Genomic DNA, 72,089 nt, shown 5'->3' on the forward strand with positions numbered 1-72,089 from the left:
CGATGAACGCCGTGAAGTTACGAGTAACGGTGTCTGTGTCGGCGTACCGAATATTGCCCATTCACCATGAAATTACATTCTTCCTTTTGACGGCTTTAATTTTGTCATATCATCATGAAAATTGACACACAGGTCAAGCACGACAACCTCTTACAGTTCATATGGGCGGCGCCCATGGGCAAGCAAAAATGCCTTAATAGCGCCCCCTTGACACATTCAAAAAACCCTCCCCATAGGGTTTTTTTGGAGTAGGGAGATGAAAATTGGTACACGTGCGACTTGCATTGGATTTTGTCCAATGCACTTCAAACGTTTTTTACAGCATCCACACATACTGACCAAAAGTTATCGAAAGCTTTTCTCTATGTTGAAGGGTGTGGCCGCTATGGTGCCGCCATTTTGACCCTTCGCCGTGGAACATCAAGTCATGATAACTCCTTCATGCTTTGCCTGATTGACTTGAAACTTCACATGTATGATGATGGTTGGCCCCTCAACACACCTGGCCCCTCTGTTTGTACACTGAGCGCCCCCTAGTGGATGAACCATCAACATGTCATAACTCCTTCATACATTGTGCGATTTGCTTGAAATTTGAACTGTGGGATGAGTGGTTGCCCCTGTACGCACATGCCCACATCTGGTCACAAGGGAACACACTGCACAGGGTAGGCGGTTGCATGGAACGAGGGCCCGTATATGACTGCTTGCAGTCCTAGTTATTATTATTATTATTCTGCGCAAAATGAAATCGAAATTTCGGCCTCTTCCCATGCTTAAAAACTCACCAAACTTTGCAAGATCGTCCGGTCCTATCTGAATTTTGATATTTTGGGGGTTGCCCACATGGTCGCAGCAAAATTGTGAAATAGCGCCCCCTAGAAATTTTCAAAAACCCCTCCGCTTTGGGCTTTTTTCGTCGTAGCCTCACGAAATTCGGTACACATATTTACCATGCCAGGAAGCAGAAGACTGCCCCTCCCTGAGCCTGGTTGTGCTGGAGGTTTCTTCCTGTTAAAAGGGAGTTTTTCCTTCCCACTGTCACCAAGTGCTTGCTCACAGGGGGTCGTTTTGACCTTTGGGGTTTTTACGTAATTATTGTATGGCCTTGCTTTACAATATAAAGCGCCTTGGGGCAACTGTTTGTTGTGATTTGGCGCTATATAAATAAAATTGAATTGAATTGAAAAAGCTTTTCTCTATGTTGAAGGGTGTGGCCGCTATGGTGCAGGCATTTTGACCCTTCACCATGGAACATCAAGTCATAACTCCTTCATGCTTTGCCTGATTGACTTGAAACTTCACATGTATGATGACGGTTGGCCCCTCAACAGAACCTGGCCCCTCTGTTTGTACACTGAGCGCCCCCTAGTGGATGAACCATCAACATGTCATAACTCCTTCATGCACTGTGTGATTTGCTTGAAATTTGAACTGTGGGATGAGTGGTTGCCCCTGCATGCACATGCCCACATCTGGTCACAAGAGAACACACTGCCCTGGGTAGGCGGTCGCGCGGAAAGAGGGCCTGTATATGACTGCTTGCAGTCCTAGTTATTTATTATTATTATTATTCTCACTCTTGAAATCGAAATTTCGGCCTCTTCCCATGCTCAAAAACTCACCAAACTTTCCAAAGTCGTCCGGCCAGATCCAAAATTCGATATTTTGGGGTCCACTTCGAACGGCTGTCACGCCCACATACTTCATCGTAGATCCTTCAAACTTGGTGGACATGATGAGAGCTCCGCCCTGAACGTCTACATATCTTAGTTTCCCACCTGCACCATAGCGCTCCCCGGTGGTGGCAGGAAATGTCCTATTTTTACTTTAAGAGGTCCTAATGTCACATACTTAACCCAATCAACTTCATTCCACTTTTAAAACATGCACAACAAATTGTTGAACATAAGCGATAAATGCCGTGAAGTTATGAGTACCGGCGTCCGTGTGGCGGCATACCGAATATTGCCCATTCGCCATGAAATTACGTTCTTCCTTTTGACGGCTTGAAAATTGGTACACGTGTGACTTGCAAACACGTACAAAAAAGTCTCTTGCACCATGGGTCTACTCCAAACAGGAAGTCGGCCATTTTGAATTTTCTTCTCATTTTGGCGTGATTTCCACATGTTGTATTTGAACGAACTCCTCCTAGGGATTTTGTCCAATGCACTTCAAATTTCTTCCAGATCACCCAGAGACTATACTGACCAAAAGTTATCGAAAGCTTTTCTGTATGTCGAAGGATGTGGCCGCTATGGTGCCGCCATTTTGACCCTTCGCCATATGAACATTATACTTAAACAGGTACTGAAGTCACATATTTAACCCCATCAACTTCCTTCCGCTTCTAAAACATGCAGATCAACTTGGTGAACGTAGGCGATGATCGCCGTGAAGTTACGAGTAACGGCATCCGTGTGGCGGCGTGCTGAATATTGCCCATTCGCCATGAAATTACGTTCTTCCTTTTGACGGCTTTAATTTTGTCACATCATTATGAAAATTGATACACAGGTCGAGCACGACAACCTCTTACAATTCATGGGAGCGTCGCCTATGGGCGGGGCAAAATGCCTCAATAGCGCCCCCTTGAAATTTTCAAAAACTCCTCCCCTTAGGGGTTTTTTTGGAGTAGGGAGATGAAAATTGGTACACGTGTGACTTGCATAGACGTACAAAAAAGTCTCTTGCACCATGAGTCTACTCCAAACAGGAAGTCGGCCATTTTGAATTTTCTTGTCATTTTGGCGTGATTTCCACATGTTGTATTTGAACGAACTCCTCCTAGGGATTTTGTCCAATGCACTTCAAATTTCTTTGACAGCATCCAAAGATGATACTGACCAAAAGTTATCGGAAGCTTTTCTCTATGTTGAAGGGTGTGGCCGCTATGGTGCCGCCATTTTGTCCCTTTGCCATAGAACATCAAGTCATGATAACTCCTTCATGCTTTGCCTGATTGACTTGAATCTTCACATGTATGATGACGGTTGGCCCCTGAACACACCCAGCCCCTCTGTTTGTACACTGAGCACCCCTAGTGGATGAACAATCAACATGTCATAACTCCTTGATGCATTGTGTGATTTGTTTAAAATTTTAACTGTGTGATGAGTGGTTACCCCTGCATGCACATGCCTACATGTGGTCACAAGGGCACCCACTGGCCTGGGTAGGCGGTCGCGCGGAACGAGTGCCCGTATATGACTGCTTGCAGTCCTAGTTATTAGGTCCCGAGTAGGCAACGTCCTACGAGGACCCTATTGTAATTGCGCTGTTTATTATTATTATTATTTATTATTATTATTATTATTCTCACTTTTGAAATCGAAATTTCGGCCTCTTCCCATGCTCAAAAAATCACCAAACTTTCCAAAGTCGTCTGGCCGGATCCGAAATTCAATATTGTGGGGGCATCGCACATGCTCGCAGAAAAATCGTGAAATAGCGCCTGCATCGTAGCCTCACAAAATTCGGTACACATATTTACCATGCCAGGACGCACGAAAAAGTCTCTTACTATCATGGTGAAATATCGACAGGAAGTCAGCCATTTTGATTTTAAGTATCGATTTTGAGCAAATTTTTGCCATTTTTGGCCATTTCCACTACTTACATTTGAACGAACTCGTCCTAGGGATTTCATCCAATTGTCCTCAAATTTGGGCAAAATCATCACAACACAATGGTGATCAAAAGTTATCAAAAGATTCTAACTAAGTCAAAAGGCGTGGCTGCTAGGGGTCGTCAAACTTTGGCGAGCTTTTCGGAGCACTCCATTTCACTTCGAATGGCTGTCACGCCCACATGCTTCATCGTAGATCCTTCAAACATGCTGGATATGATGAGGGCTCCGCCCTGAACGTCTACATATCTTAAGTTCCCACTTGCGCCATAGCGCCCCCCGTGGTGGCGGGAAATGTCCTATTTTTACTTTAAGAGGTCCTGATGTCACATACTTAACCCAATCAACTTCATTCCACTTCTAAACCATGCAGAACAAATTGTTGAATGTAGGCGATGAACGCCGTGAAGTTACGAGTAACGGCGTCCGTGTGGTGGCGTGCCGAATATTGCCCATTCGCCATGAAATTAATGAAAAAAAAATGAAATTCTTCATTTTGATGGCTTTAATTTTGTCACATCATCATGAAAATTGATACACAGGTCGAGCACGAGAACATCTTACAATTCATAGGGGCGTCGCCCATGGGCGGGGCAAAATGCCTCAATAGCGCCCCCTTGAATCTTTCAAAAACCCCTCCCCATAGGGGTTTTTTTGGAGTAGGGAGATGAAAATTGGTACACTTGTGTGACTTGCAAAGACGTACAAAAACGTCTCTTGCACTATGGGTCTACTCCAAACAGGAAGTCGGCCATTTTGAATTTTCTTCTCATTTTAGCGTGATTTCCACATGTTGTATTTGAACAAACTCCTCCTAGGGATTTTGTCCAATGCACTTCAAATTTCTTACAGATTACCCAGAGACGATACTGACCAAAAGTTATCAAAAGCTTTTCTGTATCTCGAAGGGTGTGGCCGCTATGGTGCTGCCATTTTGACCCTTTGCCATATGAACATTATACTTAAACAGGTACTGAAGTCACACATTTAACCCCATCAACTTCCTTCCACTTCTAAAACATGCAGAACAACTTGGTGACCATAGGCGATGATCGCCGTGAAGTTACGAGTAACGGCATCCGTGTGGCGGCGTGCTGAATACTGCCCATTCGCCATGAAATTACGTTCTTCCTTTTGATGGCTTTAATTTTGTCACATCATCATGAAAATTGATACACAGGTCGAGCACTCAACAAAAAATATAAACGCAACACTTTTGGTTTTGCTCCTATTTTGTATGAGATGAACTCAAAGATCTAAAACTTTTTCCACATACAAAATATCACCATTTACCTCAAATATTGTTCACAAACCAGTCTAAATCTGTGATAGTGAGCACTTCTCCTTTGCTGAGATAATCCATCCCACCTCACAGGTGTGCCATATCAAGATGCTGATTAGACACCATGATTAGTGCACAGGTGTGCCTTAGACTGCCCACAATAAAAGGCCACTCTGAAAGGTGCAGTTTTATCACACAGCACAATGCCACAGATGTTGCAAGATTTGAGGGAGCGTGCAATTGGCATGCTGACAGCAGGAATGTCAACCAGAGCTGTTGCTCGTGTATTGAATGTTCATTTCTCTACCATAAGCCGTCTCCAAAGGCGTTTCAGAGAATTTGGCAGTAAATCCAACCAGCCTCACAACCGCAGACCACGTGTAACCACACCAGCCCAGGACCTCCACATCCAGCATGTTCACCTCCAAGATCGTCTGAGACCAGCCACTCGGACAGCTGCTGAAACAATCGGTTTGCATAACCAAAGAATTTCTGCACAACCTGTCAGAAACCGTCTCAGGGAAGCTCATCTGCATGCTCGTTGTCCTCACTGGGGTCTCGACCTGACTCCAGTTCGTCGTCGTAACTGACTTGAGTGGGCAAATGCTCACATTCGCTGGCATTTTGGAACGTTGGAGAGGTGTTCTCTTCACGGATGAATCCCGGTTCACACTGTTCAGGGCAGATGGCAGACAGCATGTGTGGCGTCGTGTGGGTTTTCTGATGTCAATGTTGTGGATCGAGTGGCCCATGGTGGCGGTGGGGTTATGGTATGAGGAGGCCTCTGTTATGGACAAAGAACACAGGTGCATTTTATTGATGGCATTTTGAATGCACAGAGATACCGTGACGAGATCCTGAGGCCCATTGTTGTGCCATGAATCCAAGAACATCACCTCATGTTGCAGCAGGATAATGCACGGCCCCATGTTGCAAGGATCTGTACACAATTCTTGGAAGCTGAAAATGTCTCAGTTCTTGCATGGCCGGCATACTCACCGGACATGTCACCCATTGAGCATGTTTGGGATGCTCTGGACCGGCGTATATGACAGAGTTCCTGCCAATATCCAGCAACTTCGCACAGCCATTGAAGAGGAGTGGACCAACATTCCACAGGCCACAACTGACAACCTGATCAACTCTATGCGAAGGAGATGTGTTGCACTGCATGAGGCAAATGGTGGTCACACCAGATACTGACTGGTATCCCCCCCCCAATAAAACAAAACTGCACCTTTCAGAGTGGCCTTTTATTGTGGGCAGTCTAAGGCACACCTGTGCACTAACCATGGTGTCTAATCAGCATCTTGATATGGCACACCTGTGAGGTGGGATGGATTATCTCAGCAAAGGAGAAGTGCTCACTATCACAGATTTAGACTGGTTTGTGAACAATATTTGAGGGAAATGGTGATATTGTGTATGTGGAAAAAGTTTTAGATCTTTGAGTTCATTTCATACAAAATGGGAGCAAAACCAAAAGTGTTGCGTTTATATTTTTGTTGAGTGTATTTACCATGCTAGGACGCACGAAAAAGTCTCTTACTGTCATGGTGAAATATCGACAGGAAGTCAGCCATTTTGTTTTTAAGTTTCAATTTTTAGCAAATTTTTGCTATTTTTGGCCATTTCCACTACTTACATTTGAACAAACTCGTCCTAGGGATTTCATCCGATCAACTTCAAATTTGGTCAAAATCATCACAACACAATGGTGATCAAAAGTTATCAAAAGATTCTAATTAAGTCAAAAGGCGTGGCTGCTAGGGGTCGTCAAACTTTGGCGAGCTTTTCGGAGCACGCCATTTCACTTCGAACGGCTGTCACGCCCACATACTTCATCGTAGATCCTTCAAACTTGCTGGATATGATGAGGGCTCCGCCCTGAACGTATACATATCTTAAGTTCCTACCTGCGCCATAGCGCTCCCCGCCGGTGGCGGGAAATGTCCTATTTTTACTTTAAGAGGTCCTGAAGTCACATAGTTAACCCCATGAACTTACTTCCACTTCTAAAACATGCAGAACAAGTTGTTGAATGTAGGCGATGATCGCCATGAACTTACGAATAACGGCTTCTGTGTGGCGGCGTACCGAATATTGCCCCTTCTCCATGAAATTACCTTCATATTTTAATTTAATTTAATTTTGTCATATCATCATGAAAATTGATACACAGGTCAAGCATGACAACCTCTTACAATTCATAGGGGCGTCGCATGTGGATGGGGCAAAATGCCTCAATAGCACCCCCTTGAATCTTTCAAAAACCCCTCCCCATAGGGTTTTTTTGTAGTAGGGAGATGAAAATTGGTACAGATGTGTGACTTGTATAGACGTACAAAAAAGTCTCTTGCACCATTTGTCTACTCCAAACAGGAAGTCGGCCATTTTTATTTTTCTTTTCATTTTGCCATGATTTCCACACGTTGTATTTGAATGAACTCCTCCTAGGGATTTCATCCAATGCACTTCAAATTTATTTAACAGCATCCAGAGATGATACTAACCAAAAGTTATCGAAAGCTTTTTTCTATGTTGAAAGGTGTGGCCGCTGTGGTGCCGCCATTTTCACCCTTCGCCATAGAACATCAAGTCATGATAACTTCTTCATGCTTTGCCTGATTGACTTGAAACTTCACATGTATGATGACGGTTGGCCCCTCAACACACCTGGCCCCTTGGTTTGTACACTGAGCGCCCCCTAGTGGATGAACCATCAACATGTCATAACTCCTTCATGCATTGTGTGATTTGCTTGAAATTTGAACTGTGGGATGAGTGGTTGCCCCTGTACGCACATGCCCACATCTGGTCACAAGAGAACACACTGCCCTGGGTAGGCGGTCGAGCGGAACGAGGGCCCGTATATGACTGCATGCAGTCCTAGTTATTATTATTATTATTCTCACTCTTGAAATCGAAATTTCGGCCTCTTCCCATGCTCAAAAACTCACCAAACTTTCCAAAGGCGTCTGGCCGTATCTGAAATTCGATATTTTGGGGGCCTCGCACATGGTCGCAGAAACATCACGAAATAGCGCCCCCTAGAAATTTTCAAAAACCCCTAGGCATTGGGCTTTTTTCGTCATAGCCTCACAAAATTCGGTACACATATTTACCATGCCAGGACGCACGAAAAAGTCTCTTACTGTTATGGTGAAATATCTACAGGAAGTCGGCCATTTTGATTTTAATTTTTGATTTTGAGCAAATTTTTGCCATTTTTGGCCATTTCCACTACTTACATTTGAACGAACTCGTCCTAGGGATTTCATCCGATCGTCTTCAAATTTGGTCAAAATCATCACAACACAATGGTGATCAAAAGTTATCAAAAGATTCTAATTGAGTCAAAAGGCGTGGCTGCTAGGAGTCGTCAAACTTTGGCGAGCTTTTCGGAGCACGCCATTTCACTTCGAACGACTGTCACGCCCACATACTTCATCGTAGATCCTTCAAACTTGCTGGACATGATGAGGGCTCTGCACTGAATGTCTACATATCTTAGGTTCCCACCTGCGCTATAGCGCCCCCCGGTAGTGGCGGGAAATGTCCTATTTTTACTTTAAGAGGTCCTGATGTCACATACTTAACCCAATCAACTTCATTTCACGTCTAAAACATGCAGAACAAATTGGTGAATGTAGGCGATGAACGCCGTGAAGTTACGAGTAATGGCGTCCGTGTGGAGGCGTGCCGAATATTGCCCATTCGCCATGAAATTACGTTCTTCCTTTTGACGGCTTTAATTTTGTCACATCATCATGAAAATTGATACACAGGTCGAGCACGACAACCTCTTACAATTCATAGGGGCGACGCCCATGGGCAGGGCAAAACGCCTCAATAGCGCCCCCTTGAATCTTTCAAAAACCCCTCCCCATAGGGTTTTTTTGTAGTAGGGAGATGAAAATTGGTACAGATGTGTGACTTGTATAGACGTACAAAAAAGTCTCTTGCACCATTTGTCTACTCCAAACAGGAAGTTGGCCATTTTGAATTTTCTTTTCATTTTGCCATGATTTCCACACGTTGTATTTGAACGAACTCCTCCTAGGGATTTCATCCAATGCACTTCAAATTTATTTAACAGCATCCAGAGATGATACTAACCAAAAGTTAACGAAAGCTTTTTTCTATGTTGAAAGGTGTGGCCGCTGTGGTGCCGCCATTTTCACCCTTCGCCATAGAATATCAAGTCATGATAACGTCTTCATGCTTTGCCTGATTGACTTGAAACTTCACATGTATGATGATGGTTGGCCCCTCAACACACCTGGCTCCTTGGTTTGTACACTGAGCGCCCCCTAGTGGATGAACCATCAACATGTCATAACTCCTTCATGCATTGTGTGATTTGCTTGAAATTTGAACTGTGGGATGAGTGGTTGCCCCTGTACGCACATGCCCACATCTGGTCACAAGAGAACACACTGGCCTGGGTAGGCGGTCGAGCGGAACGAGGGCCCGTATATGACTGCTTGCAGTCCTAGTTATTATTATTATTATTCTCACTCTTGAAATCAAAATTTCAGCCTCTTCCCACGCTCAAAAACTCACCAAACTTTCCTAAGTCGTCCGGCCGTATCTGAAATTCGATATTTTGGGGGCCTCGCACATGGTCGCAGAAACATTGCGAAATAGCGCCCCCTAGAAATTTTCAAAAACCCCTAGGCATTGGGCTTTTTTCATTGTAGCCTCACGAAATTCGGTACACATATTTACCATGCCAGGACGCACGAAAAAGTCTCTTACTGTTATGGTGAAATATCGACAGGAAGTCAGCCATTTTGATTTTAAGTTTTGATTTTGAGCAAATTTTTGCCATTTTTGGCCATTTCCACTACTTACATTTAAACAAACTCGTCCTAGGGATTTCATCCGATCGTCTTCAAATTTGGTCAAAATCATCACAACACAATGGTGATCAAAAGTTATCAAAAGATCCTAATTGAGTCAAAAGGCGTGGCTGCTAGGAGTCGTCAAACTTTGGCGAGCTTTTCGGAGCACGCCATTTCACTACGAACGGCTGTCACGCCCACATACTTCATCGTAGATCCTTCAAACTTGCTGGAGATGATGAGGACTCCGCACTGAACGTCTACATATCTTATGTTCCCACCTGCGCTATAGCGCCCCCCAGTAGTGGCGGGAAATGTCCTATTTTTACTTTAAGAGGTCCTGATGTCACATACTTAACCCAATCAACTTTATTTCACGTCTAAAACATGCAGAACAAATTGGTGAATGTAGGCGATGAACGCCGTGAAGTTACGAGTAATGGCGTCCGTGTGGCGGCGTGCCGAATATTGCCCATTCGCCATGAAAATACGTTCTTCCTTTTGACGGCTTTAATTTTGTCACATCATCATGAAAATTGATACACAGGTCGAGCACGACAACCTCTTACAATTCATAGGGGCATCGCCCATGGGTGGGGCAAAGTGCCTCAATAGCGCCCCCTTGAAACTTTCCAAAACCCGTCCCCATAGGGGTTTTTTTGGAGTATGGAGATGAAAATTGGTACACATGTGTGACTTGCATAGACGTACAAAAAAGTCTCTTGCACCATGGGTCTACTCCAAACAGGAAGTCGGCCATTTTGAATTTTCTTCTCATTTTGGCGTGATTTCCACGTTGTATTTGAACGAACTCCTCCTAGGGATTTTGTCCAATGCACTTCAAATTTCTTCCAGATCACCCACAGATGATACTGACCAAAAGTTATTGAAAGCTTTTCTGTATGTCGAAGGGTGTGGCCGCTATGGTGCCGCCATTTTGACCCTTCGCCATATGAACATTATACTTAAACAGGTACTGAAGTCACATATTTAACCCCATCAACTTCCTTCCACTTCTAAAACATGCAGAACAACTTGGTGAACATAGACGATGAACGCCGTGAAGTTATGAGTAACGGCATCCGTGTGGCGGCGTGCCGAATATTGCCCATTCGCCATGAAATGACGTTCTTCCTTTTGACGGCTTTAATTTTGTCATATCGTTATGAAAATTGATACACAGGTCGAGCACGACAACCTCTTACAATTCATAGGGGCATCGCCCATGGGTGGGGCAAAATGCCTCAATAGCGCCCCCTTGAAACTTTCCAAAACCCCTCCCCATAGGGTTTTTTTTGGAGTAGGAAGATGAAAATTGGTACACGTGTGACTTGCATAGACGTACAAAAAAGTCTCTTGCACCATGAGTCTACTCCAAACAGGAAGTTGGCCATTTTGAATTTTCTTCTCATTTTGAAATGATTTCCACATGTTGTATTTGAACGAACTCCTCCTAGGGATTTTCGCCAGTGCACTTCAAATTTCTTTGACAGCATCCAAAGATGATACTGACCAAAAGTTATCGAAAGCTTTTCTCTATGTTGAAGGTTGTGGCCGCTATGGTGCCGCCATTTTGACCCTTTGCCATGGAACATCAAGTCATGATAACTCCTTCATGCTTTGCCTGATTGACTTGAAACTTCACATGTATGATGACGGTTGGCCCCTGAACACACCCAGCCCCTCTGTTTGTACACTGAGCGCCCCCTAGTGGATGAACAATCAACATGTCATAATTCCTTGATGCATTGTGTGATTTGTTCAAAATTTTAACTGTGTGATGAGTGGTTACCCCTGCATGCACATGCCCACGTGATCACAAGGGCACCCAGTGGCCTGTGTAGGCGGTTGCGCGGAACGAGGGCCCGTATATGACTGCTTGCAGTCCTAGTTTATTAGTTTAGTTTAGTTTATTATTCTTGCCACTTTTGAAATCGAAATTTCGGCATCTTCACATGCTCAAAAACTCACCAAACTTTCCAAAGTCGTCTGGCTGGATCCGAAATTCAATATTTTGGGGGCGTCTCACATGGTCGCAGAAAACCCGCGAAATAGCGCCCCCTAGAATTTTTCAAAAACCCCTCCGCATTGGGCTTTTTTCGTTGTAGCCTCACGAAATTCGGTACACATATTTACCATGTCAGGACGCACGAAAAAGTCTCTTACTGTCATGGTGAAATATCGAAAGGAAGTCGGCCATTTTGATTTTAAGTTTCGATTTTGAGCAAATTTTTGCCATTTTTGGCCATTTCCACTACTTACATTTGAACGAACCCGTCCTAGGGATTTCATCCGATCGATTTCAAATTTGGTAAAAATCATCACAACACAATGGTGATCAAAAGTTATCAAAACATTATAATTAAGTCAAAAGGCGTGGCTGCTAGGGGTCGTCAAACTTTGGCGAGCTTTTCGGAGTACGCCATTTCACTTCGAACGGCTGTCACACCCACATACTTCATCGTAGATCCTTCAAACTTGCTGGACATGATGAGGGCTCCGCCCTGAACCTCTACATATATTAAGTTCCCACCTCTGCCATAGCACCCCCCGGTGGTGGTGGGAAATGTCCTATTTTTACTATAAGAGGTCCTGATGTCACATACTTAACCCAGTCAACTTCATTCCACTTCTAAAACATGCAGAACAAGTTGGTGAATGTATGCAATGAACGCCGTGAAGTTACGAGTAACGGCGTCCGTGTGGCGGCGTGCCAAATATTACCCATTCGCCATGAAATTACGTTTGACGGCTTTAATTTTGTCATATCATCATGAAAATTGATACACAGGTCGAGCACGACAACCTCTTACAATTCATAGGGGTGTCACCCGTGGACGGGGCAAAATGGCTCAATAGCGCCCCCTTGAATCTTTCAAAAAACCCTCCCCATAGGGGGTTTTTTGTAGTAGGGAAATGAAAATTGGTACACATATGTCACATATGTGTACCAATTTTCATAGACGTACAAAAAGGTCTCTTGCACCATGGGTCTACTCCAAACAGGAAGTCGGCCATTTTGAATTTTCTTGTCATTTTGCCATGATTTCCACACGTTGTATTTGAACGAACTCCTCCTAGGGATTTTGTCCAATGTACTTCAAATTTCTTTCACAGCATCCAGAGATGATACTGACCAAAAGTTATCGAAATCTTTTCTCTATGTTGAAGGTTGTGGCCGCTATGGCGCCTCCATTTTAACGAGGACCCGTATATGACTGCTTGCAGTCCTACTTATTATTATTATTATTATTCTCACTCTTGAAATAGAAATTTCTGCCTGTTCCCATGCTCAAAAACTCACCAAACTTTGCAAAGTCATCCGGCCAGATCTGAAATTCGATATTTTGGGGGTATCGCACATGGTCGAAGTGAAATCGCGAAATAGCGCCCCCTACAAATTTTCAAAAACCCCTCCACTTTGGGCTTTTTTCATCGTAGCCTCACGAAATTCGGTACACATATTTACCATGCCAGGACGCACAAAAAAGTCTCTTACTGTCATGTTGAAATATCAACCGGAAGTCGGCCATTTTGATTTTAAGTTTCGATTTTGAGGTAATTTTTGCAGTTTTTGGCCATTTCCACTACTTACATTTGAACAAACTCGTCCTAGAGATTTCATCCAATCGTCTTCAAATTTGGTCAACATCATCACGACACAATGGTGATCAACAGTTATCAAAAGATTGTAATTAGTCCAGAAGGCGTGGCTGCTAGGGTTCGTCAAACTTTTGGGAGCTTTTCGGAGCACGCCGTTTCACTTCGACCAGCTGTCCCGCCCACATACTTCATCGTAGATCCTTCAAACTCGCTCGACATGATGAGGGCTCCGCCCTGAATGTCTACATATATTAAGTTCCCACCTCTGTGGTGGCGGGAAATGTCCTATTTTTACTTTAAGAGGTCCTGATGTCACATGCTTAACCCAATCAACTTCATTCCACTTCTAAAACATGCAGAACAAGTTGGTGAACGTAGGCGATGAAGGCCATGAAGTTACGAGTAACTGCGTCCGTATGGCGGCGTGCCGAATATTGCCCATTCGCCATGAAATTACGTTCTTGATTTTGACGGCTTTAATTTTGTCGACACCCTCTTACAATTCATAGCCCATGGGTGGGGCAAAATGCCTCAATATTGCCCCTTGAAACTTTAAAAAAACCCTCCCCTTAGGGGTTTTTTTGGAGTAGGGAGATGAAAAATGGTACATGTGTGACTTGCATAGACGTACAAAAAAAGTCTCTTGCACCATGGGTCTACTCCAAACAGGAAGTTGGCCATTTTGAATTTTCTTGTCATTTTGGCGTGATTTCCTCATGTTGTATTTGAGCGAACTCCTCCTCGGGATTTTGTCCAATGCACTTCAAATTTCTTCCAGATCACCCAGAGACGATACTGATCAAAAGTTATCGAAAACCTTTCTTTATGTTGAAGGGTGTGGCTGCTATGGCACCGTCATTTTGACCCTTCGCCATCGAACATTATACTTAAACAGGTACTGATGTCACATAGTTAACCCCAACAACTTCCTTCCACTTCTAAAACATGCAGAACAAGTTGTTAAACTTAGGCGATGATTGCCGTGAAGTAACGAGTAACGGCTTCTGTGTGGCGGCGTACCGAATATCGCCCCTTCGCCATGAAATTACGTTTTAACTTTTGATGGCTTTAATTTTGTCATATCATCATGAAAATTGATACACAGGTCAAGCACGATTTCAATTCATAGGGGCATCGCCATTTTGAATTTTCTTGTCATTTTGCAATGATTTCCACATGTTGTATTTGAACGAACTCCTCCTAGGGATTTTGTTCAATGCACGTCATATTTCTTTGACAGCATCCAGAGATGATACTGACCAAAGGTTATCCAAAGCTTTTCTCTATGTTGAAGGGTGCGCCTTGGGGCAACTGTTTGTTGTGATTTGGCGCTATATAAAAAAAAAATTGATTGATTGATTGATAGCCACTATGGTGCTGCCATTTTGACCCTTCGCCATGGAACATCAAGTCATGATAAATCCTTCATGCTTTGCATGATTGACTTGAAACTTCATATGTATGATGACAGTTGGCCCCTGAACACACCTGGCCCCTCTGTTTGTACACTGAGCGCCCCCTAGTGGATGAACCATCAACATGTCATAACTCCTTGATGCATTATGCAGAGTATCAGACCTTCTTGGAGTCCCTGGGAGGGGTACTAGATTGTGCTGTGACTGGTGGACTCCACTGTTCTCCTGGGGGACTTCAATGCCCATGTGGGTGGTGACAGTGAGACCTGGAGGGGGTTGATTGGGAAGCACAGCCTCCCCGATCTGAACCCAAGTGCTGTTCAGTTGTTGGACGTCTGTGCTAGCAACAGTTTGTCCATCACAAACACCATGTTCGAGCACAAGGGTGTCCATAAGTGCACGTGGCACCAGGATGCCCTGAGCCAGAGGTCAATGATCGACTTTGTAGTCGTATCATCTGACCTTTGGCCACGTGTCTCAGACACTCGGGTGAAGAGAGGCGCTGAGCTGTCGACCGATCACCACCTGGTGCTGAGTTGGATCCGCTGGGAGGGGAGGAAGCCGGTCAGACCTGGCAGACCCAAATGTATCGTGAGGGTCTGCTGGGAATGACCGGCGGAACCCTCTGTCAGCGAGGTCTTCAACTCCCACCTCCGGGAGAGCTTCTCCCAGATCCTGGGGGAGGTTGGAGACATGGAGTCAGAGTGGACCATGTTCCCCACCCCACTCTGGAGGCAGCTGACAGGTAATGGCAGGCCAAGCATGCTGCAGCCTGTGTGGTCACAGAGGCAAAAACTTGGGTCTGTGAGGAGTTCGGGGAGGCCATGGAGGAGGACTATGGACAGCCTCAAAGAAATTCTGGCAAACCGTCCGACGCCTCCAGAGGTGGAAGCAGCTCTCCACCAACACTGTCTGCAGTGTGGGTGGGAAGCTGTTAACCCTGACTGGGGATGTTGTCGGGCAGTGGAAGGAATACTTCGAGGATCTCCTCAATCCCATTGTCACGTCTTCCGAAGCGGAAGCAGAGACTGGGGACTCAGAGGCAGACTCATCCATCACCTGGGTCGAAGTCACCGAGGTGGTCAGAAAGCTCCTCAGTGGCAAGGCTCCTGGGGTGAATGAAATCTGTCCAGAGTACCTTAAGTCTCTGGATGTTGTGGGACTGTCTTGGTTGACACGTCTCTGCAAAACTGCTTGGCGGTCGGGGACAGTGCCTCTGGATTGGCAGACCAGGATGGTGGTCCCTCTGTTTAAGAAGGGGGACCGGTGTCTTCCAACTACAAGGGGATCACACTCCTCAGCCTCCCTGGTAAGGTCTATTCCAGAGTACTGGAGAGGAGAATTCAACCGATAGTCGAACCTCAGATTCATGAGGCGCAGTGTGGTTTTCATCCTGGTTGCAGCACACTGGACCAGCTGTACACCCTCCATCGGGTGCTTGAGGGTTCATGGGAGTTCACGCAACCAGTCCACATGTGTTTTGTGGATCTGGAGAAGGCATTCGACCGTGTCCCTCGAGGCGCCCTGTGGGGGGTGCTCCGGGAGTACAGGGTCCGGGGTCCTTTGTTAAGGGCTATCTGGTCCCTGTACGACCGTAGCAGGAGCTTGGTTGGCATTGCCGGTAATAAGTCAAGCCTGTTTCCAGTGCACGGCGGCCTCCACCAGGGCTGCCCTTTGTCACCAGTTCTGTTTATTATCTTTATCGACAGAATTTCTAGGTGCAGTCAGGGTGTAGAGGGGGTCCAGTTTGGGAACCACAGAATCTCATCTCTGCTGTGTGCAGACAATGTGGTTCTGTTGGCTTCGTCAAATCAGGACCTTCAGTGTGCACTGGAGCGGTTTGCAGCTGAGTGTGAAGCATCCAGGATGAAAATCAGCAACTCCAAATCCGAGGCCATGGTTCTTGACCGGAAAAAGGTGCTTTGCCCTCTTCAGGTCAGTGGAGTGTCCTTGCCTCAAGCGGAGGAGTTTAAGTATCTCGGGGTCTTGTTCGAGAGAGGGACAGCTGAAGCGTGAGATTGACAGATGGATCGGTGCAGCATCTGCAGTGATGCGATCACTGTATCGGGCCGTGATGGTGAAGAGAGAGATGAGCAAGGGGGCAAAGCTCTCGATTTACCGATCAATCTACATTCCGACCCTCACCTATGGTCATGAGATTTGGCTCATAGCGGAAAGAACAAGATCGCAAGTACAAGCGGCCGAGATGAGTTTGCTCCGCAGGGTGGCTGGGTGCTCCCTTAGCAATAGGGTGAGGAGCTCGGTCACTCGGGAGGAGCTCAGAGACGAGCCACTGCTCCTCCACATCAAAAGTAGCCAGCTGAGGTGGCTCAGGCATCTTTTTCAAATGCCCCCTGGACGCTTCGATGGAGAGGCGTTCCGTCCCATCAGGAGGAGGCTCCGGGGAAGGCCCCGGAAATGCTGGAGGGACTATGTCTCGTAGCTGGCTTGGGAACACGTCGGGGTTCCCCCGGAGGAGCTGGGGGAGGTGTGAGTGGATCAGGAGGTCTGGGCGGCTTTGCTTGAGCTGCTGCCCCAGCGACCCGACCTTGGATGAAGCGGAAGTAAATGGATGGATGGATGGACATTAATGTGGTTTCTTGGGATACTGTGATTTGCAATTGTGTTTCCTGGGATACTGTGATTTGCGATTGTGTTTCCTGGGATACTGTGATTTGAGAGTGTGTTTCATGGGATGCTTTGGAATTAGATTGTGTTTCCTGGGATCCTGTGATATGAGACTGTGTTTCCTGGGATACGACAATGTGTGTTTGTGTTTCCTGAGACTCTCTGATATGACATTGTGTTTCCTGAGATACTGTGATATGAAATTGTGTTTCCTGGGATACTGTGATATGTGAATGTGTTTTCTTGGATACTGTGATATAAGATTGTGTTTCCTGGGATGTTTTTATATGAAATTGTGCTTCCTGGGATACTGTGATAGGAGATTGTGTTTCCTGGGATGCTGTGGAATGAGATTGTGTTTCCTGGGATGCTGTGGAATGAGATTGTCTTTCCTGAGATACTGCAATATGACATTTTGTTTCCTTAAATACTGCAGTATGATATTGTGTTTCCTGGGATACTGTGATATGAGATTGTATTTCCTGGTATACTGTGATATGACATTGTGTTTCCTGAAATACTGCAATATGACATTGTGTATCCTGGGATACTTCAGTAACAATAATAATAACCGTAAATTTTATTTATAATGCACTTTACATTTCCAAGAAAATCTCAAAGTGTTACAACATAAAAATGAACAGAACACATTAAAATTCCACATTAACCCTCTGGGGTCGACGCCGTCATATACGATGGCTAAGACCAAGCTTTACTAATTTATAAATAACTTTTGAATGATATGAGATAGAAACTTACTTTTTTGCTGAAAAGTTAACTCTGCTGACTTTCGAGCTAGCCATCTTTGTACTTCTCATAGAAGCTGTGTGATGACGTGCGCAATGTGACTGTCCAATCGGAACTGGTTCACCGTCACATGGTTTTCCAAAATCCAATCATAGGGCAGATTTACGTCACGTAAAAAGCCAAATTTCATTTTCAGGAGTGATATGTTACTAGTTGGCCCGTTTGAATAGCCCCCTGGATGCTCCAATGAGTACATACTATTAGTACATACTCAGTGCATCCTGCGCCATTACACACAGCGATCATTGAAAGCAGGAGCACACGGAGAGCCTCTGATGACAATCTCACGTGCTCAAACAAAGAGTGTGTAACTATTAGGATTGCTCCACTGTGAATGTTACTGGATAACTCTGTTGCTTTTACCATAAAGACAAAAAACACATAGACCATTTTGTACATGTTGTTCAAAATGTGCATTTGTGTTTATTGTTTGAACCTTTTAGTTGTTCAGTCTTTCACACAAGACCTCAAATTACCTTTATAAAGTGTCAAAACAATTGTTTATTATAGTTTGCTGTGTGTTTTGAATAAATGTGTGGAAAATTATTTTTCGCTTTATTTTTTCCTTGCCTATTTTTGATTGTAAACCTTTATTACACTTATAAAACACAACAAAAACATATATATTCTGAAAGCACAGGTTGTCCTGAAAAAAAGAGACATAATACTTGATTGTGGGATGCAGGGAGAGCTGTTAACAGCAATAATAAAACATTTATGCCAGGCGAGTGAACTGTCCAAAAAATGCCCTCGGACCCCAGAGGGTTAAAAGCTTTTCTAAATAAAAATGTTTTAAGCTGCTTTTTTAAAGATGCTCTCAGATGTTGGAGCAGGGCGTTCCAGAGTCATGGGGCAGCTGCCTGAATAGATCTTTCCCCCATGGTGCGGAGCATGGCCGAGGTTGGCAGAGGCCATTTGAGTCAGTGGACTGGAGGCGTCCGGTGGTGGTGTTTGGATAAGAAGCTCTGTCAGGTAGTCCGGGGCACGGCCATAGAGGCAGTGGGAGGTCAGCAGGCAGATCTTGTAATCAATCCTCTGCTGGACCAGGAGCCAATAGAGGGAATGAAGTATGGGGGTGATGTAGTCATATTTGCATCTCCTCATCAGGACCCGGACAACGCAGTTCTGGATGTGCTGGAGCTTCTGCATGCTCCTGCCCGAGATCCCGACAAGGAGGGCATTGCAATAGTCTAGCCTGGAGGAGACAAAGGCGCAGACCAGCCTTTCAGCATCACTGAAAGGAGAGGGAGGGGCGGAGCTTAGAAATGTTTCTAAGGTGGAAGAATAAGATTTAACAGAGGTGGTCGATATGATGATCAAAGGAGAGGGTGGGGTCAAACCTGACCCTGAGGTATGTTACAGAGGAGGAGAGGGGGATGGAGTCGCCTGAAAATGAGAGAGCTGTAATGGGGGAAGAAACAGCTGTTGGGGATGTGGGGTCTGTTCGCAGGTAGAGTTGAGTATCATCAGCACAGCAGTGGAAGGAAATTCCATGCTTGCCGCTGATGTGACCCATGGGGAGCATATAGTTGGTGAATAAGGTGGGGCCAAGAACGGACCCCTGAGGAACCTCACAGTGTGGGGCCTTGACCTTGCTTCCCCCAGGGCCACCTGCAAGGAAGTACTGGAACCACTGAAGGAGAGCTCCAGTCAGACCAACTGTGTGCTGCAACTAGTGGAGGAGAATCTGGTGGTCCACAGTGTTGAGAGCGGCAGTCAGGTCTAATAGCACCAGGATGGATGGAAAGCCCTGGTCAGCTGCCACCAGCAGGTGGTTAGTGACTCTGACCAAGGCTGTCTCAGTGCTGTGAGCTGCACGAGTATCCCAAGAAATTGTTTTTCTTGGGATACTGTGATGTGAGGTTGTGTTTCCTGAAATACTGCAATGTTTGATTGTGTTTCTTGTGATATGAGATTGTTTCCTGGGATAATGTGATATCTAATTATGTTTCACAGGATACTGCGTTGTGTGATTGAGCTTCCTTGCCATACTGAAATCTGTAAATACGATGCTGCCATAATGTTTTATTCTTTATTTATGACACGGATTTTCCAAAAACTGAGCTGAAATGTTGCTGAAAATGTACCAATTCACTCATCTTTCAAGCTTATAGAGTCATAGTTTTGCTTTATTTTGCCATTTTAAACAAATAAATATATTTCTGATTTTCTTCATATCAAATCAGCTGCAAACACCAGAGATCACAGTCAGCCTCTTCAGCATTCTGTGAGGCCACAATGCTGTTTAAGGCAGCTCAGAGCACAGCTTAAAACAGGGTCTCTGTCTGCCTCAGTGAAAGGAAGAAAAACTCCATCAGTCTTTCACTAAATAATCCAGAGCTCCTCCTGTGCCCATAGCTGCTAATACATTCAGAAATTTCTGGTTTATTTTACAGTTTAAAGGCTTTGTGTTTCCATGCTCGAAGGTGGAAAAAACGGCGTGACTGAGGGGAGGGGGAGAGAGATAGAGAGGGGGAGGGAGGAATAGGGGGTCTCAATCATTTTCACAAGAAAAGTTAACAGATTTCATTGGAACTGTTTACAAACTAAACCAACTGTTTCCTGTTTGCAGGCCTCAGTGAAGCAGGAAAGTGTGAAAAACTGATTCAGAAAGTTGTTCATCCATGTTTCAACTTTTCAAGAGCAGGTTTGACAATCAAATAAGTCCAGGTTCAGCTCTTGTTCAAACAAGAGAATTAGGGGTTATATTGTTTTGTTTTTAAAAAAATGCAATCCCACTCAAAAATGTTGAAAACAAAAAACTAAACTGTCAGGATGTTTTTAACCTTTTCAACATTATTTATGACCCTTTCAGTGTTATTTATTTTATTAACTTAGACTTTGACGGAAACATGCAAAAAAACAACTTTGATATTTAAAAATATTACAACATAAATGTCTTTTTTTATGTTATTCTCTTGCTTTCAATGCATCTAAAACCACCCAGACTGAGATGAAATAGGGCTTGCCAATAATGTTATAGAGATATAAAACCCTAGAGCTTTGGGGGTCTCCACCCCCTTGACCTCTGCTGGGGCATTGTCCCTGGACCTCACCAGGGACCCTTAAGCAGATCCCTGGACCCCCGGCCGTGAGTCGCAATGGTCCTAGCTAGAACTCTGACCATGAGTAGGAAATGTTTTCATTCTACTGTGAATTGTTTTCTTTTGCAGAGACATCCACCTGACATCGTTCTGTAAAACCACTGACTGGCACATTAATTAATTATTTAACTTTATGTATGAATTTACATAGTCAATCTGGTCAACATTTTAGCAAAATATTATATCCACAGTCCGTGTGAGCATTTGCCCCTGTCCACTGCCAAAAGAACAGTGCACCAGAGTCTGTACAGACTCCATGCAGGTGGTGAAGCCACACGGAGTTGTTCCAGACTGTTGTGGCAAAGAAGGATGTGAGCCAGAAGGCAAGGCTCTCAATTTACCCGTTGATGTTCGCTCCTATCTTCACCTATAGATTGAGCTTTGGATAATGACTGAAAGAATAAGATTCTGGATTTAAGCGGCAGAAATGAGATTCCTCTGTCAGGTGTCTGGTCTTTCATTCCTGGACAGCGTGAGAAGCTTGATTATCAGGGAGGGACTTGGAGCTGAACCGCTACTTCTTCGCATCGAAAAGAGCCATTTGAGGTGGTTCAGGCATCTGGTGAGGATGCCCCCTGTTTGTCTCCCTCGAGAGGTCAGGACACACTGGAGAGTTTATATTTCCCAGCTGGCTTGGGAACGCCTTGGGATCCCCTGGGAAGTGTTACAGGACTTGGCTCATAGGGAAGTGTGGGAAGAGCTGCTTGCTCTGCTGCCACTGTGAGCCAAAACCAGATAAGCAGCTGAAAAAGAATGGATTCATTAATTAATTATATCCACAAAACAATTTGCCACCCTGTTTTTATATGTTTAAAATTACAAACTGAAAATTACATTTGAAAACAATTAATAATTTAAATTTCAAACAAAAGGTGGCACAAACAAAAGATGACTGGAGCTTTTCAGAATTAATGAGTTTTAAAGCAGAGTCTGAAGGTCTCACCTTTTAGTTATCAGTTCACTTAATTTATGTTATTCTGTTTCATAAAATTAAAAATAAATAGCTAAATAATTCCAGCAGAGCACCAGGAGGAAACACTTCACAGGGGAATTTAGAATTTGATCATTTTTGTCAGATCAAACATTCAAAGGGCCATAAATTTCATTTTCACGTGTTCTGTTGTCAGATTGATCAATGGAACATTTGTCCTTAAAAATTCTTCATAAATCATTATTATATCTGTGATGACCTTTGACCCTTCAGTGAGTGCTGATAACTCAGTCTGTATCATGAACTTTTGTCTTGATCTGGATTTTAATTTCACCAACATTCATTTTTTCATTGATTTTTTTCTTAAACTGTACAGAACCTCGAGATAAAGCGAGCTTGACGTCCACGGATACACAACCGATCACATCATTAATGCATCTGAGATATTTGTCTCAGCGCGACGCAAGAGCGCGCCAAGATGAACGTGGAGTGCAGCAACGGACACTGTGCGACATGCCGCCATGTGTCTGTGCCGCACTCTGCGGTGTGACGGCGGGTTAGTTCACCTGGACGGGACACGTGACGCTCAGCACTGATCTCGTTTCCCAGAAAATAAGACATGTCGCTGTTTTTAACTGACGCGCGGCGATGATTGACGGGCCGCGTCATTAAACTGCTCAGGCAGACACAGCAATTAGCTCTGACTTTATTTGCCGCCCTGCGGGCCAGTGATTACCACTCGCAGACGGCAGCGGGAGAATAAATGACATTCTCTGAGAACGCCGACGGCTCGCTGCTTTCACTCAGCCGTGAATGCGCTGCTAACAGGAGGAGGCGGCTGTGTGGCCCCTCCGCATGTCATAATGGGGCTCCCACAGCGCTGCTTATCTCAGAACTCCAGCAGCAGATAAACACGTCTCCTCTGTGGGACGGCAGCATGGGACACATGTCCTTGTGTGTAATCTCTTGTCATACACGGTCAGCTGAGAGCACGTCAATGGGCTTTTTATAACGACGGGCCAACGGCAGCACATTAGTCACGCCTGCTAACAGCAGGTACGCCACTGAGCCGGAACTCACTCGACTGTCTTTATTTTGCAGTTGGTGCTATTTCCACCGCAGACGTGGATTTGGCGCTGTGATGGCCAACTGTGACTCATCTGTTCTGTAATAAAGAGCGCGTACAAAGACCACTTCAACGCCGAATGCTTCGGTGGCGCCAGAGTGCAAAACATTCAGAATGTTGTACAGAAAGAGAAGGTCACCCCCTGTGCCAGTCGCTTGTCAGTGCAGCTCATTAGTTTTGTTACAGCCTCTCACCAGACAAACATGTGACTGTTCAGGACCACTTTGTCCTCTTCTTTTTGTCCAGCTGTTGATGTTTGTGTTACTCTAACATCTGTGTGTTTCCTGATATGTTTAAGCAAACAGCCTTCAAAGCATCTGTCAGCTTCACTGACAGCACACAGAAAAACCCAACACCATATCAAGATCCTGCAGGCTCAGAGATTGACATAAAACAGTCCAGAGTTCTCACACCACTCTGGTTTTAGTTTAACAAAACTTGATAATAAATAAGTACTTTATTTCTTCAAGCCGGCCGTCACAGACTACATGTGGTGCACCAACTGCTGAAGAACAAAATTAGGGATCTGAATGTTGACTCACCAACACAGATCCTAACCATGGATAAGTCCACAAATACAGAGTACATCCTGTCCAGTTCTAGCGCCATCCTCCATCAGAACATATTAACTGACATCAACAGCAGCAGCAGCAGGTCTGTGCTCATTACATGTCAGTGCCAATGGGAACCCACTAACCTGCAGTCCAAAACCAGGAAAAACACAGACACTCCTAAGGTTGGCAACAGACACACAATAACAAGGCAACAAAAATGAAGCAGACAAGAGACACGAATGAAACGTGACAGACATGCGTTAAACAGACAACAGACACACGTGAAAAAGACACACATGAAACAGACTACAGACAGATGACAGGCAAGCGTGAAACAGACGACAGACACCCGTGAAGCAGACTACAGGCACACGCGAAACAGACAACAGACACCCATGAAACAGATGACAGATAACCGTGAAGGAGACTACAGATAACCATGAAACAGATGACAGACACCCATAAAACAGACAACAGACAGCTGTAAAACAGATGACCGACACGTGTGAAAAAGATGACAGACAGACAGCATGAAACAGACAACAGAGATGCATGAAACAGATGAGAGATGCATGAAATAGATGACTGACATGCATTAAACAGACAACATACACACATGAAAAGACACACAGACTACAGACAAATGACAGACAAGCATGAAACAGATGTCAGACATCCATGAATTAGACAACAGACACACGTTAAACAGATGAGACACACATGAAATAGATGAGACACACGTGAAATAGATGACGACATGCGTTAAACAGACAACAGACACACGTGAAAAGACAGACTACAGACAGATGACAGACAAGCATCAAATCAAATCAAATCAATTTTATTTATATAGCGTGAAATCACAACAAACAGCTGCCCCAAGGCGCTTTATATTATAAGGCAAAAGCCGTACAATAAATACAGAAAAACCCCAACGACAAGCATGAAACAGAGATCAGTATTTGATCAGTAAAAACAAACATAACTCAAAGTTTTTGTTTGACACGGTCACATTTCTTATTCACGGGCAGCCACCTGTTAGTCGTTCTCCCTTTTCAGCACAGGATTTCTTGGATTATTTTGGGAAGAAAATAGAAGATATTAGGCTGAGCATATCTCAGCACGCCTCGGCCCAGCCATTAAAATCTGCTATGGAGGTGGGCGCTACCATTGAGGTGTTACCTAGATTGACAGAATTTAATAGTATTTCATTGAGCGTGCTGACGAAACTTGTGATGTCAACAAAAAGTACAACCTGTTTATTTGATCCTATACCAACAAAACTGTTTAAGGACCTGTGGTCCACTCTTGGGCCGACTGTGCTGGAAATGATTAATCTGTCATTAACTTCTGGATCTGTTCCGAAATGTTTTAAATCAGCAGTGATTAAACCATTACTTAAGAAACCTAATCTTGACCCTAGTGTATTGAAAAATTACAGGCTGATATCAAATCTATCATTCTGTTCCAAAATTTTAGAGAAGGTGGTTTCACGGCAGCTCGTAGACCACCTTACTGAGAATGATCTTTTTGAGCCGCTGCAGTCTGCTTTTAGGAAATATCACTCCACAGAGACGGCTCTCACTAAAGTGATGAATGATCTGCGAAAAATCAGATGACAGAAACACACGAAAGAGAGATCAAACACGCATGAAACAGACAACAAACATGCATAAAACAGATGATAGATAAGCATGAAAGAAATGATACACATATGAAGCAAACAGAGACACATGAAAGATAGATCAAACACGGATGAAACAGACAACAGACATGCGTGAAACAGACAGATATGATATAGATGACAGACACCTGTGAACCAGACAACTGACAAGCGTGAACCACATGGCAGACACACATGAAGGAGACACAGATGAAACAGAAATTGATACGCGTGAAACAGACGACAGACACCTGTGAAGCATCACAGACACGCATGAAACAGACAACAGGTAACACGCAAAACAGATGACAGACAACCATGAAACAGACAACAAACATGCATAAAACAGATGACAGATAAGCATGAAAGAAATGATACACATATGAAGCAAACAGAGACACATGAAAGATAGATCAAACACGGATGAAACAGACAACAGACGCATAAAACAGAGATCAGACATGCGTGAAACAGATGTGACACAGACGACAGAAACCTGTGAAGCAGCTTTTCAATTTCAATTTATTTTCATTTATATAGCACCAAATCACAACAGAGTTGCCTCAAGGCGCTTCACACAAGTAAGGTCTAACCTTACTAACCCCCAGAGCAGCAGTGGTAAGAAAAAACTCCCTCTGAGGAAGAAACCTCAAGCAGACCAGACTCAAAGGGGTGACCCTCTGCTTGGACCATGCTACAGACACAAACAGATACCACACCCATCTCTGGATGGAGCCGCACCTCAAACAGAGAGAAAAGAAAAAAAAACAGAATCAGGCATCAGAAAGACAAAAAATACTGTATAATTTGTCAGCATTTATCAACAAGAAAAACAGATAAATACTAAGGTGATCCCCGGCCACTCCCTAAACTTCACTAAAAGACTCAGAATTTAGGTGAAGTTGAGGCCATAGCACGCTCTGTTTACTAATAAAATGAATTAAAAGAGTAAAGAGCATAGAAACATATTATACCAGTATGCTTGTCATATGAAAGGGAAAATAAGTGCGTCTTAAGTCTGGACTTGAAAGTCTCCACAGAATCTGACTGTTTTATTGACGCAGGGAGATCATTCCACAGAACAGGGGCACGATAAGAGAAAGCTCTGTGACCCACAGACTTCTTAAGCAAGGTTTACACATAGACAGTTTTGTCGGCGGGCAGTACGTAGACCGAAGTTCGCGGTAGTTCCGGCTGTTTTCTCGGTGGAAAGGGGCGGAGCATTTCGCCGGCGTTTTGAGAGCCGTACTATCCGCAAATATGCGGATAAAACGCTGCTAAATCCGCCGAATAAAGCAGCGTTTTGACGCCGTACCATCCAGCACACGTCAGGCAACGGGGGTTAATACCCAGTTCTATCCTTTACAATCGCAGGTTAAGACGCGCGTGAGAACGGCGGTGTTCTGCTGCCGCCGATAATGCCCTGTGTACTGCTGGATTTATCCAGGCAAATCCTGCGTTACTCCAGGAACTTTTGCATATAGGCACCGCCCCCAGAGTATAATAGGCTGAAGCCTCTGTCACTGCAGGGTTTTCTTCTCTGCCACTGCCAATTTTCTTTTAGGAGGCATACTGGAGCTTCTCTGCAAAAATATCTGGAGCTGGCCGCGAGTGAGAGGCCTGCATGCAGCGCGCTAGCATTTTTATACTGACTGATCCTTAAAGCCCCGTTTACACATAGACAGTAAGAGCTCCCGGAAGCGTCCCGGAAGAGTTTTTGGCTGTCTTAAGGATCACACGCCGTTGTTAACGCCGGCACTAGGGGGCGTGGCTTAGTTCCGGCTTTACCGGGAATCGTCTAAAAAATTATTCAACATGTCGAATAATTCCGGGAGCGCTCCTGGAGAATTGGCGTGATGACGGAGACAACGCGAACAACGGCGTTTGATACTTTTTAATCGCTGTTTCATCCTGCCCCTTCCTGTAGTGCCGCAGTTTACACCGCTGTAATTGGCGGCCGGCGTTGTATCTCTAATCAACGGTGTGTAAAACGGCGATAGAGCCCATATCCGTGTCCTCAAGGGCGTTTTAACCGGTGAGAGAGGCAGACAAAACGGCGGCGCTAGCGGACAGTACGCCGTTCTAAATGCCACCTCCCGGTTAACGGCGTTCCAAACGGCCGATAGGCGGCGGTCAGTAAAAAAATGCTAGCGCGCTGCATGCAGGCCTCTCACTCACGGCCAGCTCCAGATATTTTTGCAGAGAAGCTCCAGTATGCCTCCTAAAAGACAATTGGCAGCGGCAAGGACTTACCAAGAGGTCTGGTTCAGAAGCAGAGGGTAGCCCTGTGGTGGAGATGGAGCAACACGTTGAGGAGGGTAAAAGGAAGGAGAAGAAAAGGCTGAGTATGATCTCCCTCCCCCTGCAGTGACAGAGGCTTCAGCCTATTATACTCTGGGGGCGGTTCCTATATGCAAAAGTTCCTGGAGTAATGCAGGATTTGCCTGGATAAATCCAGTGGTACACAGGGCATTATCAGCGGCAGCAGAACACCGCCATTCTCACGCGCGTCTTAACCTGCGATTGTAACGGATAGAACTGGGTATTAACCCCCGTTGCCTGACATGTGCCGGATGCTACGGCGTCAAAACACCGCTTTATTTGGTGGATTTAACGGCGTTTTATCCGCGTATGGATAGTACAGCGGCCAAAACGCCGGCGAAATGCTCCGCCCCTTTCCACCGCGAAAACAGCCGGAACTACCGCGAACTTTGGTCTACGTACTGCCCACCGACAAAACCGTCTATGTGTAAACCTTGCTTTAGGGACACAAAGTAGTCCTGCACCCTGAGAACGCAAAGCCTGGGCCGGTACGTAAGGTTTAATTAGGTCAGCTAAGTAGGGAGGTGCCAGTCCATGAACAATTTTATAGGTTAGTAGGAGAACCTTAAAATCTGATCTCACTGGGACAGGAAGCCAGTGAAGAGACGCCAAAATGGGTGTAATGTGGTCGAACTTGCTGCTTCCTGTCAAACGTCTGGCTGCAGCATTTTGAACCAATTGGAGACCCCTAATGCTGGACTCTGATAAACCAGAAAATAGAACATTGCAGTAGTCCAATCTAGAAGAGATGAACGCATGGATCAGGGTCTCAGCATCAGCCATAGACAGGATGGGACGAATCTTTGCTATATTTCACAGGTGGAAGAAAGCAGTCCTAGTAATATTTCTAATGTGGAGGTCAAAGGACAACGAAGGATCAAAAATTACCCCAAGGTTCCTCACTTTGTCAGTGTGATGTATGACACACGAGCCTAGGCTGAGTGTTAACTGGTCAAATTGATGCCAATGTCTCAGTGGACACGCTGACACACGCATGAAACAAATAACAGACACATGTGAAGCAGACAACAGAGACACATGAAAGAGAGATCAAACATGCAGGAAACAGACAACAGACACATGTAAAACAGATAAGGCGAGTGAAATAGACAGATGTGACACGACAGACACCTGTGAACCAGACAACCGACAAATCAATCAATCAATCAATTTTTTTATATAGCGCCAAATCACAACAAACAGTTGCCCCAAGGCGCTTTATATTGTAAGGCAAGGCCATACAATAATTATGTAAAACCCCAACGGTCAAAACGACCCCCTGTGAGCAAGCACTTGGCTACAGTGGGAAGGAAAAACTCCCTTTTAACAGGAAGAAACCTCCAGCAGAACCAGGCTCAGGGAGGGGCAGTCTTCTGCTGGGACTGGTTGGGGCTGAGGGAGAGAACCAGGAAAAAGACATGCTGTGGAGGGGAGCAGAGATCGATCACTAATGATTAAATGCAGAGTGGTGCATACAGAGCAAAAAGAGAAAGAAACAGTGCATCATGGGAACCCCCCAGCAGTCTACGTCTATAGCAGCATAACTAAGGGATGGTTCAGGGTCACCTGATCCAGCCCTAACTATAAGCTTTAGCAAAAAGGAAAGTTTTAAGCCTAATCTTAAAAGTAGAGAGGGTGTCTGTCTCCCTGATCTGAATTGGGAGCTGGTTCCACAGGAGAGGAGCCTGAAAGCTGAAGGCTCTGCCTCCCATTCTACTCTTACAAACCCTAGGAACTACAAGTAAGCCTGCAGTCTGAGAGCGAAGCGCTCTATTGGGGTGATATGGTACTACGAGGTCCCTAAGATAAGATGGGACCTGATTATTCAAAACCTTATAAGTAAGAAGAAGAATTTTAAATTCTATTCTAGAATTAACAGGAAGCCAATGAAGAGAGGCCAATATGGGTGAGATATGCTCTCTCCTTCTAGTCCCCGTCAGTACTCTGGCTGCAGCATTTTGAATTAACTGAAGGCTTTTCAGGGAACTTTTAGGACAACCTGATAATAATGAATTACAATAGTCCAGCCTAGAGGAAATAAATGCATGAATTAGTTTTTCAGCATCACTCTGAGACAAGACCTTTCTGATTTTAGAGATATTGCGTAAATGCAAAAAAGCAGTCCTACATATTTGTTTAATATGCGCTTTGAATGACATATCCTGATCAAAAATGACTCCAAGATTTCTCACAGTATTACTAGAGGTCAGGGTAATGCCATCCAGAGTAAGGATCTGGTTAGACACCATGTTTCTAAGATTTGTGGGGCCAAGTACAATAACTTCAGATTTATCTGAGTTTAAAAGCAGGAAATTAGAGGTCATCCATGTCTTTATGTCTGTAAGACAATCCTGCAGTTTAGCTAATTGGTGTGTGTCCTCTGGCTTCATGGATAGATAAAGCTGGGTATCATCTGCGTAACAATGAAAATTTAAGCAATACCGTCTAATAATACTGCCTAAGGGAAGCATGTATAAAGTGAATAAAATTGGTCCTAGCACAGAACCTTGTGGAACTCCATAATTAACTTTAGTCTGTGAAGAAGATTCCCCATTTACATGAACAAATTGTAATCTATTAGACAAATATGATTCAAACCACCGCAGCGCAGTGCCTTGAATACCTATGGCATGCTCTAATCTCTGTAATAAAATTTTATGGTCAACAGTATCAAAAGCAGCACTGAGGTCTAACAGAACAAGCACAGAGATGAGTCCACTGTCCGAGGCCCTAAGAAGATCATTTGTAACCTTCACTAATGCTGTTTCTGTACTATGATGAATTCTAAAACCTGACTGAAACTCTTCAAATAGACCATTCCTCTGCAGATGATCAGTTAGCTGTTTTACAACTACCCTTTCAAGAATTTTTGAGAGAAAAGGAAGGTTGGAGATTGGCCTAAAATTAGCTAAGATAGCTGGGTCAAGTGATGGCTTTTTAAGTAATGCTTTAATTACTGCCACCTTAAAAGCCTGTGGTACATAGCCAACTAACAAAGATAGATTGATCATATTTAAGATCGAAGCATTAAATAATGGTAGGGCTTCCTTGAGCAGCCTGGTAGGAATGGGGTCTAATAAACATGTTGATGGTTTGGATGAAGTAACTAATGAAAATAACTCAGACAGAACAATCGGAGAGAAAGAGTCTAACCAAATACCGGCATCACTGAAAGCAGCCAAAGATAACGATACGTCTTTGGGATGGTTATGAGTAATTTTTTCTCTAATAGTTAAAATTTTGTTAGCAAAGAAAGTCATGAAGTCATTACTAGTTAAAGTTAATGGAATATTCAGCTCAATAGAGCTCTGACTCTTTGTCAGCCTGGCTACAGTGCTGAAAAGAAACCTGGGGTTGTTCTTATTTTCTTCAATTAGTGATGAGTAGAAAGATGTCCTAGCTTTACGGAGGGCTTTTTTATAGAGCAACAGACTCTTTTTCCAGGCTAAGTGAAGATCTTCTAAATTAGTGAGACGCCATTTCCTCTCCAACTTACGGGTTATCTGCTTTAAGCTACGAGTTTGTGAGTTATACCACGGAGTCAGACACTTCTGATTTAAAGCTCTCTTTTTCAGAGGAGCTACAGCATCCAAAGTTGTCTTCAATGAGGATGTAAAACTATTGACGAGATACTCTATCTCCCTTACAGAGTTTAGGTAGCTACTCTGCACTGTGTTGGTATATGGCATTAGAGAACATAAAGAAGGAATCATATCCTTAAACCTAGTTACAGCGCTTTCTGAAAGCCTTCTAGTGTAATGAAACTTATTCCCCACTGCTGGGTAGTCCATCAGAGTAAATGTAAATGTTATTAAGAAATGATCAGACAGAAGGGAGTTTTCAGGGAATACTGTTAAGTCTTCTATTTCCATACCATAAGTCAGAACAAGATCTAAGATATGATTAAAGTGGTGGGTGGACTCATTTACTTTTTGAGCAAAGCCAATAGAGTCTAATAATAGATTAAATGCAGTGTTGAGGCTGTCATTCTCAGCATCTGTGTGGATGTTAAAATCGCCCACTATAATTAGCTTATCTGAGCTAAGCACTAAGTCAGACAAAAGGTCTGAAAATTCACAGAGAAACTCACAGTAACGACCAGGTGGACGATAGATAATAACAAATAAAACTGGTTTTTGGGACTTCCAATTTGGATGGACAAGACTAAGAGACAAGCTTTCAAATGAATTAAAGCTCTGTCTGGGTTTTTGATTAATTAATAAGCTGGAATGGAAGATTGCTGCTAATCCTCCGCCCCGGCCCGTGCTACGAGCATTCTGACAGTTAGTGTGACTCGGGGGTGTTGACTCATTTAAACTAACATATTCATCCTGCTGTAACCAGGTTTCTGTAAGGCAGAATAAATCAATATGTTGATCAATTATTATATCATTTACCAACAGGGACTTAGAAGAGAGAGACCTAATGTTTAATAGACCACATTTAACTGTTTTAGTCTGTGGTGCAGTTGAAGGTGCTATATTATTTTTTCTTTTTGAATTTTTATGCTTAAATAGATTTTTGCTGGTTATTGGTGGTCTGGGAGCAGGCACCGTCTCTACGGGGATGGGGTAATGAGGGGATGGCAGGGGGAGAGAAGCTGCAGAGAGGTGTGTAAGACTACAACTCTGCTTCCTGGTCCCAACCCTGGATAGTCACAGTTTGGAGGATTTAAGAAAATTGGCCAGATTTCTAGAAATGAGAGCTGCTCCATCCAAAGTGGGATGGATGCCGTCTCTCCTAACAAGACCAGGTTTTCCCCAGAAGCTTTGCCAATTATCTATGAAGACCACCTCATTTTTTGGACACCACTCAGACAGCCAGCAATTCAAGGAGAACATGCGGCTAAACATGTCACTCCCGGTCCGATTGGGGAGGGGCCCAGAGAAAACTACAGAGTCCGACACTGTTTTTGCAAAGTTACACACCGATTTAATGTTAATTTTAGTGACCTCCGATTGGCATAACCGAGTGTCATTACTGCCGACGTGAATTACAATCTTACCAAATTTACGCTTAGCCTTAGCCAGCAGTTTCAAATTTCCTTCAATGTCGCCTGCTCTGGCCCCCGGAAGACAATTGACTATGGTTGCTGGTGTCGCTAACTTCACATTTCTCAAAACAGAGTCGCCAATAACCAGAGTTTGATCCTCGGCGGGTGTGTTGTCGAGTGGGGAAAAACGGTTAGAAATGTGGACGGGTTGGCGGTGTACACGGGGCTTCTGTTTAGGGCTACGCTTCCTCCTCACAGTCACCCAGTCAGCCTGCTTTCCCGACTGCTCGGGATCTGCCGGGAGGGAACTAACGGCGGCTAAGCTACCTTGGTCCGCACCGACTACAGGGGCCTGGCTAGCTGTAGAATTTTCCACGGTGCGGAGCCGAGTCTCCAATTCGTCCAGCCTGGCCTCCAAAGCTACGAATAAGCTACACTTATTACAAGTACCGTTACTGCTAAAGGAGGCCGAGGAATAACTAAACATTTCACACCCAGAGCAGAAAAGTGCGGGAGAGACAGGAGAAGCCGCCATGCTAAACCGGCTAAGAGCTAGTAGCTATGCTAACCTAAAACACGCAAAGTGAATAATGTGTAAATAATTTAGAGGTGATTCAGCAGAAGGAGTGCTTTAGTTAAGGCACGTGAAGATTACACTGTGAAACAAATCGTAATCTAGATAACTAGATCAATCTAACTGCGCAGATTAAACAGCTAACAGATACAGAAAAACACCGCTGTGCTCCGGAACAGGAAGTGATACAATACCGCAGTGAGAGCCAACCACCAGTAGAGGCAAGCCAAATGTGAACCAGATTACAGACACACAAGAAAGAGACACCTGTGAAACAGGAGATTGACACACGTGAAACAGATGACAGACATGAAACAAATGACAGACACCTATGAAGCAGACAACAAGCAACCATGAAGCAGAGGACAGACACCCATGAAGCAGAACACAGACATCCCTGAAGCAGAACACAGACATGCATGAAGCAGAACACAGACATGCATGAAGCAGAACACAGACTCACCTGAAACAGACAATAGTCACATGTGAAGCAAATGATAGATGTGAAACAGACAATGGGCACACATGAAACAGATGACAGACACACTTGAATCAGACAACAGACACACGTGAAACAGACGACGGTCACGTGTGAAGAAGATGATAAAGATGGCACAACAGACAGATGTGATGGTCATCTTTCATGTTCCCAGAGCCTCTGTTCAGGGTTAAATGATAAATTCTTGTTTCTTATTAAACACTGTGCTCTCGTTCCTCTCAGGGTCCTCAACCCTGAACACTGATGGTTGTGTGAGCCGGATCCCGTCCACACACCACCTGGACAAACTGTTGTAGCTGATGTTCCTTCACAATGAGAGTCCAAGTCTCAGCAACTGTTTGTGTGATACAAAGTTGTTCCAGTTGTACCAGGGACCAGGTACTGTATGATATGAGTGTAAAACTATAAATTTTGTGTTCAGAAAAAGCACAAGCACCGTCCTCAGGTTGAGAAATAAACAGTTCGAGTTCATTTCCAACATTTCCAGCAGTGGCTACCAAAGTGTGGCCGGCTGCCCCCTCGTGGCCTGCAGAGGTACTGCATGTTGCCCGTGAGGCGGCATTAAAACGATTTAAAATCTCTGAGTTTCATTGTTGCACTGAGATTTGTTTAATATAATAAATGAAATATTTGTTAATTACAGGATTTTAATCTTGGTCTTGTGTGGGCGTGGCCCTCCTGAGTTTGGGAACAGCTGATTTGGATCTCTGACTGCTAGCAGTCTTTAAAATTAACAAAACCCTCAACTTTCCTTTAATGCGGAACGTGTCTGTTCTGACCCCTCTGTGCACGCGGTGACCCCGCGCCACGTGTGAGCGCGGCGCGCATTATCGTCTCACAAACGTGGTCCACGTGCACGGACCTCTGAACACGTGCACAGTTTTAGACAGAGTCCCAAAAAAACGACAGAAGCAAACCGACGAAAAGATGAGCCTGGAAATGGACCAAAGAGGTTTTGTTTTCCTTCATCATCTTCTTGTGTTACGTCATAAAGTGCTTCCTGGTGCTTTCTGAGTTTTAATAATCTTTATTGCTTTCTGGGATTTTTTTTAATAATCAATTGTTGGCTGGGTTTTTTTTTTTTATAATCTTGATTGCTGTCTTGGATTTTCAAAAATAATAAACTTGGTTATTTTCTGGGTTTTGTTATTTTATTTTATTTTGTATTGTGACAGCAGAATTCTTTGTATTTGTCATCGTGAGTATGACTCCTCTTAATGTTGAAATCGTGAATAAATTTCACGAACCGGAGTCTAAACACACCGAAATCACCGCGACTCCGGGTCGACTCACCTCTGCTGGCACGCGCACACGCACGAACAGGGCCGGTTTCATGTCGCGTTTTGAATCCAACGATATAAACTCTGTGTGTCTGGACACAAATAAATCACCCACGAGCAAAGACACGCAGTCACACTTCAGCTGTTGAAAGAAAAGGAATAAAAAAAGAGATCCAGCCGCGCGCATTAATCCAAACGACCGAAAGACTGAAGACCAGGATCACGACCGATCCGGATCAGCGCGACATGAATGAGTCATCCGACAGAAATATTTAAAAGTTAAAAAAAAAAAAAAAATTAATTCGCTTTACAGTCATTCTCCAACAACGTCACAAAGTGCAGCTGGGCGGAGCTTCAACTCCCGGTCATCGTGGACAGGATCCGGTACCGACGGGCCTCAGGGCCCATTTAGTCCGAGTCCTCACACCGTGTCCATTCCACGCCACTTATATAATTCGTGTGTGCATTTTGTTCGTAGATGATGCAAATTCTATATTATGTTGACAATTTACGATTTATATTTACATTATTTTGACAAATACTGTGTCCACAGTATTTATAACAACACATCTTAGTCACCTTAGTGGTTTGTGCATTACTGACATTATGACAAATATGCCTGTATTTCTATATAAGGACCACTAGATATTAATTACATTGTGTTGACAAATATATTTACGTTATTTTGACAAATAGTTTTTATTTATAATGACAACAAATACTGATTTATGCTATTTACAGTATGTTGCTAAATGTGTTTTTTATAATATGAAGATAAATATTGCTGTATATTATTTACATTATGTTGTCAAATATTGTGTATAGTTTTATTATGATGAGCGCAAATAATACTTTATATTATTTATATTATGAAGACAAACATATGTATATTATTTATGAGGACAAATATTACATGAATATTGTTTATATCATAATGGAAAAATACCTGTATATTCTAAGATTTATTTTTCAGCAAATATTACTGTTATTTATCATTTCAGACAAATATATTTAGTCTTTATCAAATGAGGACAAATATTTCTGCATGTTGTTTATGTTATGATGAAAAATGTGTATATTTTTAATATGGTTATCAAAGTTACGCTTACTTTATGTGACGCGTGTTTGTTATTTATTTTGGAAATACACCTTGATTCAGAGGAACATTTAGCCCACCTTCCAGCAGCCCTGCACCAGCCCCGGGGGTCCCACGGGGTGCAGGCACACAGGAGACACAAGACAAAGGCACATAAGGACAGGAATAATATGAAAATATGTGTATATTTTTATGCTGAAAAATATTACTATTATTTATATTATGGTGACAAATATGTAAATTCTTTATCAAATGAGCTCAGATATTGTTTACGTTATCATGACAAATATGTGACAACAGGGAGCAAATATGACTATTTATTTTGCAACAAATGTGTGTATTTTTTTGTAAATATGAGGGCAAATATTACGTGTATATTGTTTATGTCATGATACAAATTGCATTTTATTTATTATGCTGACATATACTGTTGAACATTATGTATACTGTGATGCTAAACATTAAATGTGTATTATTTTGATTATTTTGACAATTATATAGCATATTATTAAAACATGGTTAGTATTCCAAATGTTACTTGTGTATTATTTATTTTAACAAATATTCGATGTGTGCTGCTCAAGTTGACAAATACTACGGAATACAGTTATTTATAAGATGCTAAATATTTTTGTAAATTATTTATAGTCGATTGAAAATGTGGTTGTGTATTTATTATTCGCCCTATGTTGATAAGTATTTAAATGTATATTATTTAATAAAGAATCCGGCTGTGCATTATTGAAATGTTTTTTATATATATTGCGGTGCATTATTTATGTGGTGACGAAGCGGATCCACGCGCGGAGATTGAAGATCAGCAGAAGTGGCTCCGGAGCGCTTCAGTGGGTTTTAATTTGGAGAAGATCATCAGACCGCGAGACATCAGCGTTCGTCACTGCCAGCGGACACGATCCGGACCCTGATCCGAGACCCCGATCCGGTCCTCACATCCATCAGGACGTCCGAGCTCCGCCCAGCAAAAAAAAAAAAAAAAAAAACACCGACAAACAACAACAAATTATTATTATTATCATTATTATTATTATTATTATTATTATCATTAAACGTGTGTGAAAACGCGCGGACTGTTGTAATAAACGTGTGTTTAGTTGTAACAGAGAAGAAGGATCGGGCAGAAGTCACCTGGTTGGTTTGGTTTTTTTATTATTATTCTTATTCTTCTTATTATTAAAAGTGCCTTACAGAATCCATTCAGTGTCAGAACCGAAGAGGAACCGTGTGCCGGAACCATCCGAACCCTCACAGTCCTCCGGGCTCCGCAGTCCGACCCGAACCTCCCGGGAGCCTCGTGGAAGTCCCGAACGTTTTTACACATAAATTATCGTTTCTACCGTCACAACTCACGTTTCTATTTACACCCTCCTCCGCCGGAGTGTCCGAGTCCCGGGTCCCGGGTCCCGGGTCCCGTCTGTCTCTGTGCCAAAAGGGCCGCCGGTGCGGATCAGGGGCTGTCGGGCTCCGAGCTGTGCACCAGCACCGACGGCCCCGGTTTGTGTTTTTTCAGCAGCTGTGTAATTTTCTCGTCGTCCGAGTTCGGGTCCAGAGGCTTGTTGTAGTCGTCGTCGTCCTGGTCCGAAGCTTTGAGTCTCTCGGTCTCTGAGTCCTGCTTCTTTTTGGCCGAGGCCATTTCCGCCGCGTGTTTCTTCCTCCACTTCGTCCTTCTGTTCTGGAACCAAACCTGGGCCACAAAAACACGGTTCTCTTAGGTTCCGACAGCTCCACCAGACAAAGTGCGGAACCGAGATGAAAAAAATAAAGTAAGATGAAACCGACTCAAGTCTTCCTGTGAGGCCTTCAGGCGAAAAGACACAAAACACCTTTTACAACTTTAACCATGTTTTTATTCAAATATTCACTTTTCTGCTTTTATTAAAATGTTCATTTCTCTGTTTAATCCAAATGGGGTTTTTTCTCTTTTTATTAAAATGTTGTTTCTGTTTTCATTTTTTTTTTCTATTTTTAGTAAAATACTTATGTTTTCTTGTTTTCATTAAAATATTTATTTTTTTCTTTACGGTTTTCATTAAAATGCTTATTTTTCCTGTTTTCATGAAAATGTTTATTTTATCCTCTTTTCATTAAAATAATTTTTTCCTCTCCTATTTTCATGAAAATGATTTTATTTTTCTTTCCTGTTTTCATAATTTTTTTATTTTTTTGGTTAGTATTTATTTTTAGTATTAAGTTGTTGCGATGATTTCATTCGATTAAGTTATGAATGAATCAATGAATGGATGAATGCGGATCTTCAGTTTGATTTGATTTATTAATTTATATTTACATTTATTCATTAATATCCACTAACAAATATATATATATATATATATATGTGTGTGTGTGTGTGTGTGTACATATATATAAACCAAATTAACGTTGAACAGCGAAAAAAGAAGTGATCGTCAGCAGCATATGTACCGGGAGGAGCGGGCTGTGTGTCGTGTGTACCTTGACCTGGCTCTCCGTCATGCCCAGGGAGTAGGCCAGCCGGGCTCGTTCGGGTCCCGCCAGATATTTGGTTTGTTCAAAAGTTTTTTCCAGAGCAAAGATCTGCTGACCGGAGAAGGTGGGCCGCGTGTGTTTCCGTTTCCCGTCCTTGTCCAGCAGGACCGAGTTCTGATCTGAAACAAACAAACATCTGCTTTAGTCCCGGGCAGCCTCAGAGCGGCACTGCGGCCCGGTTCGGTCGGGTCGGGTCCATACTTACGGGGCGAGCAGGTGAACCGGGCGTCCCTCCAGTGCGCGCTCTGCATCACCCCGGGCCAGAAGATCGGCGTCCGGCCCGGCAGCTCCGCCAGCGGCTTCGGGTACCGGGCCACGGCCGTGCTGAGGTAGAGTCCCGGCGGCGGCGGCGGGCTGAGGCTGCTGAAGCGGGGCAGACCCGGCAGAATCCCCGCCGAGGCCGCGGACACGGACGGCCGGTTCAGGATGTCGTTAATCCCGTGCGGGGTGGCGGAGGAGCTCTGCTGCGGCGACCCGAGTCCGGACGACGGGCCCGACGAAGTTTTGATCCCCAGGGAGGACGCGGCCATGCCGCCCGGGTTCGGGGAGGTGGTGGCCGGCGAGGTGGAGGACGCGGGTCCGGTGCAGGAGAGCGGGAAGGCCGGGTACAGGGGGGTCTTCATCTCCGCCATGCTGTGTAGAGCGGCCAGGGGGGGGCTGCCGAGGACGAAGGCGCTCTGTCGGGACCCGTCCATCTGACCCACGGCCAACATCACCAGAACCTCAGCCGCGGGCCGAGCCCATCTCAGGGACACAAATCCGAAGAGAAAAGTCCAAGTCCGGAGCCAAGCGACAAAAAGTCACATCGGCTCACCGGGACGGTGCACACGCGGCGCGGCTCTCCTGCGCGTCCCGGATCCGCTGAGTCCAAGTCAAAAGTTTGAGGACCAGCTCGGCGGAGCGCAGCAGGTCCGCGGCCCGGATTGGGCGACGGTCCCGTGACGTAGGGCCAGGGGCCAGAGCGGCTGCGGATTGGCTGTCGGTACGACCAAAGGCTGAAGTGGACTTTAATAAAAAAAAAAAAAAAAAAAAAAAAAAAAAAAAAGACGAACCAGAGCGGAGCTGACGTCATCCAGACATGAAAAAAAGAACAGAAATAAAAGTATGAAAAGGCTTGAAATTATTTCACTTTTACAAAGTCTGAAGGATATTTTATATCTTTATATTTGACCTCTGACCTGCAGACTTTTATTTTAAGCACTTATTCTAAAGATTTCAGACAGAATGTGTCCAACAAACACATGTCAGTGAAGACGAAAACAGGAGAGCAGCGTGACGTCACACTCTACACGACGAGCTGTTTTAAAGGAGAAACACCATCAAGGTTCCCGACGGGGGTCACGTGACCAAATACAACAGGGAGGAGTCCAAAGGCAGACCAAGATGACTTTGTGACGTCACAAGGCTGGGTATTGAAATACCAGTCAAGTCTGGGAACAAGTCCTGGTGCTGTGTGTCACCACATCAATGACACGGCAGAGCTGCCTTGGTCCTGGATGGCAACCACCAAGGCAGACAGCCAGGAAATACCAGAAACTAAAAGGATCCACTTCAAAATGTAATCGATGTCCATCAGCAGCCATCCATCAACAAACTTCAGCAAATGTCCACAAATTTAAACATTCAAAGCATCAGCTTCAGACAGTCGCAATATGACTTTAACATTTACAGATTAACACAAAATAACACGACATAAACATTTACAGATTAACACAAAATAACACGATGTAAACATTTACAGAGTAATACAAAATAACATAACATTTACAGATTAACACAAAATAACATAACATTTACAGATTAACACAAAATAACACAACGTAAACATTTACAGATTAATACAAAATAACATAACATTTACAGATTAATACAAAATAACATAACATTTACAGATTAACACAAAATAACACAACATAAACATTTACAGAGTAATACAAAATAACACAATATAACATTTACAGATTAACACAAAATAACACAACGTAAACATTTACAGATTAATACAAAATAACATAACATTTACAGATTAACACAAAATAACACGACGTAAACATTTACAGATTAATACAAAATAACATAACATTTACAGATTAACACAAAATAACACGACGTAAACATTTACAGAGTAATACAAAATAACATAACATTTACAGATTAACATGAAATAACACAACATAAACATTTACAGATTAACACAAAATAACACGACGTAAACATTTACAGATTAACATGAAATAACACAACATAAACATTTACAGATTAACACAAAATAACATGACGTAAACATTTACAGATTAATACAAAATAACATAACATTTACAGATTAACATGAAATAACACAACATAAACATTTACAGATTAACACAAAATAACACGACGTAAACATTTACAGATTAATACAAAATAACATAACATTTACAGATTAACACGAAATAACACAACATAAACATTTACAGATTAACACAAAATAACACGACGTAAACATTTACAGAGTAATACAAAATAACATGATATAACATTTACAGATTAACACAAAATAACACAACGTAAACATTTACAGATTAATACAAAATAACATAACATTTACAGATTAACATGAAATAACACAACATAAACATTTACCGATTAACACAAAATAACACGACGTATACATTTACAGAGTAATACAAAATAACATAAAATTTACAGATTAACACAAAATAACACAACGTAAACATTTACAGATTAATACAAAATAACACAATATAACATTTACAGATTAACACAAAATAGCAAATCAAATCAAATCAATTTTATTTATATAGCGCCAAATCACAACAAACAGTTGCCCCAAGGCGCTTTATATTGTAAGGCAAAAGCCATACAATAATTACAGAAAAACCACAACAGTCAAAACGACCCCCTGTGAGCAAGCACTTGGTGACAGTGGGAAGGAAAAACTCCCTTTAACAGGAAGAAACCTCCAGCAGAACCAGGCTCAGGGAGGGGCAGTCTTCTGCTGGGACTGGTTGGGGCTGAGGGGAGAGAATCAGGAAAAAGACGCTGTGGAAAAATGCTGTGGAAGAGAGCAGAGATCAGTCACTAATGATTAAATGCAGAGTGGTGCATACAGAGCAAAAAGAGAAAGAATTAACACAACAGATTAACACAAAATAACATGACATAAACATTTACAGATTAATACAAAATAACACGATATAACATTTACAGATTAACACAAAATAACACAACGTAAACATTTACAGATTAATACAAAATAACACGATATAACATTTACAGATTAACACAAAATAACACAACATAAACATTTACAGATTAATACAAAATAACACAATATAACATTTACAGATTAACACAAAATAACACAATGTAAACATTTACAGATTAACACAAAATAGCAAATCAAATCAAATCAATTTTATTTATATAGCGCCAAGTCACAACAAACAGTTGCCCCAAGGCGCTTTATATTGTAAGGCAAAAGCCATACAATAATTACAGAAAAACCACAACAGTCAAAACGACCCCCTGTGAGCAAGCACTTGGCGACAGTGGGAATGAAAAACTCCCTTTAACAGGAAGAAACCTCCAGCAGAACCAGGCTCAGGGAGGGGCAGTCTTCTGCTGGGACTGGTTGGGGCTGAGGGGAGAGAATGAGGAAAAAGACGCTGTGGAAAAATGCTGTGGAAGAGAGCAGAGATCAGTCACTAATGATTAAATGCAGAGTGGTGCATACAGAGCAAAAAGAGAAAGAATTAACACAACAGATTAACACAAAATAACATGACATAAACATTTACAGATTAATACAAAATAACACAATATTTACAGATTAATACAAAATAACATGATTTAAACATTTACAATTTAACACAAAATAACATGATGTAAACATTTACAGATTAATACAAAATAACACAACATTTACAGATTAACACAAAATAACACAACGTAAACATTTACAGATTAATACAAAATAACACAATATAACATTTACAGATTAACACAAAATAACACAACGTAAACATTTACAGATTAATACAAAATAACACAATATAACATTTACAGATTAACACAAAATAGCAAATCAAATCAAATCAATTTTATTTATGTAGCGCCAAATCACAACAAACAGTTGCCCCAAGGCGCTTTATATTGTAAGGCAAAATCCATACAATAATTACAGAAAAACCACAACAGTCAAAACGACCCCCTGTGAGCAAGCACTTGGTGACAGTGGGAAGGAAAAACTCCCTTTAACAGGAAGAAACCTCCAGCAGAACCAGGCTCAGGGAGGGGCAGTCTTCTGCTGGGACTGGTTGGGGCTGAGGGGAGAGAATCAGGAAAAAGACGCTGTGGAAAAATGCTGTGGAAGAGAGCAGAGATCAGTCACTAATGATTAAATGCAGAGTGGTGCATACAGAGCAAAAAGAGAAAGAATTAACACAACAGATTAACACAAAATAACATGACATAAACATTTACAGATTAATACAAAATAACACGATATAATATTTACAGATTAATACAAAATAACACAATGTAAACATTTACAGATTAATACAAAATAACATGATTTAAACATTTACAAATTAACACAAAATAACATGATGTAAACATTTACAGATTCACACACAATAACATGATGTAAACATTTGCAGATTCACACACAATAACACAACGTAAAGTTTTAACTCACTGACTCACTCATCTTCAATTGCTTGCTCCAAGTAAGGGTCACAGGGATGGGGGAGTGAAGCTGGAGCCTTTCCCAGCAGTCAATAGGGCATGACGCGGGGTTCACCCTGGGCAGGATGCCAGTCTGTTGCACGGCCACATAAAGACACACAAACTCATTCACTCCTACGGACAATTGAAATTTTCCAGTCAAGATAACCGGCAGGTCTTTACATGTAGGAGAAGCCGTAGCACCCACAGGGAACCCACACAAACAATAGGGAGAACATGTAAACTCCACACAGAAAGGCCACAGGTGGGTATCGAACCCATGACCTTCTCGCTGTGAGGCAACAGTACTAACCACTATGCCACCCGTAAACATTTAACTATTAACACAAAATAACACAACTTAAACATTTAACTATTAACACAAATAACATAAACATTTTATTAAGACACAAAATAGGAGCTAAACACTGAATGATTAACACACAAAAACAGGACTTCAACATTTAATGATTAACACACAATAACACAAGTTAAACATTTAACTATTAACACACAATCACACAACTTAAACAATTAAAACACAATAACATGACATAACATTCAGCACACAAAAACATGAGTTAAACATTTAAGGATTAATACAAAATAATATAATTTAAAAATTTACAGATTAACACACAATAACACAACATAACGTTTAACTGTCAACACACAAAAACATGAGTTAAACTTTTAAGGATTAACACAAAATAACACAAACATTTAACTATTAACACACAATGACATGGCAAAAAATGAACTATTAACACAATAAAACAACTTAAACATTTAACTAGTAACACACAATGACATGGCAAACATTTAACTATTAACACAATAAAACAACTTAAACATTTAACTAGTAACACACGATGACATGACAGATATTTAACTATTAACACAATAAAACAACTTAAACTTTTAACTAGTAACACAAAATATAACAACTTAAACATGTAACGACTAACACACAATGACACGACAAATATTTAACTATTAACACACAATAAAACAACTTAAACATTTAAGGATTAACACACAATGACATGACAGATATTTAACTATTAACACACAATAAAACAACTTAAACATTTAAGGATTAACACACAATGACATGACAAATATTTAACTATTAACACACAATAAAACAACTTAAACATTTAAGGATTAACACACAATGACATGACAAATATTTAACTATTAACACACAATAAAACAACTTAAACATTTAAGGATTAACACACAATGACATGACATATTTAACTATTAACACACAATAAAACAACTTAAACATTTAAGGATTAACACACAATGACATGACAAATATTTAACTATTAACACACAATAAAACAACTTAAACATTTAAGGATTAACACACAATGACATGACAGATATTTAACTATTAACACACAATAAAACAACTTAAACATTTAAGGATTAACACACAATGACATGACAGATATTTAACTATTAACACACAATAAAACAACTTAAACATTTAAGGATTAACACACAATGACATGACAGATATTTAACTATTAACACACAATAAAACAACTTAAACATTTAAGGATTAACACAATGACATGACAGATATTTAACTATTAACACACAATAAAACAACTTAAACATTTAAGGATTAACACACAATGACATGACAAATATTTAACTATTAACACACAATAAAACAAGTTAAACATTTAAGGATTAACACACAATGACATGACAAATATTTAACTATTAACACACAATAAAACAAGTTAAACATTTAAGGATTAACACACAATGACATGACAAATATTTAACTATTAACACACAATAAAACAAGTTAAACATTTAAGGATTAACACACAATGACATGACAAATATTTAACTATTAACACACAATAAAACAAGTTAAACATTTAAGGATTAACACACAATGACATGACAAATATTTAACTATTAACACACAATAAAACAACTTAAACATTTAAGGATTAACACACAATGACATGACAATTATTTAACTATTAACACACAATAAAACAACTTAAACATTTAAGGATTAACACACAATGACATGACAAATATTTAACTATTAACACACAATAAAACAACTTAAACATTTAAGGATTAACACACAATGACATGACAAATATTTAACTATTAACACACAATAAAACAACTTAAACATTTAAGGATTAACACACAATGACATGACAGATATTTAACTATTAACACACAATAAAACAACTTAAACATTTAAGGATTAACACACAATGACATGACAAATATTTAACTATTAACACACAATAAAACAACTTAAACATTTAAGGATTAACACACAATGACATGACAAATATTTAACTATTAACACACAATAAAACAACTTAAACATTTAAGGATTAACACACAATGACATGACAAATATTTAACTATTAACACACAATAAAACAACTTAAACATTTAAGGATTAACACACAATGACATGACAGATATTTAACTATTAACACACAATAAAACAACTTAAACATTTAAGGATTAACACACAATGACATGACAGATATTTAACTATTAACACATGGTTTTTTAATTGTTGAGTTGTAATTCTAATGTTATTTATTGGGCAGGTGCAATATACTGAAGTCACTTTATCTGCAAATGCACTTTACTTGGGATTGTGCAATATCATGACATGGTCATATTCTTTTTGTTGAAATCGTGCAGACCAGCTGACTGTTGTACCGTTGTCTGTGTGTCCGGATGTTAAATGTTGTGAATGTTGTGTAGATTTCAAACTACACTGTGCGCCCAAGACAAATTTCCCTGTGGGGACAATAAAGTTTAACCTAACCTAACCTTAAACATGTAACGATTAACACACAATGACATGACAGATATTTAACTATTAACACGCAATAAAAGATGAGGGGCATTTTGAGAATATTTTTATTTGTGGGTGGGGTGGGGAGCGGGGGTTTCTCTCTCTTTCTCTTTAAATAATCAATGTTTTTTAGTAAAATCAAAAAGTGAACTGCACAACACACACACACACACACACATACTGTTTTGTTGTTGTTGTTTGTTTGTTTGTTTGTTTATTTGTTTGTTTTTGCTGTGTCCTCAGCAGCAGCAGTGACGTGTTCAGGTCGGGCTGTAGACGCTACGATGTCTCCCCCTGGTGTACACTGGTGTAACTACAGCAGGATGCACTGAGGAGAAATAAAGAGACACATCATTTAAAACATTTCAAAAGCCTCAGCCTTTGCGATGGACATATTGTTCAGTTTGTTTTTGTACGATTGATTTTGAGACTTACTTCTTGAGTTCTGAAGTCCTTGTGGGTCCTTCAGGTCATGGCGATGGAGCTCTCTCTCTCTTACACACCTGTCACATGGGGACGGGGGCTGTCCAGTGTCCTTGTGTGGTCATGAAATCATGTTGAACACCGCGTGACTCTACAGAGGCGCTCAGCCTCCCTGCTCAGCATGCCGCTCTTGTTGGAGTGACATCTCTGCTATTTTGGCGTTGTGGGATAGCTCGCCCACAGATTGAGCTCACCGGACTGCTTTCGCCTGACCCAGTTTCCGGTTGTTTGCAAAATGGCACTGAATTTGCCGACATGAGAAGATGCTGCTGGATGAGTGTGAGTATTGACTTATGATCATTTAGGCGTAAAAACACACGAAATACACAAGTTCTTGTGCCAAATATGACAGTTATCTGAGTTTTACTACTTTTCATCATTTTTCATCAAGCACGTCGGTCGCGGGCGTGTACTAACAGCGCCGCCGTTCGGCACAAGCAGACTACGCAGCCTGCGTGGGGCACCAACCATGTTGCACTAGTTTGCAGGGCGTCCAATTGACTGAAAAATGTGTTGAAATTATTACATTATTACATTTCAAAATCAATATGAATTATTTATGAATAGGCCCATCGTTTTTGTCTTTAAACATTGTGTAGGCCCCTACCCCATTACTTCATTGGGGCAAATTAACAGTTTTTTTGCCTAATATAAAGCCCCCATCCACCCCCACCCCAATTCCCTGAAATGGTACAGCCCTGTTTGCGTCTTTCTCTGTTCGCTGTGTCGCCTAACCAGGGTTGACAGATGTGACGATTTCCAGTCCAATAAATGCTCAAAAAGGCCCTAAATCCACTAAATCCTGGCACTAAATCCTGCGCAATTTGAACTAATTTTTAAAATGTGTGTGGCAATTCTATACAAAAAAACTCGTCCAGTGCCATATTTTTACCCTAAACAAACCAATTGGATGGGAAAACACCCAATCTGGCAACCCTGCGCCTAACTGAAGTAGCACTGTTAGCCCACATTCGATTCTGACACGAGACGACAAGTTGCCACTATGTCACAATTAAACATTGAAGCAACAGCAGGAGTCTGGAGCTGAAAACCAGAGGAAAAAGAAACAAAAAGATGATGCCCGTGCATCCCTTGCTGGTAAGTACGTGTTAAAGGTTTAAATTGTTTTGATTACTAAATGTTCAGTGGTGCTGCTTAAGCTAGGTTGCGTTGCTTTGCTGATTTGATCTAGCTTTAAACGCTAAACTTAAACGTTTTAATAAATAGTAACAATTTGAGTAGAACTTTTGTGTGTGTGTGTGTGGGGGGGGGGGGGGGGTTCTGTTGTATGGGGTGGGGGGGGGGGGGCATTCCTGACCAGTTATGCTTAGGGCCTCCAAAACCTTAGCAGCGGCCCTGTGTACTAACACAGAATATACAAAAACTGTTTGGCCAAAACAAGAGCGTCCACAGTTAGCTTGCCATAAGCTAAGCTTGTGGTGCTCAGCTGCCATCAGGACCCTACTGTCAGGGACTGGGCCCGGTCAGGGCGCTAAGCCCTTGATTTTCCTCTTTTCATGGTTTCCCGTCTGCTGCAGCTTTGATCTATTACTATTTATTTTCATCATGATTTATTCTGTCAAGTTTTTCTTGTCACTTTGTTCTTGGTACTATTCACTAGTCATATTATTTTCATCATAAGGGTATTCTCAGTTCTGTTTTTGTTACTTTCATCATGTGTTTATTCTATGTTCTAATTTTGCTTTGTCACTTTACTTGTTACATTTATATTCAGATCATGTCTCAATTCCTTTCTATTAATCTGTGTTTTCATAGTTGATCATTTAGTTATCATTTGCTCATTTATGCTGTTCTCATTTCTGTTTGCACTTTGTCTGGTTTTGTTTCGTTTCTACTTAGAGTTTATGTCTGCCTGTTTCAGTATTAGTTCTGTCATGGTGTTTAATTTCTTATTATTCTCTGAGCAGTTTTATCTAGTTTATCTCCGGTCTGCTTTTCTGTCTTGATTAAGTCTGTCTCGCCAGTTCATGTTTAGTCTAGTCTCTTGTTCATGTCTGATTCCTGTTCACGGAAATATGATTCAGTTTTGTCTTTGGCTCTTGTTCCCACTTCACATCCTGCACCTGCTTTCATGTCCTTGTCTCACGCCCAGTTAATTATGTTCACTTCACATCCTGCACCTGTCATGTTTTTCTCTCACTTTAACTCTGTCTGCTTTGTCTTTCACTCACTCCTGCTCTTGCACCTGCTCACACATCTTTGTCTGTTTCATCACCCCACTCTGTCTTCCTGCCTTCACTATCTTGTCTCATGCCTATCTCTGTTCACTAGCCACGCCCCCTTCTTGATTGTTCCTTCACGTGCGCCTAGTTAACTCCTGTCTTATTTAATCACCCAGCCACCACACCCTTGCTCATTTGTTGTCTTTGTACACTCACCAGCACTTTGTCTAGTCCTGTTTTTGCCGTGTATCCAGATCCTGCCTTGTTTTTTGACTGCGCCTTTTGCCTTGCCCATGATGTCTGTGTCTGCTTGTGCCTTTGAACCCTGCTTGCCCATGACTGCGTTTTTGCCTGACCCTTTTTGTGCTTCTGCCTCGCCGACTGATCACCTGTGTACTGAACCAGAACCTGAATTAAAGACCATGAGTACTTCTACATCCAGTAGTCCGAGAGTTTGCATTTTGGGTCCAAACACTTCGGGTGCCTGACACCCACCGGGCGTGACACTTACAAGGTCCTCTCGCCGTGATCACAGTGGTTGTGGTGAAGTCTGAAGCTGTACCACAACTCGACAGCAGAGTCCCCAAGCCCGGAAGACAACACTTACTGGAAGTTCAACACCAAACTGTTGACGGACAGGGCTTTTTGTGACTTGTTTGAATCTTTTTGGGGATTCTGGAGGGGTAGGAAGGGTAGATTTGGGACAGTGAGTCAGTGGTGGGAGGCTGGCAAAACTCAGACTTGAGTCTTGTGTCAGCAGTATATTTCTTATACTACAGCTAGGGTTAAGGTGGCAATGGAGGCACTTGAGAGCGACATTATGGACATTCAGGCCAACCTGCATACAGCTGGGGCTTCTGACCAGCGTAGTCTGCTGCAGGGGAAGAGGGCGGAGCTGTGTGCCCTGTTACAGGAGAGGGTGAAAGGGGCAATGGTGAGGGCTCGAGGGCTCACTTTGCAAACATCAAGGACATGGATGCACCCAGTTCCTTTTTCTTCAACCTGGAAAAGAGGACCTCCCATCAGAAGCAGGCAGTCTGTCTTGCTGTCCTGGCGGACGGGCGACCAGTGATTCAGTGACAATGCAGAGACATGCTATGGATTTCTATTCTGCTGCAGACTGTGAGGGGGCCTGTGTGGCTGAACTTCTGAGAGATCTCCCCGAGCTGGTGATTTCAGAGCAAGTAGGTTTGTACTCCTACATTACGCTGGTTAAACTGACAGTGGCAGTGCAGCAGATGTCAAAACAACAAACATCTTTTCCGTGGGACATCAGCGGGACATCATTGGGACGCACCTGTCAGCTTCTTACTGGTCAGTTCTCCAGGCATGGTAGGTGCTCGCTGTGCACAGGGACAATACAGGCACATCGGAGGAGGTGATGGTCTAGTGGTTAAGGCATTGGGCTTGAGACCAGAATATCCTCGGTTCAAATCCCAGCCTGACTGGAAAATCACTAAGGGCCCTTGGGCAAGGTCCTTAATCTCCTAGTTGCTCCCGGTGTGTAGTGAGCGCCTTGTATGGCAGCACCCTCACATCGGGGTGAATGTGAGGCATAATTGTAAAGCGCTTTGAGTGGCTGATGCAGATGGAAAAGCGCGATATAAATGCAGTCCATTTAACATTTTTACCATTTAGGAACAAGAATAATAAGAACTTTATTAATCCCAAAGGAAATTGTTTTACTGTTTGGCTGCTTCAGGAGCCTCTTTTCTTCAATGACCTTTTTAGCTCACCGTGATTGTCCTCTGCTGCTCTGTGGTCCCACCTGAGGGAGGCGGGGTGCATGTGCACGTCTGTTGTGAGGATGGTGGAGTCTGTGGGAATTCAGTCCTCCAGGATGCTGCTCAGGTTGATGGAGGAGGCTTGTGCTTCCCTGCCAAGGCCCCACAGAGTGTTTGCTGAGAACCGTACTCTGTCTGACCAGTGGGATGATGAATGTGAGGACGTGTTCCCCTCTCTGACTGTCTCGCCTGCTGTAGGGGCATGTCAGCAAGAGCAGGGGGCTTTCTTGTCCTTCAGGACACACCTAAGTTGGGGGAGTTTGAGAGTGTTGGTAAAAAAACGAAGTGGTCACATTTTTTGGTGTGGACTTGTCTCCTGTGGGATGCTGATGAAGCTAGTACAAACCTCTGGTAGACAAATTAACGGAGGACTGTACATGGGCTTCTGGCTACAAGTGGGTATTTGGTCCACCTGAATCCAGGTGTTGATGGGATTTTTCCTTTTTGTTCACTTAGGAAAACTTTTTTGCCATGTTTTTACACAGTGTCACCGGTTGTCAGGGCTGTTTGGATTGTTGGGGAGGTGGTTTTATGGGTTTGATGTTTACTATGGATTTGTTTATTTTTTTGTCCCAAATATCACACACAACAAAGGACATTACATGTTTTAATCAACCTGCTGTGTGAACTTTCCCAATTCAAAGCGCATATTAAACAAATATGTAGGACTGCTTTTTTGCATTTACGCAATATCTCTAAAATCAGAAAGGTCTTGTCTCAGAGTGATGCTGAAAAACTAATTCATGCATTTATTTCCTCTAGGCTGGACTATTGTAATTCATTATCAGGTTGTCCTAAAAGTTCCCTAAAAAGCCTTCAGTTAATTCAAAATGCTGCAGCTAGAGTACTGACGGGGACTAGAAGGAGAGAGCATATCTCACCCATATTGGCCTCTCTTCATTGGCTTCCTGTTAATTCTAGAATAGAATTTAAAATTCTTCTTCTTACTTATAAGGTTTTGAATAATCAGGTCCCATCTTATCTTAGGGACCTCGTAGTATCATATCACCCCAATAGAGCGCTTCGCTCTCAGACTGCAGGCTTACTTGTAGTTCCTAGGGTTTGTAAGAGTAGAATGGGAGGCAGAGCCTTCAGCTTTCAGGCTCCTCTCCTGTGGAACCAGCTCCCAATTCAGATCAGGGAGACAGACACCCTCTCTACTTTTAAGATTAGGCTTAAAACTTTCCTTTTTGAAAAAGCTTATAGTTAGGGCTGGATCAGGTGACCCTGAACCATCCCTTAGTTATGCTGCTATAGACTTAGACTGCTGGGGGGTTCCCATGATGCACTGTTTCTTTCTCTTTTTGCTCTGTATGCACCACTCTGCATTTAATCATTAGTGATTGATCTCTGCTCCCCTCCACAGCATGTCTTTTTCCTGGTTCTCTCCCTCAGCCCCAACCAGTCCCAGCAGAAGACTGCCTCTCCCTGAGCCTGGTTCTGCTGGAGGTTTCTTCCTGTTAAAAGGGAGTTTTTCCTTCCCACTGTAGCCAAGTGCTTGCTCACAGGGGGTCGTTTTGACCGTTGGGGTTTTACATAATTATTGTATGGCCTTGCCTTACAATATAAAGCGCCTTGGGGCAACTGTTTGTTGTGATTTGGCGCTATATAAAAAAATTGATTGATTGATTGATTGAACTTGCCAACCTGGCCATCTGCAAGACTTGTAAAAACTGTGACCCATCAAACTGTATCCCAAAGACCCATCAAACTGTATCCCAAAAACCCATCAAACTGTATCCCAAAGACCCATCAAACTGTATGCCAAAGACCAATCAAATCGTATCCCAAAGACCAATCAAATCGTATCCCAAAGACCCATCGAACTATATCTCAAAGACCCATCAAACTGATTTCATTTGTTTTGTTTTGGGGTTTTTTTCAGTAATGTTTTCCTGCTAGTTTATGGTGTAGTCAGATAAAGACTACATGCATGCTTCATTGCATTCCTTTCTAGCAACACTGGAGTTTACAAAAGGGTTGGATATGACCTTCAAGGTCTATTGAACTGTATCCCAAAGACCCATCAAGCTGTATCCCAAAGGCCCACCAAACTGTATCCTAAAGGTCCATTGAACTGTATCCCAAAGACCCATCAAGCTATATCCCAAAAGCCCATCAAACTGTATCCCGAAGGCCCACCAAATTGTATCCTAAACATCCACTGAACTGTATCCGAAAGACCCATCAAACTATATCCAAAAAACCCATCAAGCTGTATTCCAAAAACCTATCAAACTGTATCCCAAAGGTCCATCAAACTGTATCCCAAAGAATCATCAAACTGTATCCCAAAGAATCATCAAACTGTATTCCAAAGACTCATCAAACTGTATCCCAAATACCCATCAAACTGTACCAGTCTGTATCAAACTTGCAATCTGATTACTTTTGGATTACATTTCAAAGTAATCCTACCCAACCCTGCCAAAGACCCAACAAACTGTATCATAAAGGTCCATTGAACTGTTTCCCAAAGACCCATCAAGCTGTATTCAAAAGGCCCATCAAACTGTATCCTAAAGACCCAGCAAACTGTATCCTAAAGATCCACTGAAATGTATCCCAAAGACCCATCAAGCTGTATTCCAAAGGCCCACCAAACTGTATCCTAAAGGTCCATTGAACTGTATCCCAAAGACCCATCAAACTGTGTCCCAAAGACCCATCAAACTATATCCCAAAGACTCCATCAAACTATATCCCACAGACTCATCAAACTGTATCCCAAAGACCCATCAAACTATATCCCAAAGACCCATCAAACTGTATCCCAAAGACCCATCAAACTGAATGCCAAAGACCCATCAAACTGTATCCCAAAGTTTACAAAAGGGTTGGAAATGACCTTTGTAAAGCAATAAGAAATGTTAAGAAAGAGTATCGACTAAAACTGGAAGGATACTGCATCAAGGTTTGCAGTACATAAGTGACTACACACAGGGAAATTGGGGTGCTTGCAGCCAACCTCGTGACCCTGTTGGATGAACTGAATGAGTTCTACACCCGCTTTGAAACCCATCACACTGATCTACAGAGGGAGACCATCACCACGCAGAGTGCACAGAACACAACACTCACTGTGTCATCAGCACAGGAATGCAAGGTTCTGTGGAGAGTAAATCCACGGAAAGCAACAGGCCTGGACAATAAATATCCCAGGGTGTATACCTAAGATCTGCCAGTGGAGCTGGCTGATGTGCTGGCAGACATATTCAACCTGTCCCTGATCCAAGCTCATGTGCCTTCCTGTTTCAAGCCCACCACTATTGTGCCTCTTGCCAAGATAAGTGTTGTGAGCTGTCTGAATGACTGTCGCCCTGTGACACTCACCTCGATTGTAATGAAGTGTTTTGAGAGGATAGTCATGGCCCAGATTCAAAAGACTATTCCTAACATCTTAGACACACTTTTGTGTACAGGTGCAACTGAGCCACAGATGATGCAGTTCATGCTGCCTTACACATGGCTCTGATCAGTGGTGGGCACAGCTCCGCTAACCGCTAATTATGAAAGCTAACGTTTTCGCTAGTGGATTAGCATTTCAGATAACTTTGAAAACCATCAACGGACCAATTAGCATCCAATAAATTTAGTTCTGATAACTTGTGTGATGTGTCAGGAGGTGATTTTAGGACTTTCTGTAATTTACAGTGGTCCCTCGTTACATCGCGGTTCACCATTCGCGGCCTCGCGGTTTCGTGGATTTTTTTTAGTGCAATTTTGCATGCTTCTTCTTTTTTTTAACTGTCTGCTGTGCTTAGTTGCAGCCAAAATCTGGCAACAGGTCCAGAGACTACACTCGCTGTTTTGAGGCAGAGCGCTCCAGCAGCCCGCAAGGATCGAATTCAGCAGCGTTGCATGGTTTCCGTACGGCCACTGAGAGAAGTCTGTATCTTTTTGATGACTTGAATTCTTTGTGGGTCCCGCATCCGTCCCGCAACGGTAACACCGGAGGCAGTGAGCGAAGAAAAAGCACGCGCATTGTGTTCTGCGTGTGTCTTCTCGCTCAGAAGAAAAAAAGAGCACCAACAACTACCCATAACTGTGTTCTTCACTCGTAAAAAGACACCTGCCCCGAGGTGGAAAAAGACGTGACAGCGGAGCGGCGCCACGACAAAGAGGCGCGATCAGAGGAACTGTGAAATACTGGTCAGTTACTATTAATAATTTCTTATGTGTCCAACCTCATAGGTTGATCGTTAAAATTAAATTTGTTAGTTCTAAAAGCCATCATAATTATTTATAGGAAAACGTTCTATTTTTATTTCTCAAACAAATGTTTGGGCCTGAAAACAGGTTTTGATCTTTGGTTTCATTCTATAATACTTTCTGTAATACTTATATAATTTCATTCTATAATACTTATTTTTCTACTAAGGTTTGAACTTTGAGAGTGTTTACACAGGAGAGAAAAGTGAGAAAATGTGTGTAGTGAGGGGTTTTACAGCCTTAAAACATCTATAATAATTGTAAAAAATAACGCTGACTACTTCGTGGAATTCACCTATCACGGGCTATTTTTAGAACGTAACTCCCGCGATAAACGAGGGACCACTGTATTATGAAATAATGCTGAATTTATGTGGAAATGATTGTTCTACAGAAGCTTCAGAGATCTGTCGCTGAGACAGATGATGACTGGAGTGAAGTTAATGCCATTATCTCTGACTGACTTCTGCGTCAGAGAGGAGGGCTGTCAATTAAATCTCTCCAGAGATGGCCAATCACAGCAGAGCCAGTGCCGACCTGGTTCTCTCTCCATAGTGCCATAAACCTCAAGTGAGAGAGCAGGAATTCTCTGCGCGCGAGCAGAATTCAACTATGAGCGGGCGGGGGGAGCTCTGGTACTTGCGCACAGTACTATTTGCACATGTGCACAGACATAATTTGTGTGCATGATGTGATAATTTGCGAGCACACAGTGAATATCTGCATAGGAATGCATTTTTTGTTGTTTTGGCACTGATCTGACGCCATATGATTCAGCACTTTTATCGAATGTGTGGCAATTGCTCTTCACACTGCCATGAACACTGCTATCCACTGGATGGCTAGTAGATGGAATTTTCCCATAAGGCACTGTGACGTGTGTCTGTACTCTGTAAACACTAAAACCTTCAAAATTAGTGCATTACTTTAAAACTAAAAAATATAGTTGATATTTTCACTTTGTAAAATGACAGAGGTGATGTTAATTTCAACAACTTGTCTGGAATTAGTTTGTTTAAAATTTTAACCATAAGTCAAAACTGTCTGTCTGTGCATGACTCCTGTGATATGTCTGCAAGTCTGTATGGCTGTGAAAATAAATATTTGTTTTTTTTCTCCCTCTTCCTTTCTCTCTGGTTACCAGCTCTCTTTTGTTGAGTGAAGGCTGATCTGAGACAGAAGCTCTGACTCATTGTTGTGTCAGTAGCTGCCAGGGTATTGGAGTCAATACTGTAAGTTATGGGTTTAGCGTTTAGCTGTAATGTCCGCTAAATTTTTTAGGGTTTATCTGTTTAGCTTTGTAAAACCTGAATTTTCAGTTAGTGGATTAACAGTTATTAAAGCTAACTTTTTGGTTAGCTGTGCCCACCACTGGCTCTCACACACTTGGAGGGCAAGGACACATACGTTAGATTGCTGGTTACTGACTCCGGCTCTTCATTCAACACCCCCATAAACTCTTTGCAAAGCTCCTCACCATTGGACTGGCATCCACACTTTGTAACTGGGTGTTAAACTTCCTAACTGACAGACTGCAGTCATTCAGAATCGGCAGTCACACATCCAGCACAAAAACTGTGAGCATTGGGACCACTCAGGGTTGTGTACTGAGTTCTCTATTATCCACGCTTTACACTCATGATTGTGTGGCCTCTCACAGTAACAGCCAAGAAAGTTCATGAACAAAAATCCTGGGCTGATTTTGAACATTGACCCAAGGAGGAGAAGGGAGTCACACGCAACACTCTGCATAGGTGACACTGAGGTGGAGAGGGTGAAAACCTTCAAAGTCCTTGGTGTCCACATGAGTGATGAGCTCAGTTGGACCCACAACACACAAAGCATCATCAAGGATAAGACACACCTCCAGGGCGATGTCTTCACACTACGATCCTCAGAAAAGCCTTCTCAGACTGTCAAGTCCCCGACAACTAGACTGTTGAACAGTTTTTCAACAGTGGTGTACAAACTTTGCTGTCAGAGACAGAGTATGTAACTCTGATCTTGAGCTCCTGTGTGTAACCTTACGACCTTATTACCTTCCTCGAGAATTCACAAATACGAGGTCTGTGAGAAAAGTATTGTACCTTTTTATCTTTTTCAAAAACTATATGGATTTGAATCACGTGCGATTACATCAGCCAACCTTGAACCCTCGTGCGCATGCGTGAGTTTTTTCACGCCTGTCGGTTGCGTCATTCGCCTGTGGGCAGGCTTTGAGTGAGCACTGCTTTTTTCAGAAACTGTAAGGCACATCCAAGTGGACACCATTCAAGAAATTCATATGGTTTTCGGTGAAAATTTTAACGGCTGATGAGAGATTAAGGAGTGTTACTATCGCTTTAAGGACAGCCCATGGTGCCAGACGCCGCGCCGCGCCCCAAGCCGCCGTCGTCAGCCTGTTTCGAGCTGAAAACTTCCAAATTTAAGCCTCTGTTGACCCAGGATGTCGTGAGAGAGCAGAGAAGTTTCAGAAGAGGTCGGGATCAGCAGTTTATCCGGACATTCCACTGTTAAAGGAGATTTTCTAATGAAAGACGTGTGGATGGATTCGCACGTCAGCACCCAGCCGCTCATTGTGCGGCGGCACAGAGAAACACCTCAGTATTGGAAACCATTCGAAAGATTCAGGCGGCTTTCGATGGCTTTCAGTCGAGTGAGTATCCAAGAAATTGTTTAACAGCTGGGCATGTTCCAACTTGTCCTGTAAGGCTTCCAACGGAGGTGTTTTCCTGTGGCGCCAGATTTCAGATTGTGTCCATTCTCATCTTCAAAATAAACCGGATGCTCCCATGTTTGTTCTTGGTGATCTAAATCACTGCAGTTTAAATAAATCCCTGCCTGGCTTCTATCAATATGTTCAGTGTAGCACCAGGAACAGTAAGACTCTGGATAAGTGCTATGGGAACATAAGAGATGCCTACACAGCCAGAGTCAGACCCCCCCTTGGCAATTCAGACCATAATGTAGTCCAGCTTGTCCCCACCTATCGATCAGCATTTCAATCCAGTAAACCTGAGGTCCACTCTGTCAAACTGTGGTCTGCTGACAAGACAGAGGAGCTGAAAGGATGTTTCTTGTGTACCGATTGGGACATTTTTTTTTCCAAAATGCGGATATCAACACTGCCACAGAGGCAATTACTGGTTACATCTCTTTCTGTGTGGACTCAATCATTCCCCAAAAGATTATTAAGAAATACCCAAATAATAAATCGTATGTCACACAGGAAATACGGGAATGTATTAATAGGAAGAAAGCAGTCGACTTCCGCATCGCGGCAGCGAGGTCCGGCTGGAATACTGTTGCATTCCGCACTGCCTTCATAAACGGACTGTCTCTGGTCCTGAAGGAGCATCTGCTGGCTAAGGATGAGCCGCGGGATTTTGACGGGCTTATCGACCTGGTTATACGGTTAGACAACCGACTAGAAGAACATCGTCGGGAGCGGGGCGAAGGGCGTGGCCGGGCACGAACCGTCCCTCTTCCTTCCGGGTCCGAAAGGGTGCCGCCGTCCCCACGCTCCACAGCCAGAGAGCTCCGTATGGCAACAGCTCCCCCTGCTGATGAAGCTATGGATACGAGCAGGGTCAAAGTGAAATCAAAAACAGACAATGGAGGCTGGCCCGCGGGGAGTGTTTTTTCTGAGGCTCGAGTGAGCACATACAGAAGAACTGCCCCAAGCGGTTAAACTACAACGCCCGCCCTTAGAGACTGGGCTAAGGGTGGGCCATAATACTCACGCGGGGAAACCCTGTAAATCCGCACGCATCCCAGTCACGATCCTGAGTGGGGATCTAACCCTTCACGCCCCAGCACTGGTGGACACGGGGTCAGAAGGGAATCTGCTGGACAGCAGATGGGCAAAGGAAGTCGGGCTCCCTCTAGTGGCCCTACCTTCACCATTGACGGTACGGGCACTAGATGGCACCCTTCTCCCATTAATTACACAACAGACACAGCCCGTGACTTTGGTTTTATCTGGGAATCACAGGGAGGAGATTGTGTTTTATGTAACACCTTCTACCTCCCGAGTGATTTTGGGTTTTCCATGGATGATAAAGCACAATCCACGGATTGATTGGCTGTCTGGGGTTATGACGCAGTGGAGCAAAACCTGCCACCGGGAGTGCTTAGGATCCTCGGTTCCACCCGGTGTGACAGCTAAAGAGGAGGTTCTAGTCCCTGCAATCTGGCGGCGGTGCCAGCCGAGTACCACAACCTTGCTGACGTCTTCAGCAAGGATCTTGTTATATGCAGACGCAGGTTGAGGAGCGGACCAACGTCTGACCGAACCCAGCGCTAAATAACCAGAAAGCGGTTCAAAAAACAAAACATATTTATTTCCCTCTTGTGCAATACTTTGTGTACAACATAAATGTGCGGTTGTCTGGCGAGGTGAAGGACGGCGCGCTTTCCAGCGCCCAAATGGCTCAAAGCTCGGCGCTTCTGGACCCAGACTCACCGCCGAACACCCCCCAGGTGGATACGACAAACTGACTCTGTGAAGGATGGAAAAGGTGAGGTAAGTCAACAGAGCTACAACAAATATCCTTCAGAGGCACACACTATCAGCAACACATTCAGGTCTGAATTTAAGCTTTATGTAAATGAGCAGCTTCTCACAACAGGTGGAGGATCATCATTCCGTACGTCACGGCAGTGAGAAGCAAACTGCACAATTCTCATCACTGTTCAAATATACTGCGTAACAAAATACCAAATTACTGTTAACACTTATTCAGACAATCATCACCTCTGATGTGTGCTGACAGCATGTGTCCCTCACCCGTCCTCCTTCACAGGCACGATGTGTCAAACCCTGGCGCGGTCCTCAGCGTCTCACAAACGAACGTCACAAGGTCGAGTTCCCAGCAATTCTGCTCGAATCACTCATGGCTTAAATGCAGAACGCCATCTCATTATCTGCTTCAGCTGAAAGTCTTTAAGTTTGCACGTGAGCATCATCCACAGGTGCTGCAAGTCATTAGGCCTGCACGTGCACATCCTCCACAAGTGCAGCCAATAATGCTGATGAGGGTGAAGGACTCTTCTGCCAGCACCTTCTCCACAGACAAAAAACAGTTTGCATACCACCTGGAGAGCAAAGAAAAGAAAACAACACCAAAATGTCCAGCCAAACTCCCCAACACACAACAGATCTGGCACTCACGCTGCCCCAGCACCGTCCGTACGATTGCGCCATTGATTTGATCCCGGGCGTCGAGTACCCGTCCAGCAGGCTGTACAACATCTCACGTCCGGAGCGCGAATCAATGGAGACCTACATCCGGGACTCTTTAGCTGCCGGATTGATCCGGAACTCCACCTCCCCGATGGGTGCTGGTTTCTTTTTTGTGGGCAAGAAAGACGGTGGACTCCGTCCATGTATTGATTACAGAGGGTTGAACGAGATTACGGTTCGCAACCGATACCCGTTACCTCTGTTGGATTCAGTGTTCACGCCCTTGCATGGAGCTCAAATTTTCACAAAACTGGATTTTAGGAATGCATATCACCTGGTTCGGATCCGGGAGGGAGACGAGTGGAAGACGGCATTTAACACCCCGTTAGGTCACTTTGAGTACCTGGTCATGCCGTTCGGCCTCACCAATGCGCCCGCGACGTTCCAATCTTTGGTTAAAGACATCTTGCGGGACTTCCTGCATCTGTTCTTTGTATACCTTGACGATATTCTCATCTTCTCCCCGGACCCTGAGACTCATGTGCAGCATGTACGTCAGGTCCTACAGCGGTTGTTGGAGAACCGGTTGTTTGTGAAGGGCGAGAAGTGCGAGTTCCACCGCACTTCTTTGTCTTTCTTGGGGTTTATAATCTCCTCCAACTCCGTCGCCCCTGATCCGGCCAAGGTTGCGGCGGTGAGAGATTGGCCCCAACCGACAAGCCGTAGGAAATTGTAGCAGTTCCTCGGCTTTGCAAATTTCTACCAGAGGTTCATCAATGGCTACAGCCAGGTAGTTAGCCCCCTGACGGCCCTAACCTCCACTAAAGTCCCCTTCACCTGGTCGGATCGGTGCGAAGCCACGTTTAGGGAGTTGAAACGCCGGTTCTCGACTGCACCAGTTCTGGTGCAGCCCGATCCCAATCGCCAGTTTGTAGTTGAAGTGAATGCCTCTGGTTCAGGGATAGAAGCCGTGCTGTCCCAAAGTGGGGAGTCCGACAAGGTTCTCCATCCTTGTGCCTATTTTTCCCGCAGGTTGACCCCGGCTGAAAGGAACTATGACGTCGGCAATCAAGAACTTCTGGCTGTGAAAGAGGCCCTTGAGGAGTGGAGACACCTGTTGGAGGGAGCTGCGGTGCCATTGACGGTTTTCACGGACCATCGGAACCTGGAATACATCCGGACTGCCAAGCGTCTGAACCCCAGGCAAGCCCGCTGGCCACTGTTCTTCGGGCGTTTTGACTTCCAGATCACATATCACCCCGGGACCAAGAATCAACGATCCGATGCCCTGTCCCGGGTACACGAGGAGGAAGTCAAGACCGAGCTGTCGGATCCTCCAGAAACCATCATCCCTGAGTCCACTGTCGTGGCCACCCTCACCTGGGACGTGGAGAAGACCGTCCGGAAGGCCCTGGCACGGAACCCGGACCCGGAGACTGGCCCGAAAGACAAACTGTACGTCCCACCAGAGGCCAGAGCTGCAGTCCTGGACTTCTGTCATGGTTCTAAGCTCTCCTGCCACCCAGGGGTGCGAAGAACCGTGGCAGTGGTCCAGCAGCACTTCTGGTGGGCGTCTATGGAAGCCGATGTCCGGGATTATGTCCAGGCCTGTACCACCTGCGCCAGGGGCAAGGCAGACAGCCACAGAGCACAAGGACTCCTCCAGCTGTTATCTGTGCCTCATCGTCCCTGGTCCCACATCGGCCTGGACTTCGTCACGGGATCCCGCCATCCCAGGGCATGACAAGCATCCTCACGATAGTGGACTGGTTCTCCAAGGTGGCCCACTTCGTGGCCCTCCCGAAGCTCCCGACGGCCCAGGAGACAGCAGACCTCCTGGTCCACCATGTCTTGCGTCTGCATGGGATTCCATCCGACATTGTCTCTGACCGTGGTCCCCAGTTCTCCTCGCAAGTCTGGAGGAGTTTCTGTAGGGAACTGGGGGCCACCGTAAGCCTCTCGCCCGGGTACCATCCCCAGACAAATGGACAGGCAGAGCGGGCAAACCAGGATTTGTAGCAGGCGCATCCGACGGCCTGGAGCCACCATCTGGCCTGGATCGAGTACGCTCACAACAGCCAAATCTCATCTGCCACTGGCCTCTCCCTGTTTCAGGTATGTTTGGGGTACCAGCCCTCATTGTTTCCGCTCGTTGAGGGAGAGGTCGGGGTGCCCTCGGTCCAGGCCCACCTAAGGAGGTGCCGTCGGGTGTGGCGTACTGCCCGCTCTGCCCTGCTTAAAGCCCGGACGAGAGCCAAGGCCCATGCAGACCGCCGGCGTTCCCCGGCCCCTGCATACCAGCCCGGGCAGGAGGTTTGGTTATCCACCAAGGACATCCTCCTTCAAGTGGAATCCCAGAAACTGAAAGACCGATTCATTGGACCATACACCATACTCAAAGTCCTCAGTCCGGCTGGCAGCTTCAGCTTCACTGCGGATTCATCCTGTTTTTCATGTCTCCCGTATCGAACCTTACCATACCTTGGAACTCTGCACCCCTGGACCGGCACCGCCTCCTGCCCGGATCATTGATGGAGAGCCTGCTTGGACCGTGCGCAGGCTCCTGGACGTCCGTCAGAAGGGCCGGGGGTTCCAATATCTGGTGGACTGGGAGGATTACGGACCCGAAGAGCGTTCCTGGGTGAAGAGGAGCTCCATCCTGGACCTGGGCCGTGTGGCCGATTTCTACCACCGTCACCCCGACAAGCCTGGTTGGGCACCAGGAGGCGCCCGTTGAGGGGAGGGTCCTGTTGTGTGGGCCGCCCGAAGAGGAGGTACTGCTGGCCCACCACCAGAGGGCGCCCTGCCTGAATGGTGGGCTTCAGGCACCAGAGGGCGCAGTCGCCGCATGAGAACCCCAGGAGCCCGGAGCTGACAGCTGTCACCACTCATCTCATCATTCATCACACCATAAAAGCCTGGCAGAGACGTCACATCCCTGCCGAGAAATCAGCTTACCCGACAGGTAAACCTCTCAGCCGTAACTGTGCTGTTTGCACATTTCCTGTTTCTAAGTCTGGCAGTCGTAACCTTGTATACTCACAGCTTGGAACTGGGTGGTGGAAGTTGGAAGGAGTTGGCGTTCCCGCTCCTCACTTATCACTTAAGTATATTATTGGTACTGCACGTACTTAGTGTTCCTGTTTTCCTGGAAGTGGTGGATTATTCCCTCAGGAGGGGACTGTGACTTTGCTGAACTGTTTGCTGGGTGTGCACACACGCACTTGATCTGTTTGTTCTTCCTGCCAGCAGTACCTGAGCCGACAGCTGGAGGCGGTGGCCACCTGGGGACTCAGGACTTGGCGGCTTCAGTGTGTTGCAGGTCTCTGCTGGCAGTGGAAATCGTGTGGTGCCGACTCTTCTCTGGACGGGCGTCTCCTATCCTCGAGCCTGCCCACACGTCACCTATTGTTTAATTGACTGTTACCTAAAGTCGTATCTGTGTTCCGTTGTGCACATTTCACAACATTAAATTGTTATCTTTGGCATTTTCATTGTCCGTTCATTTACGACCCCTGTTGTGGGTCCGTGTCACTACACTTTCCCAACACAAGCTTTTCTTTTTAAAAACTCAGAACATGAATATGTTTTTGATCACAATAGTAAAGGAACTATTTTACACAACAAGCTTTTCTTTTTAAAAACTCAGAACATGAATATGTTTTTGATCACAATAGTAAAGAAACTATTTTACAGAACAAGCTTTTCTTTTTAAAAACTCAGAACATGAATATGTTTTTGATCACAATAGTAAAGGAACTATTTTACACAACAAGCTTTTCTTTTTAAAAACTCAGAACATGAATATGTTTTTGACCACAATAGTAAAGAAACTATTTTATCAATCAATCAATGAATTGTATTTATATAGCGCCAAATCACAACAAACAGTTGCCCCAAGGCGCTTTATATTGTAAGGCAAGGCCATACAATAATTACGTAAAAACCCCAACGGTCAAAACGACCCCCTGTGAGCAAGCACTTGGCTACAGTGGGAAAGAAAAACTCCCTTTTAACAGGAAGAAACCTCCAGCAGAACCAGGCTCAGGGAGGGGCAGTCTTCTGCTGGGACTGGTTGGGGCTGAGGGAGAGAACCAGGAAAAAGACATGCTGTGGAGGGGAGCAGAGATCAATCACTAATGATTAAATGCAGAGTGGTGCATACAGAGCAAAAAGAGAAAGAAACAGTGCATCATGGGAACCCCCCAGCAGTCTAAGTCTATAGCAGCATAACTAAGGGATGGTTCAGGGTCACCTGATCCAGCCCTAACTATAAGCTTTAGCAAAAAGGAAAGTTTTAAGCCTAATCTTAAAAGTAGAGAGGGTGTCTGTCTCCCTGATCTGAATTGGGAGCTGGTTCCACAGGAGAGGAGCCTGAAAGCTGAAGGCTCTGCCTCCCATTCTACTCTTACAAACCCTAGGAACTACAAGTAAGCCTGCAGTCTGAGAGCGAAGCGCTCTATTGGGGTGATATGGTACTACGAGGTCCCTAAGATAAGATGGGACCTGATTATTCAAAACCTTATAAGTAAGAAGAAGAATTTTAAATTCTATTCTAGAATTAACAGGAAGCCAATGAATAGAGGCCAATATGGGTGAGATATGCTCTCTCCTTCTAGTCCCCGTCAGTACTCTAGCTGCAGCATTTTGAATTAACTGAAGGCTTTTCAGGGACCTTTTAGGACAACCTGATAATAATGAATTACAATAGTCCAGCCTAGAGGAAATAAATGCATGAATATATATTATATATTGCGTATATTGAGATATTGCGTAAATGCAAAAAAGCAGTCCTACATATTTGTTTAATATGCGCTTTGAATGACATATCCTGATCGAAAATGACTCCAAGATTTCTCACAGTATTACTAGAGGTCAGGGTAATGCCATCCACAGTAAGGATCTATTAGATAAATATGATTCAAATCACCACAGCGCAGTGCCTTTAATACCTATGGCATGCTCTAATCTCTGTAATAAAATTTTATGGTCAACAGTATCAAAAGCAGCACTGAGGTCTAACAGAACAAGCACAGAGATGAGTCCACTGTCTGAGGCCCTAAGAAGATCATTTGTAACCTTCACTAATGCTGTTTCTGTACTATGATGAATTCTAAAACCTGACTGAAACTCTTCAAATAGACCATTCCTCTGCAGATGATCAGTTAGCTGTTTTACAACTACCCTTTCAAGAATTTTTGAGAGAAAAGGAAGGTTGGAGATTGGCCTATAATTAGCTAAGATAGCTGGGTCAAGTGATGGCTTTTTAAGTAATGGTTTAATTACTGCCACCTTAAAAGCCTGTGGTACATAGCCAACTAATAAAGATAGATTGTGTTGTGTGGGCTGCCAGAAGAGGAGGTACTGCTGGCCCACCACCAGAGGGCACCCTGCCTGAAGTGCAGGCTTCAGGCACGAGAGGGCACTGCCACCTCACAGGAACAGCCGAGGTGACAGCTGTCACTCATCAACTATGACAGCTGTCACCGATCATCTGCACTTCACCCCGGATAAAAGCAGGATGACACCTCCACCACGTCGCCGAGATATCGTTCTTCTACGGAGGTAATACTCTCAGCCTGAATATTCCAATATTGATTCCAGTAGATACATTGTTGCAGCTGTCTCCCCGGAGGACCGGCGTGGGCCGCGACTGCTTCGCTCTGCTTTCCGCCAGATAAGTGAATAGACAGACGCTGCACAAGTGTGTGTTAGAGGTGGAGGTGGAATTCCCACCGTTGTTGTTACTGGGTGTACACACACCCACACTTGACTGTCTTTGCTCTTTGCCAGCAGTACCAGATCCGACACGCGGAGACGGTGGCCGCCTGAGGGACTCGGGACCTGGCGGCTCCAGTATCCTTCGGGTTCGGTGGCAGAGGAAATCGTGTGGTTCCGGTTCTTCTCTAGACGGACCGTCTCCTATTGTCGAGCCTGCCCACACGACACCTTTATCCATTGACTTTGTATTTATTCTATAATCTGCTGTGTGTGGTTGTGGCATTCACAACAGTAAAGTGTTCAAATTTAATTCCTTCTATTGTCCGTTCATTTACTCCCCCTGTTGTGGGTCTGTGTCACTACACTTTCACAACAGATTGATCATATTTAAGATCGAAGCATTAAATAATGGTAGGGCTTCCTTGAGCAGCCTGGTAGGAATGGGGTCTAATAGACATGTTGATGGTTTGGATGAAGTAACTAATGAAAATAACTCAGACAGAACAATCGGAGAGAAAGAGTCTAACCAAATACCGGCATCACTGAAAGCAGCCAAAGATAACGATACGTCTTTGGGATGGTTATGAGTAATTTTTTTTCTCTAATAGTTAAAATTTTATTAGCAAAGAAAGTCATGAAGTCATTACTAGTTAAAGTTAAAGGAATACCCGGCTCAATAGAGCTCTGACTCTTTGTCAGCCTGGCTACAGTGCTGAAAAGAAACCTGGGGTTGTTCTTATTTTCTTCAATTAGTGATGAGTAGTAAGATGTCCTAGCTTTACAGAGGGCTTTTTTATAGAGCAACAGACTCTTTTTCCAGGTTAAGTGAAGATCTTCTAAATTAGTGAGACGCCATTTCCTCTCCAACTTATGGGTTATCTGCTTTAAGCTGCGAGTTTGTGAGTTATACCACGGAGTCAGGCACTTCTGATTTAAAGCTCCCTTTTTCAGAGGAGCTACAGCATCCAAAGTTGTCTTCAATGAGGATGTAAAACTATTGACGAGATACTCTATCTCACTTACAGAGTTTAGGTAGCTACTCTGCACTGTGTTGGTATATGGCATTAGAGAACATAAAGAAGGAAACATATCCTTAAACCTAGTTACAGCGCTTTCTGAAAGACTTCTAGTGTAATGAAACTTATTCCCCACTGCTGGGTAGTCCATCAGAGTAAATGTAAATGTTATCAAGAAATGATCAGACAGAAGGGAGTTTTCAGGGAATACTGTTAAGTCTTCAATTTCCATACCATAAGTCAGAACAAGATCTAACATATGATTAAAGTGGTGGGTGGACTCATTTACTTTTTGAGCAAAGCCAATAGAGTCTAATAATAGATTAAATGCAGTGTTGAGGCTGTCATTCTCAGCATCTGTGTGGATGTTAAAATCGCCCACTATAATTATCTTATCTGAGCTAAGCACTAAGTCAGACAAAAGGTCTGAAAATTCACAGAGAAACTCACAGTAACGACCAGGTGGACGATAGATAATAACAAATAAAACTGGTTTTTGGGACTTCCAATTTGGATGGACAAGACTAAGAGACAAGCTTTCAAATGAATTAAAGCTCTGTCTGGGTTTTTGATTAATTCATAAGCTGGAATGGAAGATTGCTGCTAATCCTCCTCCTCGGCCCGTGCTACGAGCATTCTGACAGTTAGTGTGACTCGGGGGTGTTGACTCATTTAAACTAACATATTCATCCTGCTGTAACCAGGTTTCTGTAAGGCAGAATAAATCAATATGTTGATCAATTATTATATCATTTACCAACAGGGACTTAGAAGAAAGAGACCTAATGTTTAATAGACCACATTTAACTGTTTTAGTCTGTGGTGCAGTTGAAGGTGCTATATTATTTTTTCTTTTTGAATTTTTATGCTTAAATAGATTTTTGCTGGTTATTGGTGGTCTGGGAGCAGACACCGTCTCTACGGGGATGGGGTAATGAGGGGATGGCAGGGGGAGAGAAGCTGCAGAGAGGTGTGTAAGACTACAACTCTGCTTCCTGGTCCCAACCCTGGATAGTCACGGTTTGGAGGATTTAAGAAAATTAGCCAGATTTCTAGAAATGAGAGCTGCTCCATCCAAAGTGGGATGGATGCCGTCTCTCCTAACAAGACCAGGTTTTCCCCAGAAGCTTTGCCAATTATCTATGAAGCCCACCTCATTTTTTGGACACCACTCAGCCAGCCAGCAATTCAAGGAGAACATGCGGCTAAACATGTCACTCCCGGTCCGATTGGGGAGGGGCCCAGAGAAAACTACAGAGTCCGACATTGTTTTTGCAAAGTTACTCACCGATTCAATGTTAATTTTAGTGACCTCCGATTGGCGTAACCGGGTGTCATTACTGCCGACGTGAATTACAATCTTACCAAATTTACTCTTATCCTTAGCCAGCAGTTTCAAATTTCCTTCAATGTCGCCTGCTCTGGCCCCCGGAAGACAATTGACTATGGTTGCTGGTGTCGCTAATTTTACAGAAGAGGTTTTTCTTTTTAAAAACTCAGAACATGAATATGTTTTTGATCACAATAGTAAAGGAATTATTTTACAGAACAAGCTTTTCTTTTTAAAAACTCAGAACATGAATATGTTTTTGATCACAATAGTAAAGGAACTATTTATAAAACAAGATTTGCTCCATTTCAGGCCTGAAACACATTCCAAAAATGTTGGGACACTAAAGCATTTACCACTTTGTAATGTTGTCATTCCTTCTCACACCACTGAAGATGTTTTGTCATAGAGATTTTTTTTATTTGAATTGAATTTGAATTTATTAGACACCCATGCAACAAACTTTCACTCATATACAACAAAACCCATAAACACAGCAGCTCATAATTACAATTAAACGAAAACAAATATTTCCCAAACAGCTCCCAATACAAACTTATCACCTACATATTTCAGTAGAAAAAGGTTCAAGTATAACAACACCTTCTTTCAACACAACTCAACCGACATCACTTGAGTTTCTCAGAAAGATTATTCCATTTTTTAGGACCACAAATGGAGACAGAGAAGCATTTCCTAGTTGTTTGAGTGCCAGCAATTTTAAAATGATACAACCCCCTTAAATTATACACTCCTCTTTGTGTAAAATATTCTTGAATTCTAAATTGTATTTGCTTTTTTTTGTTTTGTTTTGTTTTGTTTTATACATCAACTGAACAGTCTTGAATGAAATCATATCATAAAGTTTTAATATCTTCAATTTAATGAACAGTGGATTGGTATGATCCAAAATGTGAATGATTCTTAATGCTCTTTTTTGAAGGATGAATAATAGTTGCACTGTAGTTTTACTGTTATTGCCCCAGACTTCAGCACAATACGTCAAGTAAGGTGCAATCAATGAACAATACAGAGTATGTAGTGATCTGCCATCAAGAATGTACTTTGCCTTATTTAATACTGCAATACTTTTGGATGTTTTCTTTTGAATATGTAGAAGATGAGCTTTCCAGTTAATTTTATCATCAATAATCACACCTAACAACTTATTCTCTTTGATACATTCTATGTTTACCCCAAGTATATTCAATTGTATATGAACATCCTTTTCATAATTTCCAAATAACATCATTTTAGTTTTAGACCAATTTAATGACAATTTGTTAATATCAAACCAGTTGTTCAACTTTATCATTTCAGTTCTTAAATCAAATAATAATTATTGCAAATTCTCTCCTGAACAAAACAAATTTGTGTCATCAGCAAAGAGAACTGCTTTAAACACATTGGAAGCTTTACATAAATCATTGATATATAAAATAAATAATTTTGGTCCCAACACAGAGCCTTGGGGAACCCCGAATGATGTCCAGATATGAAGAACAGCAGTCCCCAAATTCAACAAACTGCTTCCGGTTTTGTACATAGCTTTTAATCCAATTCAGAGCCACTCCTCTGATCCCACAAAGTTCCATCTTTGGAAATAATATGTTGTGATCAACTGTGTTGAAAGCCTTTCTTAGATCAATAAATAAACCAATTACTAATTCCCTTTGGTCGACATGTTTATTGATCTCTTCTATTAAAGCAAACAAGATGCAATAGAACACCAAGTGATGAAGCCTTTCAGGTGTTATTTTGTCCTGTGCTTCCTGCAAAGACATCTTACGGTGTCCAACACTATGGGGTCGGGGTCGTTGTTGCAAGTTTCTGATTTCTAAATTCTCCACACTTTCTCCATTGGGGACCAGTCTGGACTGCAGTCAGGTCAGTCCAGTATCCGTACCCTCTTCTGCAGCCATGCCTTTGTAATGTGTGCAGAATGTGGGTTGGCATTGTCTTGTTGAAGAATGCACAAATGCCCTGGAAAAGGCGGCGTCTTGAAGGGAGCATGGTTCAATAATTAGGGGTGCATCTCATGTCCACAATGATCAACTTCAGATTGCACCACAGTTCTTTTTAATCGAATACAAAAACTCAACAGCTTACATCATTTATTTTGCAGAAAATGTGGACTAGCCACTGAAATGTGGTTCTCTTGTGTGGCCCAATTTGCTGGAGGTCAAGTTTTGCTCTTCAAATGAACACGGGGAGGTGATGGTCTAGCAGACAAGCGGTGGCCTTGAGACCAGATGATCCTCGGTTCAAACTTGCGTCAGGCTGGAAAGTCACAAAGGCAAGGTCCTTAATCCCCACGTTGCTCTCACCTTGCATGACAGCACCCTGACATCAGTGTGTGAGTGAATGGGTGAATGTGCAGCATCAGTGTAAAGCACTTCGAGCTCCTGATTCAGATGGAGAAGTGCAATAGAAATGTCATCCATTTACCATAAGGACACGTGTTATTTCAGTCATTATTGACCTCTCTGAAGTCGCTGTGTTCCACCCGGCTCTCTCCGGCTGCCTGTTCCTCCCCCTTTCGCTGCTCAGCTCTACGTACACCAGGTCCTGAGTCCCGCTCAGTGCCGGGTCACCTTGTCTCACCAAGAATCGAGCCATCCAGTGTTCATTCACCATGTCTGCCTTCCTGGGACCTGTACCTGACCTTTGTGTCTGCCTGCCACAGTCTGTCTCTGCCCTGCAACCAGTCAGCCTGGAACTTTAAGGATCCACATCCACTGAATCAAGTAACCGATTTCCACAGGATCCATCATTGTTCTTTCCCCAACCGCTCAGAACCGGTCCGTGCCACCTGGACTCGTGTGAATGCTGATCTCTCTCTGTCACCAGACTCCAGTTGTGCCTCTGATGTTCGGCTTTTCCCCATCCGCTGAATGCGAGCAACATCTCTCCTGTGCACTTCCAGAAGTGCCTCAAGAGCTACCTCAACTTACATAGACCATTTAATTCCTGCTACCAGCTGAACTCCATCATCAGCTTGTAAAACATTTCATTCAGGTGTGATGAGGAGACTCTGACACGAAGCCAACATTTTGACCAATGTCGACGCCTCCTGCACTCTCACACCTTCATTAATGTCGAGGCACCATATTGTTGATGTGATGAAGAACTACTTTAAATATAAATGTCAGTTCACCAAAAAGTAGCAATTGGCAGTGCTCCCTGTAGGTGGCGCCCTCGACTGCCCACTGAAATTTTGTAACTTTTTATAAGTCTTCCCATTTGCCTGAAGCTGCCACACTCAGATAATTCAACTTCAAATGTTAATTATAGTAAACTGCTGGAATCTTTAAACCATCACCATTTAATTACATCTCACAATTTGTGGCATCAAAAGAAAATGTTTATCTTATCTGTTCCATGTGATTTTTGTGTCATAAATCTTTAAACTGCAGTAAAAGTGATGGAGGACACTTCCAGAGAGGGTGGCCTCACATGAAGATGTTGAATAAGGAAATTCAGTGTAATGTCGATTTATGTAAAAAAAAAAAAAGAGAGATCCATCCTTGATGATCTCACATCATCATCACCATCATCATGTGATGTGGCTGGACAGTAAACTGGACTGGACAACCCACAACAGCCACCTGTAGAGGAAGGGACAGAGCAGGCTGGACTTCCTGAGGAGGTTGCGGTCGTTTAATATCAGCAAGAAACTCCTGTGGATGTTCTACCAGTCTGT

The 72,089-nt window shown here is 43.3% G+C and overlaps 2 protein-coding genes across 2 annotated transcripts; both read right to left on the reverse strand.

The window, feature by feature from the left end:
* Positions 1-29,490: 29,490 nt before the first annotated feature.
* LOC117530013 lies at positions 29,491-30,387 on the reverse strand (the record flags this gene model as incomplete). The annotated part of the gene is made up of 1 exon (XM_034192943.1): positions 29,491-30,387. A coding segment is annotated over one exon (897 nt), but the record flags the coding sequence as incomplete, so codon positions are not given.
* A 7,156-nt stretch (positions 30,388-37,543) lies between these two features.
* Positions 37,544-39,662, reverse strand: nkx6.1 (NK6 homeobox 1). Its single transcript, XM_034192184.1, has 3 exons — positions 39,084-39,662; positions 38,825-38,997; positions 37,544-38,057 (listed from the first exon to the last, which is right to left on the reverse strand). Exons 1-3 carry the CDS (start codon positions 39,589-39,591, stop codon positions 37,821-37,823), a joined length of 918 nt encoding a protein of 305 aa, XP_034048075.1. The 5' UTR covers positions 39,592-39,662; the 3' UTR covers positions 37,544-37,820.
* Positions 39,663-72,089: the final 32,427 nt, after the last annotated feature.

Source organism: Thalassophryne amazonica, chromosome 17 (assembly GCF_902500255.1).
Source record: "Thalassophryne amazonica chromosome 17, fThaAma1.1, whole genome shotgun sequence".
Lineage (NCBI taxonomy): Eukaryota > Metazoa > Chordata > Actinopteri > Batrachoidiformes > Batrachoididae > Thalassophryne > Thalassophryne amazonica.

Bases quoted from the DNA above. Each gene is read 5' to 3' on its own strand.
- nkx6.1 (XM_034192184.1), bottom strand. From the start codon at position 39,591: ATGTTGGCCGTGGGTCAGATGGACGGGTCCCGACAGAGCGCCTTCGTC. The intron at 38,998-39,083 runs GTAAGTATGGAC...TGTTTGTTTCAG, and splicing joins CCGGTTCACCTGCTCGCCCC to ATCAGAACTCGGTCCTGCTG. The intron at 38,058-38,824 runs GTACACACGACA...TTTGTGGCCCAG, and splicing joins TGACGGAGAGCCAGGTCAAG to GTTTGGTTCCAGAACAGAAG.